Source organism: Meriones unguiculatus, chromosome 18 (genome assembly GCF_030254825.1).
Source record: "Meriones unguiculatus strain TT.TT164.6M chromosome 18, Bangor_MerUng_6.1, whole genome shotgun sequence".
NCBI lineage: Eukaryota > Metazoa > Chordata > Mammalia > Rodentia > Muridae > Meriones > Meriones unguiculatus.
This window is the reverse complement of record NC_083365.1, coordinates 24,602,732-24,674,820: the sequence shown is the minus strand read 5'-3', so window position 1 is coordinate 24,674,820 and position 72,089 is coordinate 24,602,732. Positions and strand designations below refer to the sequence as shown.

The following is a 72,089-nucleotide window of genomic DNA, read 5'->3' as shown; positions in this document are numbered from 1 at the left end:
TTTTATTTATCTTTAACTTTATATCTCTTACGTATTTTAACGTAATGGTACAATGGTACTTAGATGACTGAAGATCATGCAGAAAGCTCCTTTAGCATACTGTCTGAGTTTGACTCTGTCTCAGCAGATCTGGAATGGAATCAACAAATCTTTATCATGAGTAAGTACTCTTGGTCCCATGAGTAAGCATTCTTGGTCACAAAAGTAAGCACTTTTGGTACAATGAGTAAGCATTCTTGGCCTCATGAGTAAGCATTCTTGGTACCATGAATAAACAATCTTGGCCCCATGAGTAAGCATTATTGGTTCCATATTGACACGGGGGTTTCACTGACAGTCTCAGAAATACTTTCCCAGTGGCTTCTTCCATTTAGAAACAGCCCCAGACACCATTTGAAAAACATCCTTCTTAAATGTTTCTGTGTTCTTGAATACATACATGTCACATGAATGATAGCGCAGGAGAGGAATACAGAGGACACAGAATTCATCTTATTACATATCACATATTTTGCCTTGTGGGTGTTAATTTGAATGAAATGGCAGCTGTGCTCTTGCTGCTGGATAAGTGTGGACACAATAAGCAGGGCTCTGAGAAAGAAAGGTGACAGAAGAGTAGGCAAAGAAGAAGAGTCAATCTTTTGTGTGTTAGTATTTTAAGAAAATCAATCGATGCACTGAAGAAATGCTTCTTTACTATTCCAAATTTGAGAAAATAAATAATATTTGTGTCAATGAAAGACTATTAGAGTCAGTGAGGCCTGGTTGTACAGTAAGGACCATTTTCCTTTTACTTTGCAAAAGAAATTTCAGAGTATAGACAGAGTGAGAAGTTTGTGTGTGTGTGTATGTGTGTGTGTGTATCTTCCTATACCAATATTCAGTTTTCTAACCTGACTTTCTATTTGCCTTTGGCCTTGGAGTCTTTTTATAAATCTTCAAACCAAATCTCTTATGCAAATCATTGAGGTATGATGGGATAAGGATCCACCATGACCTTCAAGGGAGTAGGCCTGGCAGCCTACTCCCGAGCATCTGGGAGAAGAACTTGACAGGGCCACTTTAGCTATCTTTGTGTCCTAATTTCACCAGTGTGTACATGAGCAACTATTGGCTTTGTTTAAAAGAAAAGCAATGCACACAAGTGTCAACTAAAACTGGCTACCAGAGCCTAGAACATCATGAAAAGGCTGTGTGTTCAGGCAAAGGGTGTGTTCATGCGTACTCTCAGTTGATGGTCAAGGTTCTTGAGGTTACTCCTCTCTTAGAGATTTTCTCTGGTTGGAGAAAAGCAGAAAGATTTCTGTTTCTGTCTATACTTGAGCATCTAACACCTGACTTCCCCCAAGATTCTAATCTGTAATTAAAATAGGGAATGCATGGGTGCACAAAGAAGCAGGCACGGAGACAAAAAGTATGAGTCAAAAGGTAGAGATATATTTGAGTCTAGGAATTTAACTAAATATGGCTCAGTACATCCAGGAGAAAATGTAACTCAAGAGTCAGAGTTAGCAGAGAGACAGGGGTTAACCAAGAAGGGAGAAATTTGCTCATGTAACTTTGTCAGAAAACACAAGGCAGGTCTAAAGTGGAAGTTTCTGGTTTCTTTTTAGACTCAGTTTTTTCATGTGATGTTTTGCTGTAAGCTAGGTTGTGAGAGAGTATGTGATGTTTAGCTGGAGGCTGGCTTGTGAGAAGGCACAGAATGTGTTGCTGTGAGCTCTCTAATGCAAGAGGCGTGACTTTGGTTAGCTGAGACCATCCATGGGTGGACTTTGAGAAGAGAAGACATATAGAAGCCCATGGACAGTGAGACATCTCTTTTTGGATAGACATCACTGCACTGATCTTCCTGCTTTGACACTTGACTTCGCAGACAGAAACGTTACAGAGAACTTCATGGGGCAATCCAACTGAGTCTTGCAGCTTTCACTGACTTGTCCCTGTCTTCTGAATTATGCTGATTCATGTTGCTGCTTGGTTTTGGACTAGACTGCTGGTATCCTGACTGAGTTTGGTAATCCCTTTAAGGACCCGTTGACACTAATCAGCAGGAAGTAGATAAAAGAGGTCTAAAGCCCTTTTCCCTACTAATCTTCTACCTAAAGTTGGGGTGTTGGTGGAAGGGAGGTAAAGGTGTTTAAGAACCCTAAATAGAGTAGGTTTGGTAAAAAATCTAAGCCTACACAGGTCAAGGCAAAATCAGAAGAAAACTCGGCCCTTGAAGACAACTCAGGCATATGGGAAGTAACTAGATCTGCCTACCCAAAAAACCCATGTTGGATCAGTGTCTAAGCAAAAGAGGAGCTTCTTATAAAATAATAAGTGTTGGGCTTGAGATGTAGCTCAGTTGGTAGTTTGCTTGCCTAGCATACATTAAGTCCTGGGCTTGATCCCCAGTATCCCATAAAACCAGTGTGGTACATGCCATCAATCCCAGAACCCAGGAGCTGGAGGCAGGAGGACCAGAACTTCAAAAGTCATCCCCAGGTACATAGCAACCTTGAGGCTATTCCAAGACAGTGTCTCAAGCCACAGAAACAAACAAACAAAAAGGAATCAGTTCAGAGGCAACCAATGTCTTTGTCCAAAGCTTCCTTCAGCTATATGCTGCTAAGATTGACCCCCCTTTCCTTTGAACTGTGAAGCAAAGGAAAAGGAGAGATATGGGTGGCCAGTAAGAGGAGAGCGGATTGTTCAAGCTAGTGATTATAAATTCCAATATGGAAGAGGAAATGAGAAAATAAAAGCATTATGAAGGATGGCACTTAGCCATGCTGTCTTAGAATCGTCTGTCTGGGTTTAGAGCTCTTCTTCATATGCTTAGAGCCTCCTTTCCTTCATCTGCCACAGCTTCTGCTGCGCTGGTGCCTCGCTAATTCTTCATCCAGGTCGCAGCCACCTTAAAAACAATCATGACAGCTTCATCATGTTTTTTTCTTCTAAGAATTTCATACCTGAGCACTGCATTCACTGTGTGTTTACATCCTTTTCTCCTAATCCCTTTCCCCATGCCCCTCTCTCAAATTCATGACTGCTTCTTTGATTATTATTGTTACATATATACATACATACATTGTGTGTGTGTGTGTGTGTATGTATGTATATATACTCACACACAAAACCATAGAGATATCTACTGAGTCCAGTTAGTGTTGTTCATATATAGTTAGGGCTGACCACTTGAGACTTAATACCCTATCAGGGGCCTCATCACTGGAGAATACTGGTTCTCTCTCTGAGCAGCCACTGTGCACCTGTAGCTCTTCAGCTAAGAGTAGGACCTTGTAATAGTTCCTCCTTCCACTTGCTGAGTCTTGTCATTGTACAGGTCTTTTTTAGATAGCCATATTGTTAATATTTTTATGGGTGTATAATTCCCTGATACACACAGACGATATCTCATTGAAGACATACTGATCTGCTGGCCCTTAAAAATCTTTCTGTCCCCTCTCCTATGGTGTTTCCTAAACCTTCTGTGTGGGTGTTGTGCAGCTGGGGGATGAACACCCCACACTCAGCTCTTCTCTGCATTTTGACCAGTTCTAGATTTCTGTAATGGGTTCTGTCCGATGCAAAAAGCAGCTTCTTTGATGAGGAGCGGGAGCTATTCTGACCTGTGAGTATAAGGGTAGGTGTTTAGAATGCAGTTGGTAATTACAGTTGTTCAGAACAGCGGGAGTAGTCAGTTCTCCAGGGTCCATGAACTCACCAGCCCACTGCATTTTGGCTGAGTCTACAGTACCAGCCGTGAATCCCTGCCTCCTGAGTAGGCCTTAAGTCCAAATAAGTGGTTGTTGATTGCCCCCAAGACATAAGAGCCAGGGAAGAGAACTTGTGCTCCTGGTTATTGCCATGGTTCTTAGGCTTTAGGTTGGGTAGGACTTTGAATGGCTTTTCTCCCTTGGCAGCGTGTATCATGTGTGAATGCTGGTCTTCACGTCATTTCCCCTCAGTTTTCCCAAGTTCTACATCTGGAGTGTGTGGTAACTTCAGCCACTTGCTTTCAAGTTCCAGGAGGCAACCAAATGCAAAAGCAGTAGCTGATATCATTTAGGGAGTTTCTTCCACTACCCTGACAAACACCTAGACAGGGGGTTTTCCGTGCATGCCGCTGGGCTTTTTGTCTAACAGAAAGTCTTTGGCTGTCAGGGGATCATTATCGCTGCAAATGTTACACACACACACTCACCCACACACACATTTATTACATACTATTAAAAAATAATCCTAAAAGAATGCTTCCCTCTAGATTGCTTTAGTTCTTCTTAGAATTCTTTATCCCTCCTGCCCCGCCATCCTTCAGGATAGCCCTCCTTTCTACGAACATGCCTTCCAAGCATGTAGATTATAGTGCACACTCCCATGTCCAGTCTTTGGTCAGTAATTGTCAAACAATATGTTTGGGGTCCTTCCTTAAAAGATTAATACTTGCTTTATTCCGCCTTGGTCTTCTTTCTTTTTCTTTTTTTCCTTCCTTCCTTCCTTTCTTTCTTTTGCTTTCTTTCTTTTGTTTTCTTTCTTTCTTTCTTTCTTTCTTTCTTTCTTTCTTTTTTCTTCCTTTCTTTCTTTCATGTGTGCCCAAGTGTGTGTGTGTGTGTGTGTGTGTGTGTGTGTGTGTATGTGTGTGGTTCACATGTATTTAGGCACATTTTCATACACATGCATGTAGAGGCCCAAAGTTGGTATAATGTGTCTTTCTTTATCACTCTAAACTTTTCTCACTGACGGAGAGTCTCTTCAATTGAACCCAGAGCCCATGATCAGACGGCTTCCCTGGCAGACCCCTTGTTTGGCCTTCTGAGTGCTGGGACTCCAGGCTAACCACCACAGCTGCCCACTTCCTGTGAGGGCTCTGGGGATCTGAACTCCAGAGCCCATGCTCATGCAGCAAACACTTTATCCATCTAACCACCCTTCCACTCCTGAGTCCTCACTTTTAGTAAATGACATTTTATTATAAAAATAAGTGTATAAGCTTAAGATGGAACATAAAGTTACATGTCAACATCACTTTATTTATCCTGAAAATAAACTTTCTGAACTTGTACAACAGAAGAAGGATGTATCTGAAGAAATGAAGTCTGAGGAAGGTACTGATCTTTTGCTTTAATCATTTCCTAAGCTATTACTAAACTTGAGGTCATTCTTATTTACACAGCAAGATAATCTCTTATTCTTCTGGAAATTTTCAAAACATGGCCAGCATGTTTTTTGATTAGCTCTCCACTTCCTGTGGTGGGGTTTAAAGGCTACGCCAACTTTCATTAACTGCTGAGATTTCCAGAGCTCGGGAATCACTTGATAATCTTATAAAAATGGATAACCAGCATTTCTTTGCAAAATGCCACATATGCTGATTTTTACAGAGAATTAAAAAGAAAAAACAACCAATCTCAAGTGGCTCTAAGTCACAGCATGAACTATTATCAGCTCCATCCCCAGGGAAGCCTGGGAAATCCCTCTTCCCTCATGATGGCTCTAGCTATTCCAATGTTTCACACTGAGCAAAGAATGTTCCCTCCATGCTCCCAGGTTCTGACTGCACTTCCGGTGTCAAAGTGATGAAATGTGGGAAAGAACGGATTGAAAATAAACTTTTCATGTATCTTAGTTGATGATGAACTGGGGTAGAATTAAAAGTTTATCGCTGGTAACTGCTGCAGAATTAGCAATCTTCCATCATTTTCAATTACAACACAGCCTACCAACACCACACTTGACCACAGTGTGGAGTTTTCACAACTGCGTGCAGTGTTTCAGAAGCTTCTGCAAGAAGAGCAGCAACACTGACCAGCACTACAGGGGTGGACCACACAGCCATCCCCAATAGCTCACAGCACCCTTTCCCAAAAATGCTTTTAAACTAAATTCTTGATGTTTCATTTTGTTCTTTTAGCTGGCCATTTGACTCCACTTGAGAGAAAACCAAATTCAACGTTTTCAGACTTTTTTTTTTTTCGTGTTCTTCACCTTGGACTTAAAAACAACAACAAAAAAAACTATCTTTTAGTTATATGGCGCTGATTTTAACCCTTTATATGATGTGCCTAGCCCAAGTTTACAAATATGTTAATAGGCACAGATAAGCCAAGATGGTATTTCCTCTGTAAAATGGCACTCACTTAAAAAAAAAAAAAACAAGTCCAACTGGCTCCCACTCTTCAACACACTCTTCTGAGTCAGCTCCTCTTCCTCAGAAGCCTCGTGTTAACAGTTTCCATGGGAAAACTGCAAAAATGCTCCAATGTGGGATTGTTATAATTAGAACCAAACGTGGGCTTTATGGAACCTGTCAGGATGTTTCTAGGAAGCCTGCTCAGTGTCGGCTTCCTGAGACATCCTTTTCCTACGACCATGACTCATTCCTGCTTCTCCTAACTCACCCCCACTTGTTCTGGGATGGAAGGAGTCCCACAGGCTCCAAAGACAGATGCGGATGCGGGTGTCCGGTTGGTGAACAAGAGTACCCGTCTAGGTCTGTTGGGCAAAATATTTCGCTGGGCACATCTGAGGCCAACAATATGGCGGGTGTATATTTATCACCCAAGGAGGAACTCATTTCTTTGGCAACCAAGCCTAGCCCACTCGCTAATCCTTTCAAGCCCTTCCATTCCAACTCCTTTCTTCCTTTCAGGAAAACACAGTACAAATTCTCTGCAAAACAATGAATCTGCTCCTCGGGGGGAATGTACAAGTCAGAAAAGCTTTTAAGAAGAAAAGAGGAGCCAAGGCTTTTGCATAAGCAGGCCAGCTGCAGAGCCTCCAGAGAGGAGGGTGGGGAGACCGCTCCCGCTCCCGCTCCCCGCAGCCCTGGCCCCAAACCTCCCAGCTACCGCCTGTCTCTGCTGTCTTCCCACAACCCCAAACAAGCCAGCCCACACCTCCGGGACTACACCCCTGTCATTTTCAGGAAACGAGATGTTCAGAGTCCATCCTGGCATTTCTGTGAACTCACAGAAATAATTCATTGACTCACAGAACCGAAAGAGATGATCTAGTCACTTTTATTTTTAAAATGATAAAAATGCAGCCGGAACAGTTTTTCTGACCTACCCAGGCTCACTCAGCTCTGGAGGCAGAGGCAGACCGGAATCTCCTTTAACCCGTTTGATTGCCTTTTCCACCTGAGCTTGTACAAGGCAACCCCAGGGCTGATTTATTGCTTTCTGCTCAAGCCGTCTTCCTATTGTTTCCGGCAACATTCTTGCAGCGTGGGTGATATATCACGACCATAGAACTGAGCCAAAACTGACCCTAAAGATGCTTGCCTAATACTTGTGAAAACTAGAGCAATCTAGGCCTTTCCTTGGAAGATTCTTGAATGGGTTTTGTTGTTGTTTGTTTTGTTTTGTTTTTAAGTTAATAAGTTTCTCAAATGAGTTTTCTGATGAGGGCAGTTCGGGGATTAACATCATAAACAACAAAAGGGAGAACAAAAGGGATCTTTGATGGCAGAGTAACCCAACAAGAAAAGAAGGGACAAGCTGGGGACCAGGAATTTTGCCTCCTAGCTGCTTTTTTTTAGTGGGTTAACCACCAGACCACACTTCCTCTCTCCGAGAGGCAAGGAATTAAAATCAAAGGTTTACTACTGATTCATGCTGCCTGCTAACACCGCTTATTGCGACATGCTGTGACCCTGTGCTCCATGGCTTGGAAACAGATGTGGGGAGTGAGCAGCCTGAAGGTCTGAGGGGTGGGGGAGGCAAGCAGGCAGCTGGCCAGGGGAAGAACTTCCTCGGCTGCTCAGTTTTCAGCAGGAGTGGAAGTTAGTCTAAATTGTTACCATGCAGATCTGGAATCATTTTTGCAATTGCTTGGCTCGGATTCCAGGTTTGCTCATTCTGCAGAAAAAAGAAAAAGAAAAAATTGGTAATAAATGCTCCTGGCCTGACTTGTGCCTCTGCCCCTTTCGAATGCATATTATGAAGCTACAGGTTCAGCCCCCCTTTCTCCCCCCCCACGCGCCCCCTCATGCGCATGCTAAAGGAAATACAGAGAAGTTAAGCAACCTGACCAAAGTTTCACTGATTTCAGCACTGCAGTTGTTTGACTAACAGTGTAACTAGGCCATTCTCAACCACACTTTTCAGGCTTCTTTTAATATATGCTCATCATTAGGTAACTGAAAAAAAAGGGGGGGGGATTCATTTTTCCCATGTAATGAGTGTTTGATGTGCCCTCAGACATATGGCACACTGTGATGCTTTTGAATGTTAAATATTGATTCTAGAAATAATCTTTGTGACTGTTTCTCCTTCTCCAGAAGCTCCTTGAGGCTGGAACTGAAATTGCAGCCTTGGTTTTCAGTGGACATTGCAAATGTGGCTGTGCTTAACTGCCATGTGATGAGATCCTGTATTCTTGGTCCTCGGTGGCATAGGATTGTCAGCTCAGCAAACTAACCTTAACCCTGCAATAAATGTTTTCACAGAAGGGACAAAGATGTGTAGGATCTGGAGGCAGAGGGAAAACAAACAAGGCCACCATGACCAGGAAGGGTTCATAATGTCATTCAAATTTGAGTTTTGCTTTAAGGACAGGATGTTCATTACACAGAGAGCAGAGGCCTAAAAGACTGTGGTCAGTTCAGCATGGCTGGAGTATCCAACTAGGAGACAAGATTGGAGGACATGAAGGGGTAAGGCTTAACGGGGTAGCTAGTGAGAGCAGCATTTGTGCTGTACATATCTTGGTAGATAAAAGTGCCAGCAAGGGTTTCGCAGCTGAGTGGCATGACCATGTCTGGTTTTGAAAAAGAATTCAGTTGGCAGATTGGAGTGGGCTGGATATGTAAAGAAGGAGACCAATTAAGAGGTTTTCAAAATAGCCCAGACAAAAAAAAGATGAACTTATTTCTCCTAGGGCAGTGCTGGTAGAGACACTGAAGGCAGCAAGAAGATGAGGCTGGGAGGACTCATTAAGATCATTTCTATGGAGGTGTTCAACAACTATGAAGAACTATCAAAACAAACTATTAAATGTCTATGTATCTATCTAGACTAAACTGCTAAACTCTTGCAGGATAGGGGTTACATTTTATTCATCTTGCCTATTCCCAGTACCAAACATACTTCCTGCAATAACTAGATAACCAGCACATTTGGAGCATTGAATCAAATTTGGAATTCTGGCCATGCCAGAATAATAAAGACTTTTTCTTCTCCTTTCAGGGGAGTGGTTGGCTACATAATAGAAATGGATTGATGAAAACACCAGCAAATCAAAACCATAAATTCCAGAAGAAATGAAAGGAATGGCTGGAGATTTTATTGTCAAGGAAAGAATATATATATTATATATGTTATATATTATATATATGTAGTAGGAGAACACAGGTGTGGAAACTAGAGTTATAGTAAAAAGAAAAAAGGGGGGAGGGAGTTCTAGAGGACATTTGGAGATCATAGCAAAAATCCTGGAGAAAATAAATAAAACATGAATATCTAACTAAAATGATGAAGATGAAAAGAATGAGAACAAATAATATTAAGATTGAGAGCTGTAGCATCACTATACATCCTATAGTTATTTAAAGGGGAAATTGTTAAATATTAGAATATCTTTATGTCAATAAACATGACCACAGATGAACTAGACATGCACAACTAAATCTTATTGAAGAAAGTAGGCAAAATGAATGGTCCCATATGTACCAAAGAACTAAAATTTATAGGTGAAGCATTTTCACAAACAAAACCCTGAGCCAAAATAATCTCACTGGGGAATTCTACTACATACTAAGAAAAAAAAATACTGATTCTGAACAAAAACTTCCAGAAAACTGAAGATAAAACACTTTCTAATTTATTCTGTGATCCCAAATTGCCTGATGGCTGACATGAGAAGAGGGACACAGGCAAAAAGCAAAGGCTGTTCCTCCTACGTCTCCTGAAGATTGTTTCAGAATTCTCAGGGACTTAAGTCATCTTTCTAAATGTAATCGAGGCTGTGTAATATTGAGGTAGCAATGAATAAAATCAACACAGGTATGAACATGTGCTTTTGGCAAAACATAAAGGCAGCTCGGCGAAGAGGATGTTTTCTGAAAACAGCTGGAGGTCCTGGGTCTTAGCACAGAAAAATGAAATCATGGCAGGTGGTAATCCAACTATATAAAGAAAATATAGAAATATTAGAAATAGAAATATAACATGATAATATTACAAATAGAAAATATAACATGGTAAAACTTATTATTTGGGGTTTGTTTTGTTTTGTTTTGTTTTTGTTTTCTGAAATAAGATCGCATGTGCCCCAGGCTTCCTCAAAGTCGTTATATAGCTGAAGCTTGCCTTGAACTCCTGATCGTCCTGCCTTGCCCTCCCAAGTGCTAGGAATGTAGGAGTATGCTACCTGGTTGTGGAACATTTTCTAAAAGAAAAAGTAGAAAAATGTCTTTTGACTTTGAGCTGGGCTAAGATTCCTTAGGCAAACATTGAAAGAACAATGCATAAGAAGAAGAAAAAAAATGGCCTAATAAAAACAAAGAACTCTGCTCTTTGGGCAACATTGTTGAGAGGGTAGAAAGAAGAATCACCAATTGGAATAAAATATGTGCAGTCACATACCTGTGAAAAAAGTTCCCACGTCCAGACTTTGCAAAGAACCCTCAAAACTTACGATGACAATGAACAGCCCAATTTCATAACTTGGCAAACGATTCTATTAGACTTCACCCAAGAAGACACAGACGGCTGATAAGCATGGAAAAAGATCATTACTCATCAACATATGGAAACACCAAAACATCATCCACCAGGAAATTCAACTGAATCACAACAGAATGAGATGCCAGTTTGAATGGCTAAGATTGAAAGAGTGGCCACCACAACTATAGATAAGGATATAACACAATAGCAACTCAAATTTTCAAGTGGGGACAGAAAGTGAACTAGATACTTGGCTGTATAAGGAGGGATAAGGGGGACACATGTAAAGACCCAAGTTCAATCACAAATGCCAAGAAAAGTGGCAACTATATATCTACTATATACCCAACCATTCCAACTGAAGGTATCTAACCAAGCAAGATGCCTCTATGAAAGCTTACACATCAGTTTTCAGAACAACTCTACTGCAATAGCCAAAAGATGAAATAATTCAATGCCCAGTGTCAGATGAATGAAGAAATACACTTCTTTTTAATGTCTAATAAACAGGACTTCTTGCCTCCAAGTGCTGTTCCAACAGCATCTACAGCCACATTGGAATTGGTCACTCTCAATTTTTACAGTAGTTCTCAAGGGCCTGGAAATGCTCATTATTGAAGCTGAGTAACTCGGCAAACAGGCCCAAGACAGTCATGCACCCGAAGCTGCTGATTTGTGTGGGAGTCATGTTTTCCAGAAGACCCCATCTGCCTTGCAGCCTTCACAGCTTCCTACTGGTTTCTCTTCCCTCCAACATATTTGTACATTATGCCTGTGCTCCTTTTAATTCCCCTAATGGCAGTGACTCAGTTTGTTTTTCTGATGCCCACATCCTTTCCCCACAAATACAGCCAACTGAAAACGTGGTGGAGTGGGAAGAAAACCCAGACTTTCGTTCTTAATTTTGATCGTGGCTTCCTATTAGACTCTGGGAGGCTCAGTAGTTCTGATTTCCTAGTGTTCAAGAGGCTGAGGCAGGAGAATAGCAAGCTGAGGTTAACCTAGGCTACATACAAAGATTTCTTCAAAAACAAGAGCATTAAAGAAAAGAAATAATATATATGACTTACCATTGGTAAGGTGACATGGTGTACATAAAACATTTTAGTAAGTATGTATATACAAGGCGTATTAGAAAAATGTAGGAGAAGATTTAATTTTTTTTTTCATTTATTTATTTGTGTGCGTGCTCGTGTGCATGTGTGTATTCTGGTGTTTCATGTATTCAGATGATAAATTCTGGTCCCCAAGAACTGGTTGCAGTCCAGGTGTGTGCACTCTCACATATACCAGTCTTTCTTAGCTGTCTCTGATTGGTTAATGAAAAAGGCCGGAAAGCCTGTAACTGGGCAGAAGAGAAATAGGTGGGGCTTCAGTTCCTGGGCTTGGGATCTCAAGTAGGAACCATGAGGCAGGAGAGGAAGAGGAGAAAGGAAGAAGATAGAGAAAACATGGTCTGATGGAGCAGATCCAGTGTAGACAAAATGAATATTGGCAAGTAATTTGGGATTGCAGTTGGGAGGTAGTCAGACTAGCTTAGAAAATTAGTTTAAATCATACCAGCCCAGTTATGTGCTTCAGGTTTGTTAAGTAAATCAATAGGTCTCTGTCTCAATTATGTAATAGCTAGCCAGATGAGTAGAGCCTTCTAGAATTAATAAATATTCTATAACACAGGTGCCATGGCATATGAAGGTCAGAAAACAACTCAAGGGTCCTCTCCTTCTACCATAAGAATTCCAAGGAGCAAGCTCAGGTCATCAGGCTTGGCCACAAGCACCTTTACCCGCTGATCCATCTTGTTGGCACAGACGTTTTTGTTCACTTAATTTAAAGTAAAAACTAAGCAGACTTAGGTATGGCAATATCATAAAACTGGGACAATGCTTTATTATCGGGTATCATTATGTGCTAATCCATTTCTACCCTATAATTTAGCACCAATACATGCTTATCTCTTAGTCACACATGACCAGTTTGGGATAATGGACATGTTCACCCATCTAAAGATTCATGCTTCCAAACTCTCTGAATGAGACTTAGAGAATAGAGATACACAGCAGGGGGCTGCTTTGCCAGGACGCAACCTCACCTGTGTGACCATCTTATTTGTCAGAATCAGGCACAAGACTAACTCAACACTGAGAAGGCTAGAAAATGGAGTCCCCTTGTAAAACATTGAAACAAAGTATAGAAATGGACCGACACACAATATCCAATAATAAAGTAAAGTAGTAATAATAATAATAATAAAATATCTTTCCAGATTTATGATTAACTTAGTTACTGTTGGTAAATACCACAACCAAAAGCAAAAGGAGGAGTTTATTTGGACTTATGGTTTAAGAGGAGACGTCCATAATCACAGGGAAAACATGGCAGCGGGTGGCTGGGGCAGGAAGCTGCTGATCATATTTTAACTGCACATAGGAAGCAGAAAGAATAAGCAGAAAGTAGAACATGGCTATAAGCCCTCAAAGCTTGCTCCTAGTGATTTAATTCCTCTTAAAGGTTCCATAACTTCCTCAAATTGGGGACTAAGTGTTTAAGCACATGAGGGTGTGGAAAACATTCTTAATTTGAACTCTTATAATTCTCCTTGCTCAGGATGGTGTTCTTAAAACACTATCATAAGAACACCCTTCTTAGGGCTAAAGAGAAACGCATGGCTGTTAGCAGTCCAGGCCCACTGCTTCTGAACTCCCCTGACTCTATTAACTCATAGACTTGGCCATTTGGAACACTATATGTTCTTTGTGGCTGCTTATTTTCACTCCATAGACATCTTTGAGATTCAACCAGGCTGTAGCATGTCATCAACACTCAGGACTTTTCAATTGCTAGTTATGGACCTATTGTATGACATGTCTCTTATTTATCCATTCATTTACTGATGGACCTTTAGGCTATTTCTATCTTATGGTGATTATTGACAATGCTGCTGTATTTATGTGCAAGCCCATGTTATTATTCTTGGGCATATAAGTATTAGAATTACTGGATCGTGCGATTACTTTATTATCCTGAGAGAAGGTACCAATTGATTTTTGAAGGCAACACCACTTTACCAGCAATGCAAGAAGTTTTTAATTTCTCCATGCATTCGCCAATATTTGTCATCATTATCTCTGGAGACATCCTAGGGAGTATGAAGAAGTACCTCATGATTGCTCTATTTGCATTTCTCTGATGTACATACTGGCCATTTGTATCTCTTCCTTGGACAAATGGCTATTCATATCCTTTGACCATAGTAGTCTGTTTTTCTTTTTTATTACTGAGCTGTAAGAGCACTTTACATATTTTAGATAATAGCCTTTTATTAGAGTGATTTCCAGAGTTTCTCCCATGCCATAGATAAGCAGTTCAATCCCCTAGTGGTATTTTTTTTTTTTAAGCACAGAACAACTAGTTTTGCTGAAAACAAAAACAAAAACAACTAGCTTTTGTCTATTCTTTTTCTTTTGTGTTTGTGCTCTTGGTTTCAAATCTAAGGAACAGCAGCCTGTTCCAAGGTCATGTAGATTTGTGTCTATGTTACCTTTTAAGCATTTTATATTTTCATGTTTTACATTTAGTCTCTAGACTGGGAAGGAGATGGTAGAAATATCTCTACACAATTTTACACATGGAAAATTCTATAGATTTAATATATTTATTATATTTTCTATCATTGAGAAGGTAGAACAGAATTCCCTGGTCCTCACACGTGGGCTCAGTAAAGTAACTTCCTTACCAGGGATACATCATGATGGGATTGGGGAAGAGATACTTTACAATGAAAATCTGACAGCTGCTTCTTTATCCGTATGGTCAAAGTAAATACTAGCAATGAAATGTCAAGAGATGAATATTCTTGCTAAGAACAATGAAAGCAATGCTTTACCACTTTCACCTACCTCATGGAAACCTAAAATCCCTGTCTAATCCTGAGATTCACAGGACAAATCTCTGTAGAGGAATACTTCAGAGAACATATGTATAGTTACCCTCAAAACTACCATTTCATCATGAACAAGGAAAGTCCGAGGATTTGCCACAACACTAACAGCCAAAGAAGACACAGCAACCGAGAGTCACGTGGAATCCCAGGCTCGGGGTACCAAGGATCCTTTGCAACCTTGATTTTTTTTTTCTGTAAATCTGGAACTTTTCTAAAATGTTTATTATATATTTTAGGCAGCCTCACCACAAGAACTAGGCAGGGATTCGAGCATAGTCAAAGAGAGTGCTACTTATCAGGAGAGGACATGCTCAGAATTCAGCTCAAAGTAATCAAATATGGCTCAGAGGCACTGAAGAAGGAAGATACTTCAACCCATTTATAACTAAAGCTACAAAAGAAAAGTAAAGTTCCTTAGGAATTTAACACACACATACACATATATATATATCAGGTAGAACACAGACACACAAACATACACACACACACACACCGAGGCACTGTGCTTACAAGGAAGAACTCTTGAAAGCAAAATAATTAGACTGAAGACCTATTTCTCTGTCATGAGGGTCTCTGAAGAGCATGATGTCCTTCAAGAGCACATGTCAGAGAATATCAGTGTGACATGTGACCCTCATGTTCCTTCATAGCCACACCAGTTTCTTTCACCATCTCTCTCTATGTATAAAAAGGAGAGAGGAGCCTGTATGTTGGTGAGATAAGCCCCCCATTCTAGCTTGCCATGAAGATGAACTTTAGGCAAACGCGCTGTGTGATTTAAATAAAATGAACTGCTATTCCAAGTAAGGTCCAACAGAAGTTCCTTTTCCTTTCAAATGATCAGGGATAGCGTTCCAGGAGTGCGGGTCATTCTCCTCCCTGGGTCGATGCGATGCATCTTACCCAGCAGGGCCTGGCATCCTGACCCTCATTGTCAACTGCAGCCATCTAAGAAAAGGGCGCAGGGCAGGGGAGGCAGCGCATCTTCTCAGAAGCCTCAGAGTGACACTTACCAAATGTCTAACAAGAACTAAGCACAGAATCTCAGTCATTCATAAAGAAGATTGGAATATAGAGGCTAGCAGTGTGTTCAGAAAGGAAGAGAGAGAGAGAGTTGTTCGGCAGCTTGCACACACTCACACACAAAGCTCCTTCTCAGTGTGCCTTCAGATTTTGAGGGGAGAATGTTCTGTTGTTGCTAACATGTACCAAGTTACTTCACAAATTATTTTACACCGGAGCCTGAAGCAAGAACACTGAAATTACCTCACTACACACAGAGGCCTCTGAGCGGCAGGTGGACAAATGCAAGCCACAAGCCAAGTCAGCCCAAGTCAAAGAGAAATGCCTACTCGCAAAGCTAATTCCTGCCTCTTGTCCTATGAAGCAATACGGAACTGAACTGCAAAATAACATTCTACTTTCAGCATTCCTGTCTCAACTACCATTGACTCCTGTTACAATTGAGACTGCTAAGTGTTTAGGGACTCATTTTCCCCCACAAGAGGACTTAAGGCATTAGACAAACCAGGCTGTCAGTAAACATTTGCAAAACTGAATGGCCTTAGTTCCAAGGACATGATTAGTGGATTGTATTTTGGATAGGAGATTGTGTTTGCTTTCTGTTTGCTGGGTGGAGAAAGAGACCTCAGATGAAGAGTGACAATGGTCTTAATCCCTGTGTCCTCTCTAAATGAAAGAGAGAGAACACGCGTGGAAAGGCTGGTGGTTTAGCCCACAGTCTGGTGCAGGGACATGAACACCGAGGGAGTTGTTCAAACAGTGACCACAACAGGTTTTGGATTAAACAAGCTAGATAAGTCAAGCTATTTCCACCAGTCTTTGACAGCCTGTCTCCTTAATGTATTTATTAAGTAGCTGCCTTCTTGAAATTAATGTGCAGTAATTTCTTTCCCTTGACTCACAGTCTATATGTTGCACCAGATATCTGCTTCACAATGACATTATATTTGTGTCTTCAAAACTCCTGACGCCAACTCTTTTTTTAATTAAGTTTTTATTTTTTATATTAATTACAGTTTATTCACCTTGTATCCCAGCTGTAGCCCCCTCCCTCCCTCATCTCTTCCCATGCCCCTCTCCAAGTCCACTGATAGGGGAGGTCCTCCTCCCCTTTCATCTCACTCTAGCTTATCAAGTCTCATCAGAACTGGCTGCATTGTCTTCCTCTGTGGCATGGCAAGGGTGCTCCCCCATCGGAGGAGGCAGTCAAAAAGCTAGCCACTGAGTTCATGTCAGAGACAGTCCCTGTTCCCCTTACTAGAGCACCCACTTGGAGACTGAGCTGCCATGGCCTACATCTGAGCAGGGGTCAGATTATATATATAGGTTTTATCCATGAATGGTCCTTGGTTAGATTATCAGTCTCAGAAAAGACCCCTGTGCCCAGATGTTTTGGTTCTGTTGGTCTCCTTGTGGAGCTCCTCTCCCCTCCAGGTATTTCTATCTCTCCCTTCTTTCATAAGATTTCCTTGCACTCTGTCCAAAGTTTAGTTATGAGTATCAGCATCTGCTTTGATGCAATGCTGGGTAGAGTCTTTCAGAGGCCCTCTGTGATAGGCTCTTGTCCTGTTCCCTGTTTTCTCCCTCTTTTGATGTCCATCCCATTTGCCTTTCTCAGTGTGGATTGATCATCTTACCCAGGGTCCCCCTTCTAGCTTGCCTTCTTTAGGTGATCAGATTTCTGTGGGTTTATCCTATATTATATGTCTAGTATCCACTTAAAGGGAGTATATACCATGTGTGTCTTTCTGCTTCAGGGATACCTCACTCAGGATAATCTTTTCTAGGTCCCACCATTCGCCTGCAAATTTCATGATTTCCTTGTTTTTAATTGCTGAGTAGTATTCCATTGTGTAAATGTACCACAATTTCTGTATCCATTCTTCAGTTGAGGGACATCTGGGTTGTTTCCAAGTTTTGGCAATTACGAATAAACCTGCTACAAACATGGTTGAATGAATGTCCTTGTTGTGTACTTAAGCCTAGGAGTGGTATAGCTGGATCTTGAGGAAGCACTATTCCTAATTGTCAGAGAAAGTGCCAGATTGATTTCCAAAGTGCTTGTACAAGTTTACATTCCCACCAGCAATGGAGGAAAAAAAATATGGAACGCTTCACAAATTTGGGTGTCATCCTTGCGCAGGGGCCATGCTAATCTTCTCTGTATAGTTCCAATTTTAGTATATGTGCTGCTGAAGCAAGCACCTGACCCCAAATCTTACTTGCACCAGCCCAGCAGAGCTCTACATACATACATACATACATACATATATACATACATAATGATATATGTATATATACTTTTGAGCAATTAGTTTCTTGTGTGAATCACACCTTTTTTTTTTCCTTCTGATTTTCAACTATAAGTCAGTAAGAATGTTCTTAGACTGTAAATATTCTCATACATATTAATTAGGTTAAAAAAAAAAGAAAGAAAGCATTGCTGAGCTAAGATGTAGCCAGCAGTGGAGTGGTTGCCTAGCGTGTGTGAGAGCCTGGCTTCAATCCTCAGTACCGAAACAAAATTAAATAAAAATAAAATAAGTAAATAGTGAAGATACTTCATTAGGCCTTCAAATAAGTCTACTGCAGAAAGTTTTTTACTTAAAACCAACTGGGAATAGGATGGAATTTTTTTGGAACTGACAGCCATTTATTTAAAAGACTTCAAAGCTGATGCTCAGTGGCAACACAATACAGGTAAATGTGACTTCCTCCCAATGACAGACTTCTGCCGTTTGGGGCTTTATTCAATATTTTACTGGGTTACATTATCGTAAAATAAAATCAGGAGGTCAGATGGAACTGCAAGAACAGGAAAGGCGCAAAAACACTGGAATTAATAGAAGTAGGGCTCTAAATAGAGATTTTGTGATGTAAAATATGTAAAGCCTAACAATAATCAATCATAACCAATTATGTATTTATCTAAAGGTCATTTTCACTGTAGGGCCACAGTTCCTACCTATTCATCTAGCCAAATATGTTCAAGATTTGTACATAAACTATTTAATAACATGTAGGACATAAGGGGATCATTGTTTTAACTCTATAAAAATATTTGAGAGCAAAGTAAAGACTTTTGTAAATAAGATAAAAAAAAAAACAAAACAGAAAGCCTTTAAGAGAAAACCCTGATACATTTGTTTTCTCTTAAAGGCTTAAATTCCTACTTTTTAAAGACAATCATATAAAAGGGAAATCATACCCTGCAAAAACTTAATTATAACATATGTGATATATCTAGAATAAATATAAAACACTGACAAATCAATCAATAACACTTTAAAGCTCCATAGACTCTAAGAAAATGACAAAGACTGTCAGGAAGCACCTGAAACATCTGTAACATATATGACATATATGTCACTCATACACAACACTGCCGAAGACCAAGGACACACATTTCATGTCAAGGCAGTGACCAAGCACATCAGTGACACAAATTACAAAATGAAGTCTGTCAAAAGATAAAGGGAAATCCAGCCACTCCATCATGAAGGAACCTCCAAAAGTGAAGCTTGCTTAAAAAACAAACAAACAAACAAAACACTCAAAACTCAATAGAAAACTAAGCAAGACTATAATGAGAAAATTTACAAAAGAAGATGAAATCCAGTGAAACATAAAAGAAGCATCTACAACAGTGAAGAAAGAAATAGAAATGAAATTAGAAGATGCAAGTTAATGATCCTAAGAATAATTCACAATCAATGCTTGCTAATCTGAAGGCTGAAGGCAGTCATGGAAAGCAGGAATTTGTGTGCTGATGGCAAAGAAAGTGGGAATCATGGGAAACACGGTCAGAGCACACCATATACATACAGAAAAATGTCCCCAGGAAACTTTTTACTATATGCATAGTGAATACATAGCCATAAAAATGATGGGAGAGCCTGAGCGGGGAGCAGCCTTATCAGGCCACAGAAGAGGACAATGCAGCCACTTTTGATGAGAACTGATAGACTAAGATCAGAAAGGAGAGGAGAACCTCCCCTATCAGTGGACTTGGGGAGGGGTATGCATTCAGAAAGGGGAGGGAGGGTGGGATCGGGAGGGGAGGAGGGAGGGGCTTATGGGAGGATACAAAATGAATAAAGTGTAATTAATAAAAAATAAAAAAAAGTTAAAAAAAATGATGAAAGAGGAAAACACTGATGTGAAAGACAGCACCTAATAATACTGAAATCATTAACATGGATAAAACTAAAATACACGTGTCTGAGTGAAACATTCCTAAATGAGGTGATAGATACGTAGAAATCTCCTAGATCTTTATCGTGTTTTTCAGTGTATGAAATATTCTGTAAACAAAAAAAATTACTATTTTATGCAACACTGACCAGAGAAGCCTGAATCTGAGAATTTCCCAGATGAACTATGAATCAGCCATTATGCACAGGAGTCACAGCATCTAACAACAGAACCATTGGTAAATCCCTTCCCTGAGTTCCTAATGACAATATTTTTGTTGCTAGTGCTCAATATTAGGATGCAACAGATTAAAATGAACTTGCTACATGCAAGTGAGGAGATAACTCCCTTGCCGAAGTGTGAAATGGTCACACACTTTGGGCATGTTACAAAGAGGTCTAAAGGAAGGCAGCCAGGCTTGCAGCCAAAGCTCTCTGCCTCTAGTGTGTCCTAAGACACTTGGAAAGCTGTGCTTCCTCTGCGACACTCAGCATCGTCTTATGCATAACAAAGGTTTGGACCAGGGAAGTTTAGAATACTAATTCCAGTAACTCAGTGACCTACAATTTAATGTGAGAGGGGAAAAAAAAAGGTAAACCCAAAGTCAAGGACCTGAAGCTCAAAAATTAAGGAAAGGGACAAAAGGGAAGAGAAGAAGAGAAAGCGGTTTTTTTGTTTGTTTGTTTGTTTTGTTGTGTTATGTTCTTAAAGAAAAAAAATACTAATTAAATGAATAAAGCAAATAATTAAACTGTGCCTTTAAACTTGTCATAAACAGTGCAATCTATTGATTCCCTAAGTTTGGAAAGATAGGAGCTTGAGCAACGAAATTTAAAATACTTACAAATACCCAGCTTTCAAAAGCCCAGGCTATTTTTGAAGTCAAACTTTGCTGCACGGAAATTAAAAACAGCTTCAACTTAACTTCAGTGTATATCCGTAACAGTGATTGCCCCAAATATTTCTATTTTTCTCCCCCAATGGCAAAATGCAAAACCTTAAATACGTCTATAATCACAGCAAACACAGACAACAATCTCTACAGCTGCTGTGTGCTGCTTGGTGTTCTGCCTATGGAGGGAGGTTCTTTGTAGCCTATCTACAAAGAACCACATTAAAGCCTTCTGAGGAGCAGAATCAAATGGACTCCAGGTGGTCAAGAGGGAGAAAAAGGTTTTGTTTTCATTTCCGCTTTTTCTCCTTCTGCTCCTCCTTCTTTTTAGAGTTAAATGGAAATTGTTTTCACATGAGACACTTCCTAGTTTGTATCTGGAAAACTTGAAAATCTGTCCGAGACCATGCTGTAAATAATACTAAAGAAAGGACGTTTTCAACTTTGACCTAACAGCCGAGTATGAGAATAAAGCAGAGTAAACCAGTTCTCAAAACCCTGGTGTCCGTGGATAAGCTGATTCAAAGGTTTGTAATACAGGATAAAAATGGTATGTTCAGCGCTGGCAGGGTATCTCAGTGTGTGTAGGTGCTTGTGGACAAGAATGACCACCCTAATATGATCCCCCAGAATCCTCACGTGGTGGAAGAAGAAAACCCACTCCCGACAGATTGTCCAATGAGCACCATGGCGCACAGGCATATCCTCCCTTCAGTAAAACAAACAAATAACTATGATATAAATTCATATAAAAATGTATATACATATGTCGTTTCATTAATCGTTATTCTTTCTACATGTGGACCTACTTCCTGTGCCTTTTATGGTTGCTATTTGGTGATTCGCCCCTTTTCCTATTCTGGTTAGAGAATAAGGTGTTTTGTTTTGTTTTGTTTTGTCTTCTCTCCTGTGAATGAATGCATGCATGTTTACAGGTGCACATATGGCACACATGTACATATGTAAGCCTGGGGTTGATGTCATAAGACAGGCATTTCCTCCTTCTTTAACACAAGATCCTAACGCAGCTTTAAATAGCCTGTGCATTCTGCTATAATTAACAGGACCCTTTAACTCTGTGCTCACTGTCCCTACGCTTGTCCTGTCCCCTCCAAGACGCTCGTCTTTATTAGACAGTTGTCCTTTTCGGAAGGGCTTGTGGGCAGAGCATGGGCCTGACTACATGTTTGATCCACTGTGCCCGCCTTGAATAACCACCTACCTAGGAATACGGTTCCAGGGTGTCCGCTATTTCTCCCTCAGGGTTTCATCGATGTTTGTTTTGTTGCCTTCTGAAATCCATGATTACAGAAGGGAAGTCTACTGGCAATTTCATCGTCTTGGTAGTAATTTTCCTCAGAGGTTAAGTAGCCTTTGAGATTTTTCTCTTTATCCTTAACATTCCAAAGTTCCTTCTGGGGTGAATTTATTTTATTTAAGCCACCTGAAATTTGAAATGTATTTTTATACCTAAGAATTCATATTTCTCTTCAACTCAGGAAAATTCTCAGCCAATTTTCCTTCAAATACTGCCTTTAACCTCATCATCTATATAAACTGGGTTCCCCAAATCTAACAACCTCCATTTATTTTCAAGGTGCTACTTTGGACAAGTTCTGCTGAAAACCTGGGGCCCAGATAATAGGAGATTTGATTTCTAAGAAATGTGTCTCCAAACATACAAGGCCTGTTGACTACCTAAAAAAAAAAAAAAAAATGACTTCATCATGATCCACAACAGAGTTTTTCACTGTGAAATTACAGGGCTAAAGAGATGTTCCTAAAATATGCTTTTTGCGGTAAGACTTGCAAACGTGGAAACCACAAAATGTTTGATGGGGGAAAAAAAGTCTTTGTTTTTGAAAAGATAAGCTTGCTGAACGCTTCAGAAAATCACACTGCAGAGAGCAGGTGACTGTCTGGTGCCCAGCCTCAACTGACACAGTAAGGCTAGGCTCAGACCATAACAAAAGATGGGGCAGAAAGACTGTAAGAGACAGAGGAAAAGGAAGTTTACTTGTGAAATTTTGCTTCCTATAAAAGTGAGAGAAACTAGACTCTTCAAGCCTCACCAATATAACTGCCTAAACAAAACCTAAACAAGAATGACACCGGTAAGCGAGTTAACCCGGAAGGGAAAAACTCCCAGGGCCTCAAGAGACATAGGAAAGTAAGGAATATTAAGAGAATAATAGCAGAAAAGAATCCTTAAATTGATTATCCAGTACCAAGTGGTTAGTCTTAAAGTCTCACACAGACACACGCACACAGACATACACACACATTATAAGCAGGTTGAATTTATATATTTAGGAATATATATATGTGAAAACAGTTAAAGAAAAAGAGGCCATGAATTTGAGATGGAACAAGAGGGGTAAATGGGAAGGGTTGCAGAGTGGAAAGGAAAGGGGGAAAGTGATGTAATTATATTTTAATTTAAAAATACTTACAAAAATATAAACTTGCATCCCCAAAGGAACGAAAATTATTTTATTTCAAGCTAGTGTCAGATTCAGGACTAAACCCAAATTTTCCTTTATTTCAACCCAGTATTCTCACATTCCACAATGTCTTCCAGAAACATTAGAAATATTCTGGCCAGTTCACCAGCGTCCACCCTCAGACAGTTTTCAGATCCGACAACGGGGAGCAGAGATTATTAAGGGCTTGTGGAGGCCTTTTGAACACAGCTGGAAGAATGGGGGTTAACTGACGTGTCAGGCCATAAGGCACACTGGCCCTCCACCTCTGAGTCACGAAGAAGCCTGAGAAGAATTCAATTAAGGAAAAACTACTGTGAACTAAAAGGCCAGTTCAGCTGAGGAGATGAGCACTTGCTCACAGCGTACTCAAACCCACGCAGGTTATCTGTGGGTGGTTACAAAAAAAAAGTCTTTTTGTTTTGTTTTAACAAATTTCTTAAGAGCTGTGTCTAAGAGCTATTGGTGGAAACGGCTTTCACTGGAAGAGCTCTTTCTGAGCATTTAGAAGCCTTAAGAGTTTCTAATCCTACAAGCCACGGGAGCCTGGCTGGTGGGGCGTGCCATTAATCCCAGCACTTAGGAAGCAGAGGCAGGTGGAATTCTATGATTTCCAGGCCAGACTGGGCTACGTAAGTGAGATTCTGTCTCAAAAGGGAAGGAAAGATAGAAGGAAGGAAGGGAGGGAAGGAGAGAGGGAGGGAGGGAGGTGGATGACTAGAGTAAGGAAAAAAAGATGATAAAGTGCATAGGAAGGTAATTAACAAGAGTAGACGAACATGCCAAGAATGTGGTTGGAGCCAAATAAGAGTCATAATGTTACCTTAATCTCTCAAGTAGAGGGCATTCTGGTTTGTGTTATATGTCCATCATTTAGTAGAGACGTCACGGGAAGAGAGGGATTAGCAGCCAAGTCGATATATACTGTATACTGTATTTTCTTTCTCCCTTCACACTGTGGAAAGAACTTGTATAAAGGAAAAATACCCCTATGCTGCACAGTTTTATATCAACTTGACACGAGCTAAAGTCATCTAAGAGGAGGGCACTGCGATTAAGAAAATGCCTTTATAAGATCAGGCAAGCCTTTAGGGCATTTTCTTAATTAGTGATTGATGGAGGAGGGACCATCCCTTCACTGTGGCCCATTGTGGGTGGGGCTGTCCCTGAGCTGGTGGTCCTGGGGTTTACAAAAAGGCAGGCTGAGCAAAACCATGACGAGCAAGCCAGTAAGCAGCCTCCCTCCATGGCCTCTGCATCAGCTTCTGCCTCCATGTTTCAGCCTTGTCTGAGTTCCTGTCCTGGTTTCCTTCAGTGACAGACTGCTATGTGGACGTGTAAGCTGAATAAACCCTTTCCTCCCCAATCGTAACCCTAACTAAGACAACACCGTCTTAGTGCTAGATAGGAGAAAGAAGCGTATAAGTTGACTCTGTTCACATGTATGCAGAAGCAAACAAGCACAACTCCTCAGCCTAGTTACAGGGCCCTCAAAAGAACAAGTCAGAAGAAAGGGGAGGGGAGAAAGGGCAGTTCTCAGCTGAGGCTGGGAAGAGGCATCAAACATAGGAGCCACATGGAAAGTGGAAACAGAGCTTTTATCCTGCTAAGAAAAAAAGAAAAGAAAAAAGTGAGATTGTCGGTATTTTGGCAGTGTGAAAGAAAGGTTGGGGGCTTGCTGAGAAAGGCGTGTACTTGAATGAGCATTAGGGAATGGAATTAGGCAGGTAATAGAGGAAGAACAAATAGCAGAATTGATATGCAATGACCATGGAGGAAATAGAAGGTTTGTGGGCCATTTGGGTTTAATTACAAGCCTCTCTTTAGCTGCTCTCTGTGGTTAGGAGAAGCAGACAAAAGAGTTGCCTCTGAAGGCGAGAGCGGACGATGAACAGAGACAAGAACACTAAGTAAGCTGGAAAAACAGCTGAACGAGGTGAGCAAGTCTGATGTGTGTGGCCACAGAAAATCTGTCAAGGCCTGTAACTTCCAGAACTGACAGGAACAGGCTAAAAGAGCAGAACTCATGGTCCCAGTGGGTAGAGAAACCAAAGGAAAAAGGCCTCCTCTAAGGGAGGAGTTACACCATCCAAAGAAATCTAGAAACCCCCAAGTCACACCCCAGGCATGGACCACATTCCCAAATCTGTGTAAAGGTGGGAAATCTCAACTAGAATCATCAGGCAGCAGGAACACACTCTCCAACCACTCTCAAGCCAGAAACCCAAGGACTATAGGCTAAAATAGCAATTCAGCAAAGCTCAGGGAAGTAAAGAAAAGAAAATGGACTCTTCTGTCAGGGATCGGGGCCTCAATATGTCGTTTCAATGTCAGTAGCTCTGTGGTTCCCAAAGAGGAGAGATGTTTGTCTCCCTTGTGACATGTGGCAATGTCTGGAGACAGGATTGTCAAGATTTGTTTGGGAGAAATTATTGATAATTGGTGAGTAAAGGCTAGAGAGGCAAAGGCCAGTCCCCCAACAAGGCATGATCCTCCCCAAAGGTGAATTTTCTGGGTCCGAGGGATCTCTGAGTAGGAAGGTGCCTGGCAAAGCCATGCACCAACAGTCAAGAAAGAGAACTGCCGGCATTTTAAGCATTTACTCCTGCAGTCAACATTCCAGCAACCCTTTAGAACTTACTGTGTGTCAAACGCAGCACGCAATCTAAGAGCTTAAAAACCTCAGCCTCACAGTTTATCAGAAACTCAAGAAGTCAGCTGTTCATGATGCCACATCCCTATAATTCCAGCACTTGAGAGGCAGAGGCAGGAGGACCACTGCAAGTTTAAGGCCTGGCTAAGATAATCTAGTTATTAAAGAAAAATTTTTTTTTCAAAAAGTGTTAGTGTTAACTATGACTGTTTACTTCTTAGTTTTTTAAGGATTGTTTTTCAGTGTTTGCAGAGGTACCGAGAGAATATGTCCAGCATTTGCAGAAGTGCTTATTTCCGTGTGGCCTGGAAGGAAAGGGCCAAGAATAACAGTGTGGGTGAGAGGTGGGAGATGCAGCCAGCTTCAGGAATGAGCCTTCCGAATAGCCTCCACGCCAGCCAGGCACCAACCAGAAGAGTCCCAGAAGGAGTGCACAGGGCTCTGCAGTACAACATGCACCCGTGTGGGATACCCAGAGTCTCAGTCCTCACCCCACCCCACTCCCCAAAAAAAGGCCTGTTCCTGCTGCTCTATTGTGAGTGCTAGGAATAGAACAACGATTATGATACATAAGATGCATCCTTATGGATATTACAGCACAGGAGAATCCTACACAGGAAAACAAAATATCTAGGAACCATGTTCAGTGCAGAGAAAAGAAACAAGAAAGATATCAAGAAAGGGGTCAGAAGCTCTGAAGGGACTCAGTAAATACTTAGAAAAAATCTCTTGGTGTGGCTTCAAGGGAACAAAAGTGGGATAATATTGCTAAGAGTAGACGCAGCAGGGAACCGTGTACAGAATAGCCCCCAGGGTAGAGGAGCTGGGTGCTAGAGCAGATGGCAGGCTTTAACACTTCTGGAGGGCTCTCAGAGGGCTCTCAGTCTGTAACATGAAGGTTCTACACATAGAACCTCAGAAATACTGTATAATCCTTAGTGTCTTTGATTGTCTTTGCCTGCTTTTTTGTTTGTTTGTTTGTTTGTTTGTTTGTTTGTTTTTGGTTTGGTTTTAAGTGGATGTGTATTTACGCTTATTCATTTTTAAAGTTAGCAATGGGCCTCACAGCAATCTCTTTCGTTGTATTGGTATAATACTTTGTTGTTGTTGTATCTTCTCTACCTCTTCCTCCCAGCCTCCTATGTCACTCTTGCTGGCTCCACCCCTCAACAGCCAGCACTCTAGGCTTAATTTAGAACTATATGTTTAACAACGCAAAATACATGACTGTGTTTTCTACATAGTATTAAAATGACTTCATGTTCGGTAGCTCGGATCAGCATCTGAGTTAGCTCATCGTTCTGGCATTTTCTTGCTTCCTCGTTGCTCATCTTAGAAAAATAAGTAAAAAAACAATCACTAAATATCAACTAATGTCTAATGCTCCAGGGAGTTCTTATACTAGGCCCATCATAGTCTCCTCATTTTTCATTTATTGCTTGATAGGAATCCCATATACTAAGGATATCAACCAGGGGCTGGAAAAATGGCTCCCTGGGTAAAGTGCTGTGACACAGGACTTGAGTTCAGATACTTGGCACCCGAACATAAGCTGGGTCCAGCAGTTGGCATTTATAACCCCAGCCATGGGTGGACTGGGGGTGGATGGAGACAAGTAGATCCCAGAGCATTGCTAATCAGCCAGTCTAGCAAAGAGTAAGCTACAGGGTTGGCGACAGACCATGTCTCAAGAAAATAAAATGGAGAACAATAGAGGAAGACATTTGCTTCTAGCCTCTGTGGGTACACACAGGTACATGAATGCCCATATGCACACAGTACCAGCTAAGATCCTGACAGCTGAGTCTTGGGATACTGTTTTGGTGTTTAGTTAATGGGCTAAAAGCACATCTAAATCCAGCTTCATGGGACATGGCTAGAAACTCTTGAAGTTCCAACAGCAGCATCAAACAATGGCAAAATGGAAAACATGTTACACATCTCTGTGGCAAAATCCTGTCCAGTAGCAATGGCCTGGGTCTCAAATCCACAAAGATCCTTACTTTACCCTTAGTCAGACCACAATGCAGACCCTGGAAGCATCAAACAGCTGAGAAGATGATAATGGAATACTGCCAGCCTCCTCTCCAACCATTTTGATCCAGGGACATTTAAATGAATTTAGTTCCTCACATACACATTCTCTTATGTAATCCTTAGACACGTCATACTGTTTCCTTTGCCTATGATACTCTCTCACCCACAACTCTCTTCCTCTGGATAAATTTTACTCATCTTTTAGGTCTTTCCCTCCCATACCACCTTGGATTTCTACAAACCCTGTTTAGCACAGTGCTGAAACAATTTGTTACTTATTTGCATCCCAACTGGCTATTAAGAAACGTGATAGCTAGAACCTGGAGTGTTCTAGCTATGGAACCCAGATGTCTCTCAACTAAGGAATGGATACAGAGTTGTGGTACATTTACACAATGGAATACTACTTAGCAATTAAAAACAAGGAAATCATGACATTTGCAGGCAAATGGTGGGATCTAGAAAAGATCGTCCTGAGGGAGGTATCCCAGAAACAGAAAGACACACACGGTATATACCCACTTATAAGTGGATATTAGACATATAATATAGGAGGACTCCGGGTAAGATGATCCATCCTTACTGAGAAAGGCACAAATGGGATGGACATCAGAAGAGGGAGAAAACAGGGAACAGGACAAGAGCTTACCACAGAGGTCCTCTGAAAGACTCTACCCAACAGTGCATCAAAGCAGATGCTGAGACTCATAACCAAACTTTGGGCAGAGTGCAGGGAATCTTATGAAAGAAGGGAGAGATAGAAATACCTGGAGGGGAGAGGAGCTCCACAAGGAGACCAACAGAACCAAAACATCTGGGCACAGGGGTCTTTTCTGAGACTGATACTCCATCCAAGGACTGTGCATGGAAATAACCTAGAACCCCTGCTCAGATGTAGCCCATGGCAGCTCAGTGTCCAAGTGGGTGTCCTAGTAAGGGGAATAGGGACTGTCTCTGACATGAACTGATTGGACAGCTCTTTGATCACCTCCCCCCAACGGGGGAGCAGCCTTACCAGGCCACAGAGGAAGACAATGCAGCCAGTTCTGATGAGACATGATAGGCTCGGGTCAGATGGAAAGGGAGGAGGACCTCCCCTATCAGTGGACTGGGGGAAGGGCATGGAAGGAGACGAGGGAGGGAGGGTGGGATTGGGACAGGGATGAGGAAGGGGCTACAATTAATAAACTGTAATTAATATAAAAATTAAAATTAAATAAAGAAATGTGAAGTAACTGATGCATCCCTGTGAACTCCCTTAACTCAGAATTACATCTATATTTTCTGCTACAAAATACTTGCTCATGTCTGCAGTGAATGAGTAAAGCTTCCATCTGTCCTTTTATTAGCTCATTAAACTCTGCTCACCATCTTTAGGTCCACATAATAGTTTAACTTTTTGAACAAAAAGCCACTTTGGAATTAAGGACTGTTGTCAGGCATAGTAACACTATAATGTCAGCATCAGGAGGTTGAGACAGGGTGATCATGAGTTCAGGGCTAGCCTGGGTCACATAGAAGGACTCTGACTACAAAAGTGATGAAATCCATGACAAAAATTAAAACAAAAGCCCCCAGAATTTTTTCAGGACTCCCTAGCCCAAAAACTATAGAATTTTCAAAAAAAAAAAAAGCAATATTTTTTAATCCAGAAGTTCATGACTCCTGTGACAGCTGAAATAAATATATTGCCTTAGTCATCACTGTTCTCCTAAACTGGGTTTGAAGGAACATGTTTTGCTTTTCTTGTTTTAAATAAGAACAGATTGCTCAGGGCTGGGGAGGGCACGCAAATCAGAAGTTTTCCTCCTGCACTTCACAGTCTCCCTCTCTTCTCGGCCTAGGCCTTTGGGCTAACCTCCAAACTATAATCACCTTCTTTCTCCTTATCTTGCAAGAAATCATGAGCGCTTCTGGGTCAGCCAGGCTGGGGAAGTCAACATGGAGGGAGGGGAATGGCCAGTTCTGTTTACAGTCAGGACAGGAAAGCTGGAGCCAGGCTGTGAGCTTTGAAAGGAGAAGAGGGAAGTGGGGTTGCCAATCAGCTCTTCCACTGCAGTGATGAACCCTGAAGATGTTGGGACATTACTCCACCCACACAAAAAAATAAAAATAAATAACTAAATAAAACAGCTACAGTCGGCACCAAAGTTCCTTCATTTTCTGACCCAGAGAGAATCTGGTTTTACTGTTTTGTTTGTTTGTTTGCTGGGGTCTTTGTAACTGGTAAGCTCTATACAAACAGCTTTACATGTACTGTTAATGAGCCACCACCTTACATAATAATCATTTGTAGAACCAGGTGAGCACAAAGAAGCAAGGGTCTTAACCACAGAACTCATAAGTAACAACACCTAAATCCAAATCCAAGTCTCTCTGAACCTGGAATTTATACCTTGGAGTAACCTCAGGAGCACGTCTAGCCTTTGGGGGGTTAGCCCAAAGCGTGACAGCATTCTAAACAGCTCACAACATCACAACAAATGGCCATTCTACAGGAGACCAATTCCTAGACAAGACTTCCATCTCCAACTACAGGGACATACTGGGATTTTTCTGACACTATTTTAGTGAAGGTTAGCTGTTGCTCTACACTTATGTGGTTCTAGCATCCGAGAAGGTCTGTACACACTGCTCCCTAGGCTCTAATTCACCTCTAGTGACTCTACACCTAGTGAAATTTAAATTCCTCTCGTGTTTTAAGTTCCAGCTCTGTACGCGCTGCTGCAATAGCCCAGGCACCTAGAACATCTCTTATCATTGCAAGCCTGTATTTACTGCCGTTTATCCAGAGTCACCGATAACCATCTAACTTCCTACCTTGGTGTGAGCTCTTGGAGGACAAAGAGGGCAGAACGGTCAATTCACTTTCACCTCCCTTGTCCAGAATCCCTGCACACAACTGGCCACTCATGAAGCACTTGTTGATTTGATCTAGCAAAGACAGAGACAACAACTGTGAAAACAACTAACTCTAAGGCAACTAACTGGATAAGAGTCCAGTTAAAAGGTTCAAGATGGTGTGTAAGCAATCTATGACCCCTGTTTAGTAAAAAGCCATCTGGGAAACTTGTACGGTGAAATGATAGGTGTGAGAAATTTAAGGATGAGCAGAGCTTTGTCAGGGGGAGAGAGGATAAGGGAAAAGGCATGTGAAAGACAGAAACAGTCACACAAAAGCAAGGAAGTAGGAAAGTACAGGAAATGCCAAAGACAGTGGAGGGGAATCCACAGATTTATTTTCTTGATGGTTTTTTTTTTGGGGGGGTGGAGAGGCAAAAGAGTCAAAAAGTGTGCATGCACACGCACACACAGGATCAAAGGAACATGAAGCAAAGGGCGGAGACTGTATTTGCTAGCAATGTGAATGTAGAATATATTGACTTAAGTGCTTAGTGTATACTTTAAGGCAAGGCTATTGTCCAGAGGCCCTGAAGCCTAGAGCATGGTTTGAATAGGCTGTTATCATGAACATTTACATCCAGTGTCACTTAGAGGATTTTAGGAAGAGTTGAGATTGAGTGGTCCAAGGGGGCAAAATCCTTCCAGACTGGGGCGGGGGAGGAACTTTTAGATGAGTCTCTTCCTGCTAAAGATAAGAAGGGAAGTACTTCTAAAAGTATTTGCACACTAAAATATCCCTGAGCCAATGCTTTTAAGTTATCTCACAGTTCAAATGGGGGAAATTGACATTATTGAGTAATTGGTCTCTCCTCATTCAGCCTAAAGGGTTGGAGCTCAACCTTGAGATGTCCTGGGATCAACTCAGGGAAAAGCACTGATGCCCAGGGCATATCATCAACTAGCGGATGAGATCCTTGGAAAAGGACCTGACTGACTGGGATATCATCATGCCTCCAGAGATTCCAACATCAAGCTCAGAAATGGCTGCTCCAGCAAAGAGAAGCTGAAGGGGATCACAGTGACAGTGAACCTGGATTCAGAAGATCCTAACTAGATCTGCACACCTGCTTCTTATAAAGGGCTCTGAATTATCCTCAAGCAGACTGGCCATGGATCGCCCTAGCGAAAATCCTGGGGTGAGACTGGCCTCAGCCAGCTCACACAGCGAATGCCAGAGAGTCCGTTCACGTGTGAGAGCCACTATTCTGCAAAGGACTGTGGTTACGTAACTGCAGATTCCAATCTATTCTTATTCCCAAGGACAGTAACAAAAATATCTTTCTGAGAAGAGCCATGCACTGGGTAAGTGCAGTATGAAATGTGTTATAAGACCACAGTGTCACAGTTTGCTTCCCCACTAAATTGTACCATTCCTCAGGCATCGCCTACCGACACCCTTACAAACGCACACCTTGGTCAAAATACTGACAGATGTGAAGGGAACCTTATCAGTGTGAAAAGAAAAGTCATCTTTAAGAGAAAAGATACATACTTTGGTTTGGTTTGGTTTGTTTGAAACAGGGTTTCACTGTGTAGCCAGCCCTGTCTTTCCTGGAACTCTGTCCACCAGGCTAGCTAGCCTCAAACTCACAGATCTGCCTCTGCCTCTGCCTCCCAACCACTGCCCAGCTGATAAATTATTTTAAATGAGCAAGTGTGTGCAAATATGCTCCCTCATAATGACCCGCTTGATTCTCAAAATCAGAAGAGGAGAACGTCTTTCCAAAGTTGATTTAAAAAAAAAAAAGTTTCTTTAGCAATGCTTATGTAATTAACAATGATGCCGAATATTCACAGCATTTTCTAAATCTATAAATTACAAAATCAGCATAAGCCTCTAATTAAGTGGAACGCACATACATCTGCAATACTCCAAATAAATACATTGTTTTGTTCTGTATTTATCTTCTCAAAGGATTGTGATACTCCACAACATAGTCACGGGCTGGTAAATATTTGGTACTTGATCAGTAGAGCTTTGTGATGGATAATTACCTCAGAAACTCTGGTCAGAGTTCAAATCCTCTTAGGAATGGCATGCCAACCCTTTGAGGGTCTTTTCTGTGACTAGGGAAAAGAAGAGTCTGACAAAACAAAACAACGAAAATACTCTCCTTCTTTAAACGGAACAGAGGAAAGGGAGTCAGTGTCATGATGGTGGAAGTGCAGGAAGTCTAAACCAGTTGTGGCTGGTTTTGAAGAGGAAACGAGGCTAGGTGGTTCCAGGCCTTCTTTCTAAAATCTACAAAAGGCAAGAAGATAGATTCCTAGGAGAGCCTCCAGGAGGAAGGGCATTCTTAAATTTATGGCAGTGAGGCCAATTTGGGGTTGTGTTGTTGTAAGCCTTTCGTAGTGGTCAACTTGACACCAACGAAGACTGGTGTGTGGCTGTACCTATAAGGCATGTTCTTAATTGCTAATTGATATTGCAAAGTACAACCCACCGTGGGGGGTGCCATCCCTATGCGGGTGAGCCAGGACTGTATAAGAAAGCTAGCCGGAGAGATGGCTCAGTGGTTAAGAGCGCCAACTACCCTTCCAAAGGACCCAGGTTCAATTCCCAGCACCCACATGGCAGCTCACAACTGTTTGTAACAGATCTGAGTCCTTTACCCTAATGCACATAAAATTAAAATTAAATAGAAAGAAAGCTAGCTAGGTGAAGCAGTCCAGGCAGGAAGCAGCCTTTGTTGCTCTGAGGTCCTAACCTGGCTTTTCAGAGTGCTAATACCATGCCCCTTACTTGCCTGAATACCATTGTGAAGTATACCCTTCTGTGAGGTAAAGAGAAAGGTGCTTTGTACATTTTGTTTGTTTTGTTTCAGATTAAACCCCTCACAAGAGAAAAAGCGGGAGACATCAGCGCAGTGTCAGGAATGGTTGAAAGCAGTGCCACGAGTTCAGAAAGCTTAATATCTAAATGGGAAACCCTCTGAGGAGACAGGGAGGATAAAAGGCTTCCTCTAGCAATTTAGGCATCTCTTCTTCATTCCATCATCCATTTTCTTTCACAAATGCTTCTGTCTTTGGTCTTCTAGACAATAGCTCAGGTGTTCACCTCACACAAGCATTGCTAGAAGTATTTTCAGTTAGAGGCTTGGCCAGGGACTTCCCATCCCTAAATTGCTGATGAGGCCATCCATGAGATGGTTCCCTGTCAGTTTTTCACACTCTCTTCTAACTTTCTAGCTTTTCCATGAGGCAAATGGAGAGTTTCTCAATCAGTCTTTTTTCCTATGTGTTCTTTGTCACTGTAAAAGAGCTTCTTAGCAATTTACAGCCTCCCTCATCTCCCTTCAGTTTCCAGGTAACCAATTCAACGCTTATGTTGAAGAAGGTGATGAAAAAATGATGGAAAGAAAAAAAACTTTCATTAATGTGACACCCTTAAAGACAGCTTTTATAAGTAGAGCTAAAACGTTAAGAATACTTAGGCAGAACAGGTTTTCCTGGACTTGTCAGAAAAAGGAATGGGCTCTTAGGGAATGGTGGAAGACATTCTCCCAGAATGGGCACTATCTATCTATCTATCTATCTATCTATCTATCTATCTATCTGGTTATGTATTTATTTACTATAGTTAGTCTTATCTGGTTGTGGGTTGAGGGTGACTTAGTCCATTCAGAAGAAAGATGTTGAAAGTTTTCAAAACACTGCCTGATAAAGGCACTTCAATCATGAAGTATTTAATGGATATTGAGTGCCCAGTAGATTTTGGGGAACTTTTGAAGTATGCTGCCCTGTTTAAACTCCCACCAAAATGTGTGAAAGAAAAGAGCATATACATTATCTGTCACATTTTACAGATTGTGAAACCAGGCTTTGTAGGAGTTAGGCATGTTCTAAAAAGCCATCCAGCTAGGATGTGACAGAAATTTTTTTATGTTACAATTAAGTTGTCTTTGTCTTTTCTGCCCGGAGCTGCACCAGCTAACCCTATGGGAATGAGGAAATGTAGCCAGCACATAAACAAACATAACAGATGGGGTATGAGCCCCAAACCACCATTCAAACTGCCCAAATACTCAAATTCAAAATTAAGATGACCCAATTATATGCACAAATTAAAACTTTAGGCATAATTTAAAATTAAGCCAGCTCCTTCCCCTTCCAAGATTGGAGACAGGTAATGGTAAGGACAGTTACAACATGTGGCTTTTATTCAGCATGTTCAAATCAGGCCATCTCTATGACCCAGAACCGGCTCGAAGAACTCTGGTTTGTCACAGTCAGACAGCATCCATGGAAAGAAAATGGAGATGAGTACAGAATACAGAAATGACGTGCAGTGACAGCTTGAGTGGTTCCAGGTCATGGCTCACCTCATTGGAACACAGTCTGATCAGTTGGTTGTCTGTGAGTGACTGGAGCCCAGCTGCTACAGTCGGCTGACAGTCACTTCTTACATAGCATGCCCCTAGATTAGGCTTCCAGTTAGTTTAGGTGCTGAGTTAGGCGGCAGTTCACTGTCCATGGAAGCATGTTCAGATTCAGCACCCTCAGGCCACACTGAGTTTCACCAAACAGGAGGAAGAGACAGGAGAGTAGCAAAGAGGGGAATGAGTCCTCATTCCTTGTACTTTCCTTTCTCCCTCTTGCTAAACCCATCCCGGTCCTTTCTCCAAGGTCAAGGGGTGTTCAAAGGACAGAAGAGAGCTGTGAAGAGGCTACAGTAAATTCTCACATAACTAGTCTTGTCATAAAATGGCCCAACACTCTCTTACCACCCCTGACTCTGAGGAGCTCCTCTGTAAATTCTTAGAAAGAGCTACTTTGCCCAGGATTCCTCTGCTGAGATTCCCCTGAGGTGAGTCATGCATACTCCTCCAGTTCAGCCTCCTTGAGCATACCAGTTGTCTCTGGCCTGCCGGATTTCTCTCACAGGAGCCAACTGGGGACTGTGCCGTCTCCTGACTCCATAACAAATGGAGGAGTGTTCCATGTGAGCGCCTTCTTTTTACAAACCTTCCGTGTAACCGCTGTGTAAGAGTTACCTGTAATTTGTTTCTGAGACAGTCAACCTTTGAAACTTTACGTTTTGATCCGCAGACTTCGGGAAATGTATCACAAACTCTGCGGACCTCAGAAAATGCTGCACGAAGAAGACAGGAAACAGAAGCCCTGCCGTGTAAGTTGTCTTCCTAACTGAACACACCGACTATAAGAAACTAAATGAGGACAGAAGCAATGCTGCCCATAAGTGCTGCAGCTCCTAGTATGTGAAGAATCGCGCTGACTAGAATAATACACCCTATAAGCCTTGCCTTAAAAAAAAAAAAAAAAAAAAAAAGATCCAGAAGAAGGAGATGGTCCAGAGAGAAGAATCACCATGAAAAAGGAACATTATGTCTTAAAAGTGAGTGTGATTCTCCCCCTCCCCCAGAATGACTTCTGCATGTCCACCACTGTTCTCTTAGTTCAAACACTAACAACACTTAGCTCAATTAATGCAATGAGCTCTTAGCAAATGTATCTATAAGTCTATTATTCTTCCCCCATGATTCCCTCCCCAGTGCATACTCATCATCTCCATGTACTTCCCTCTTGGTTCAAAACCTGTTGCTTCCCGGCTCCAGCCATCCTAGAAACTGCTCTCAAATCCCTATGTGCTTTTGTCTCTCTTCCGTCAAATATCCCCTTCCTCGGACTCCCATTCTCCCATCTCATCTTCTCTAGGTATGCCTGGAGCTTTATGTACACCCAGCATCCACTACCATGCTCTCCATGTGTACTCTTGTTGTTTACAGGAAAAACCCACAAAACTAAAAAAATCACATGTCCCAGACCCTGACAGCTATGTTTTGGGTGTGAAATCGGCTCCATCAGTCAGGTGTCATAACTCAAAGAGCAGAAAGTGGGAGGGCGGAAGGCATTATCTCCCAACAACTTTCTTCCCGCAAGCAGAGAATCTTGCACAGACGCGGATATTTCTGCATTCTGGCTCACAGTTGCCAACTTGGTGGGTGTTGAGTGACACCATTCCAGGAATAGCAGAAACTTTATGATACCAGCTCCCTGACCCCTGCTCCCCAATCATCAAACTGTGTTCTTTTTAAATTAATTGGTCTAGTGAACCCTTGATACATATACCTCCTGCAATGACAAGAGGGTAGCTCCCGTAATAGGTGGCATTTGATGACTCATTCCAGAGACTTATGCTCCAGCCTTGCTAAGAACTGCTTAGGAATGGAACTCCTGACATCTAATTCTTTCCTGTTTGGAATGTTTAGAAATACCTCTTTTCGCTACTTAAAAAGCTTCTCTGGCACACCTACCTCATGCCAAATCACTTTAAAGGCCTCAACTCAAATGCCCATTCATCTAGGAAGTTTTAGTCATCTGAAGATGAGCCTCAAAGGAGAAGACGTCGCAGAAGGACATTTTTCTCCTTTCAGAGTAGCTGGCATGTGCTGCTGTCACTTGTCACTGCAGAGATCAGAGTAGAAGCTTTTCCTCATGTTTCTCTTTCTTCCTTTCAAGACTTCCTACTTTTGTTCCAGGAGACAATTCATCATAGGCATTTTTGTGCCTTCAGGTCTACTACATAATAAACCTTCACAACATGTTAAGTTAATAAACGACTGGATAGATAGATGGATGAAAATAGTACGAACAGACTTTAAAACTGAAGTAAGAATGTCTTCAGGGAGCCACTTCTGTTTAGACACAGCTTGTCATTGGCTTGAAGGGACATGGTTCAGATTTTGTTTCTTCTTTGTTTTTATATATTCCCACTGAGAGAAATTTTAGACTATCACCTGTAACTGACAAGAGACACATAATTAGAATTTTCTTAAACATTCCTTTCTGAGACAGCATAGAAAATATATGATTGCAGGGATGTTTTTCCCCAGATTTAGTCTTATGACCAAAAACTGAAACAAAAGTAGAGAAATGCACTTCTCTGATGAGTACATAAAATGATGCTACTCTATAATAGGAACAATGCTACGATGGTATTTAATTTGTATACATAAGAGAAAGCTAAAATTAGATTTCAAAACATACGATGTACATTGGTTACATAGACATGCTTAATGGCAACATTTAAAGTAACATACACAAAATTACCCATATCTAATGTGTTGCACAAATAGTAAAATAATTTACGTTTTTACCTGGTTAATATATATATATATAGTATTATCTCCAACAGTTTAGGCGCACACACTTTTTTATAGTGCACAAGGAGCATCTGTAAAGCCAGTCATATATTGGTCAAGGTATAAACAAATTTCAAATGTTAAAATCGTACTGAATAAAGTCTTCCTTTTAACTACATAGATATTAACCAAATCAATGACGGAAAAGTAACTAGATTACCTCCAAGTAGTTGTAAAATAGGAGGACCTGAAAGATGAAGATCTATGTGACACAAGACTCACAAAGGCTCTGCAAACCCTCCTCGGAAGTCACAGAGTGTTAACAGACTCCTCAGAGCCAGGCCGGGATGACCCCTACGAGAAGGGCAATTGTCACTATTCCTCATACTCATCAAGCCTCCCTACTGCAATGACCCGTCAGGAGGAAGGGCAACCCCTAAAAAGCATCTAAATTGGTTGTTTCTGACCTCACGGGCTGATTGGGTCTTGGAGTCAGAAGTCTCACCATCACAAAGGAAAGCAGCTGTCTTTGGCTGAGTCTGTGGTCTGACATCTACTGAAGTAGACATGCAAGCGAGAAGAGAGAGCCATGCACTCTGCCCATCTATCATGTGGAACCTTAACCCTAAAGATGTCCAGTGCTTCTGCGTGACAGAGAGGAGAAGGCAAGGTGGAAGGGTTAAAAGTGAAGGAAAATATCCTTAGATTACTCCTGTTCTAAGAGAAATTTAGGGACAAGCTACTGAAAGAAAGAACGGAGAAGCCTAGACAGCAACGCTGGACGTTGTTTACAAAGATAAGTCAACAGGTACACAGGTGATCAGCTAAGAGCAGCCATTTCCAAGAGCATGAAGTCTGTAGGGGTTTATGTATCTTTACACCAAGTTACATACAAACTTGTGTTCTGCCTGTGTGGGGCTGCAGTACCATGAAACCAGGAAAAGCTGGTCTGGAGTAGGGGCAGGGTCAAGTAGGGTCCAACCCTGGAAATCTGTGAAAGTACCTTATCTTCTCTTTCAATTATTATCTAGGTGATTGTCTCCGAGGCTTATCGCCCGACTTCTTCTGCTAACCTAGGCCTAGTCCTGGAAGCTTCCAGCGTCCTTACAATCTAACTTACACCTAGAATGTTTTTCAGTTTCTGAGCTTAATAAGCTCACTCTTTGTTATTCTTTCTGAGCTCTGGGCTGGCTGGTTCAGCTCAGCTGTCCTGACTCAGTCTCCTCTCCCAGCTGACTTATTCAATCTGGCTTCTCTCTCAGCCCCTGAATTGCTCTGCTTGGCCTTCAACTAACTCCAGCAATTTGTTCTAATCTCGCGGTTCCTTCTTATTCTCTGGTTTGTTCCATCATCACTTTTGTTATTTGCAACCTGTCTCTCTGTTACTGTCCCTGTAAAACTGCCTCCTCTCTCTCTCTGCATTGCTCACTATATAATTTATCTTTTCTTTCTCTTCTCGTGAGAGTTGGGCATATCATGTTCTGTCAAATCTTTCTCTGATCTGTCAGGTTTTTCGGCCACTCACCTCCAAACATGGGTGCCTCCTTTTACAGACTGACTTCACCTTCATTGTTTGGGATTAAATGTGTACCAAGATTCCTGAAACTTGCTCCATGCCGGGCGGCCTTGAATTCAGATCTGCTTGCCTCTGTCTCTTGGATGAAAGGCGTGTTTGTACTCCAGCTGGATCACACAGACCTAGAAGATCTTTGGATGTGATCTCTTGCTGGAGCAGCCACATTCTGAATTAAAATTCCTCTTACAGCCCCAGACCTGCATGTCCTGGTGCATGCAGCCCTGCACCCCCCACCTTTGCCCACACAAGAGGAGGTTAAATAGTCTCAGCCAAGATAAACTTCCTTTCTCCTTAAAAGGTCACGGCCAGCAAGCACCTGGAATTCCTCTTCATGCAAATAAGCCACTCTCAGCTCCTTAGCCCCAGCCAATGATGTACACTCACCCCCCCCAAAGCCTCTACCCGCTCCCCAAAGGTTTAATTGCCTTTGTCCCCCCCCCCCATTAAACAAACTGCTCAGTGAGGCCTACCTCCTGAAAGCCTGTTCTCATTGCACTCACGGCCGCCTGAGGCCTCTCATCCCTCAGCTGTTCCCACCTTGCTTTCCCTCCCAGTCTGAAGGGAGGGGGAGTGGATTGAGAACAACATGCCAGGTTCAACAAGGGAAAGCGGCTGCTTGCCGGGCATACCGAAGAACAGCAAAACAGAAAATCAAATCAAAAGCGGGGGGCGGGGGGAATATATATATATATAGAGAGAGAGATAGAGAGAGAGAGAGAGAGAGAGAGAGGGAGAGGGAGAGAGAGAGACTTCACACTCAAAACAAGGCCGACAACACTACAATGTGTGCTCTTGCAGCCAGTTCACAGTCACCTGTACGAAGGGTCGGGAAAGGCTGAGAGCTGGAGCTGTCCATGGGAAGAGTCAGAAAACAAAGGGGGAAGGATGGAGGTGAAGCTGCTCACGGCTGAGCTTTGTCAGAGGCGTTCAGGTCACAGTGAGGTGGTGCAGAAATTGAAGGGTACAGGGAGCCACAGACCAGACTAACTTAAAAACTCTCTTTTACTCTGTGATTCCATCCCTAGGAAGGTAGCTTAAGAAAGCGAACACTACCACAAAAAGAGAGACTTTTGTTAGAGGAATCTCCGAGTTGTGGTCTCAACATCTTAGATGTCCAGTAACGAGGAATTTTCAAATAGACCATAACGTTCATATGACAAGTTACTTTATGTTGTGTTTTGTGTTTATGTTGTGTTTTGTCTCTGTGATGAGAGAATCTAACAATAAAATACTCAGCTGAAAGGGGTGTAAATAATTTACCATTTGACAAAAACTTTCTAAAGCTAAGACAGAATTAAAATATTAGACTGAAGTTCGTAAAAAACATTAACTGTGTTTATCTCTGAGTAGTGAAATAATAACTTGAATTTTTGTTATGCTCTTTCATGTTTTCCAAATTACAGTCAATGAAGATATGTTGCTTCTATAATAACGCAGGGAAGATTCACAAGCATTAGAAGAATTTGAACTAGGAGAAAACACAAGTGGCCAGGAGACGAATGTTGGACTTGAGCCATTACAGGGCTGGTGCTCATGGTCTTGGTGACACTGCGCTGGCAAAAGCGACATCGAGACTCAGAAGTGCATTCTCACTGTTTATGGTCTCACTGTGCCAGATAAAGGCAACTGAAAGTAACTAAATAGCAGATAGACTTACTGAAATAATGTGTCACTCTAATGCTACCACGGACACAACTAAGACATGATGGATGGATTTCACTGAAGATATTATTACCAATAGTGACTCCCTTTGTCACTTTCATATCCTTTGAAAAACGCGTTGGGGGAGGTGTGCATGTGTGTGTTTGTGTGTGCACTGGTGCCTATGTATCCTTATCTGTGGTGTGCAAAAGTCAACCTTGTGGTTTAGGGGAGGAGTTCTGTTGTTCTCCTCTCCCTAGAACCAGAAGTTCATCAGTTAGTCCAGGATGGCCAGTGAGCTCCAGGGAATCTGCCTGTTTCTGCCTCTCCAGCACTGAGACATTGAAATTATGAACAGACTTGACTAGTGGTTCTTTTTTTTTTTTTAAACCTGAGTACTAAATGTCAAACTCAGTTCCTTGAATTTACACAGCAAGCACTTTACAGACTGAGCTGTGACCCCAGCCCCTCTTGAAAATTAGATCCTAAGCCACCACAAAGTCAAATAACTAGCTTTCCCCATGATGTACCATGATCATTATTTTTCATACTAATGCAGAACATTGAACATTTGGACACTATTAACCAAGTGTTTTCATGTGTTACTCAGGATTGTTTGTTTAGCTTTTTTTTTTTAACAGCAAAAAAAAAAAAATCTTCTATTCTTAAAGTAGTTAGCAATATAAAAGCGTAAGTCATCTAAATTATTCAGTTAACCAGACTCCTTCGCTCTCCAGCCATGCTAAATGAAGAAGACTTTACATCATTTCTTAATTAATTTAGCAGCTGGTTGTTACAGGTGAGCATACAATTAATTGTACTATCCTTATTTGCAAAAATGTTGCTCGTGGGCTGGATGCATACATCTGAATGGAGAAAGAAAATACTTATCTATGCTAACTAGTCTCCTTCAAATTCATGAAATGGAGATGGCTAACTTGGAGCATGCTCTTCGTGCTGCCCAACAGTCCAGGTGTATTTCCCTAGGCCACACACTCTTCTATCCTCCTGGACAACAATTCTAACTGTGCTGCTTTCTCATAAATCTTCCCACACTTCCTCCCCATCTTCAGTCTCAGCAGTTGACCCTGATTACTGTTTCCCTGAGAAAAAAATCTGAAGAGAACTGCCACAAGTTCCCACTTCCACCTCTCCTTCCACCTCCACCCACCCACCAGCATCTGGGCTCATGGAGGATGCCTTCTATCCTGTTGCCAGAAATGAACTTTCTGTGTTCCTTCCACATCTAAATTCTATGCGTGTTCACTAACTCCCAGGTTCTTTCAAACATTCAAAAACATTGCTCCTTTCCCTCTCTTGTCATTTTCCCCCTTTGATCATTTTATCAGCACACAAACAGAAACATATTTCACAATTTTTGTCCTCCAGCTACAAGTTCTATTTATTTATTTATTTACTTACTAACGTACTTCCTTTTGTTATTATCTTGAGCCCAGGTGTTATTTTGTAGCCTAGACTGGCCTGAAATTCTCTGTGTAGCCCAGGATGGCTTAGAAATCTGATCTTCCTACCTTTAGTCTCGTTAGTACAGGGCTTACAGGTTTGATCTGCCTTACCTGGCTACCTTTTTCCTTACAGCACTTCTGTTTTGGAGACCCATGTCTCCAAAATCTGTTTTCTCATTCTCTCTGATTCCTCCTGTATCAAGGTTTGCCTCTCTTTGTGTCAAAACTGTTCTCCACCAATGGTGTCCACATCACTAAAGCCAGTGGTCAACCCCTCAAGCGATGTTCAACATCACTTTTTCTTCTTTTTAGAAACCCACCCAGTCTGCTGCCATCTATTCTTGGAATGATGGCTATCCACCAGAGCATGAGCAGTCTACAAAGAGCCACACCCTTAAAGAAAACTAACTCTTCTCTCTCCAGTGCAATCAGGGATGGAATTTAATGCCCATGTTCCTTACACAGGTCTTGTGTATGATGTCACAAACATTGTGGGTTAGTATGTGGAACTTTGTTGTGGTGTACAAACACCATTGTTTTGTTGTAGTCATAAACTGCCTCTGGCTCTTATAATCTCTCTGCCCCCTCATCTGCAATGGTCCCCAAGCCCTGGGAGAAGGGGGTGTGTATAGAGGAATTTTAATCCAGCAACATGGCTGCTCTAATCACATCCAAAGACCTTCTAGCTCCGTGTGATCTGACTGGGCTGCAGGCACACCCTTAGTACACACATTTAATCCCAAACAATGATACTTAATTGAGGGACAGAGTGAGAATCAGAGAAAGAACTGAAAGACTAGGATATGCCCAACTTTTTCAAGAACAGCATAGGAAAGAGAGTCTACTTGAGAGTAGTGCAGAGGGAAAGAGAGGGGAGGCAGTTTTACCAGGAAAGTTTTACAGAGACAGGTTGGAGAGAGGACAAGCAAGAGAGATGAAGAAAGAAAGAACCAGAGAATGAGAAGGAGCCAAAAGATTAGAACAGATTGCTAGAGTTAGTTTGAGGCCAAGAGCAATTCAGTCAAAAGCTAGCAGAAGCCAGTTTCAACCAGTCAGCTTGGAGAAGAGTTTGGGCCAGAACAGATGAGTTGCACCAGCCAGCCAGAGCACAGAAAGAACTAGAAAGGGTGAGCTTATTCAGCAGTAAGTCTCAGAGGCTGAAAACATTTTAGGCCTAGATTAGATTGTACAAAGGCTAGGAGCTTCCAGGACTAGCTGTAAATTAGCAGACAGAGGCAGTAAGCTGTGGTAGGGTTTGTAGTTTTCCTCTAGCCCCAAGCTTCAGGAATAATGACTCATGAGACTCAAAATATATTTACAAATATATAGGCCATATAGCTAGACCCTTTTCTGACTAGCTCATAATTTAAAATAACTCTTTTATACTAATGTATATTTGGCCATATGACTGGTTACCTCTGCTCAGGTACCATGTGTCTGTCCACCTCACATCTTCCTGGACTAATCTCTCATGCCTGGCTTTATCTCAGAACACTTTCTGTCTGCCAGATGTCCCACCTTCTATTTTACCCTTTTCTATTGGCCATAGCATTTTCTTAATTGACAGGTGTTACATCATACAATACACAGGTTAGTCTCTCTACAATAATCTTATAAGACTACAATTATGGAGGCAAATAAAAGTTACATTTACAGGGGTATGATAGAGACATCCCATTTTGGGCCGTACACTCTACAGTATCTTATTCCCTGAATCTTGAATGTACAGGGACCCTGTTTATCATCATTTTTTGTAAAAAAGAATCTTCTCTGATTGAGAGATGTACTAATAATCTATGGGCATAATGATAAGTCACTGGAACTTGGTTTAATACTAGGTTCATTTAGCAGAATAACAATAGTAGAGTCTCTAACTACAGGGTTGTGGTTGTTGTTGTTTGTTTTAGTTTAGTTTGGTTTTTGGTTTTTGTTTTCAGCACAGAAACAGGAAGGCATGGGTTCTATTTTGTGGAGTGGGCTTTAAACCAAATCAGCAGGTAAGTGATTACCTTTATGACACTTGTGCCAGTATTGCAACAGTGGGCATATCTTGCAAGGATGGTCATTATTGTAGCTAACAGAGTTTACATCATAAGCCCCATTAACTAAAAGGGTAGCTAGTACTGGAGAGCCTTAATTTGTAGAGGTGTTGTTTAAAATAACCTACCTCTTCTCCAGAGATAACGTTTAACTTCTCTGTTGTAATTTTAGCACAGAGCACAAAGGCTCTTTGCTCCAGATGGGACAGGGCTTCTGAAAGTAATGTCAAAGGTTATTTAAAGAAATAGTTTGTAAGCACATGACATTGCTGAGGGCATCAGAGTCAACTGGCTAAGTCACTCCTGTTTCTGTCATCATAATATGAATGCTGAGTATTCTGGACTTAAGCCATGCACATTTGTCCCTCCAATAAAACATCTAAGTGGTTCTTATGAATGTACCATATATGAGCATGACTGCCTACATTTAATGGCTTGTAGAATCCCTTCACTCAATGTCATGGTTCACAGAATGTTCCTCAGGGAGTCATGGGATTCTGCAACTCCCCAACTCCCATAAATACTCACCAGGAACCAGTACTGTGATTTCCACTCTTTCACCAAGAATTTACTAAGTCCCTAAGACACCCTTTGTGATGGGTGTCCACTTTACAGCAAGTAAAGCAGAGGCTGTATAGTCTGTTCCATCACTGAACTCAAAATCTAAAGATATGAGGAGAAAAAGGAAGCATATTTAGCAAATAAACACTCAAAATTCTGTGTATTGTGGGGCCTGTGAAAACATAACAGAGCATTTAAGAAAGCATAACTAATGTTGGAGTACTAAAGTTGCAGAGAAGTGACATTCCATTCAGGACTTAAATAATAGACACCATTTGGGAGTATGGGTAATCAAGAGCAACAATGACTACGCATAACTTGCTGCAACAAGGAGGCTCATTTCTCTTACATCATTGTTCTTAAGCTCCAGCTTCCAGTCCACGGTAGAGGAAGCCTTCAGTAGCTAGGAAAGAAGTGATCAGAATCAGAAGGGAGGTTGGTACAGACTGTTAAAAAACTCCAGACCTGGATATTTATTTATTAGCTGTTTTAAACCTCGGGTTCTTTCTTTGTGTGTGTGTGTGTGTGTGTGTGTGTATGTATGTGTGTTTACATGTGGTGTGTGTGTGTGTGTGCATACACATTCTTGTCTGCATATTTGTGTCTCTCTGTGTGTATCGTGCATAGTGTATGTATGTGGTGTATTCATGTCTATGTATGTGCATGAAGAGGACAGAGGAGGAGACTTTATAATTTGCCAACTTCCTTGAAAATAAGGTCTTTCACTGAATCTGAACCTCGTAATAATAATTATTATCATTACTATTGTTAATTGTTATTATTTTACTAGAGTCACTTGTCAGTAAGATCCTAGAGCCAGCTGTCTCCCACCCACTGTGTTGGCATTAAAAGCACTTGGGGCCCTGCTAATCTTTTATGTAGGTACTGGGGATTTTGACATGTGCCTGACATCTACAAGGGTACTAGGGACTTGTACTCAGATCTTCATGCTTAAGGAGTAAGTGCTCTTACTCTCTGAGCCATCTCCCCAGCCCTTAATCTGGGAGCTTTCTTTATCATACTTTACATGATTGATATCCAATAATGGTCTTAATCTTAGCTGTACACTAAAATCTACAAAAGAACTTTTAAAATATATATTGCTATCCTCACTCTACTTGTTGAAAAGCTTTAAGCAACTATTTAAGAAGAAGAAGAAGAAAAAAAATAAGAAACATAAATGGATCAACAAAGATAGTTCATAAAAGGTTGAAATAATCTGTGTGTTTTGTATGCCTCTGTTGGAGAGCACATGGTAAAACTGAACTTAAGTTGATAGCATTCTAGCCACTAAAGATGCTTCCCTGCCTACCTCTTTCACATGTAGATGATGCTTCCTGGCACTCAGTTGGCCTTTATGAGGCCACCCTTTACACCTGGGTCTTTGGGATCTGAGGGAAAAGATGCAAATGCAGATTAAGAAAAATGTCTTTTGCCTCTGAAAATTTGAAAATAATTTGGTTCAGAAAGACAAATGCGATAGACATTGGAAGCAGGAGAAGACGGGGAACAGGACAGGAGCCTACCATAGAGGACATCTGAAAGACTCTGTTCAGCAGGGTATCAAAGCAGATGCTGAGACTCATAGCCAAACTTTGGGCAGAGTGCAGGGAATCCTATGAAAGAAAGGGGAGATGAAAGACCTGGAGGGGACAGGAGCTCCACAAGGAGAGCAACAGAACCAAAACATCTGGGCCCAGGGGTCCTTTCTGAGACTGATACTCCATCCAAGGACCATGCATAGAGATAACCTAGAACCCCTGCTCAGATGTAGCCCATGGCAGCTCAGTGTCCAAGTGGGTTTCCTAGTAAGGGGAACAGGGGCTGTCTCTGACATGAACTCAGTGGCTGGCTCTTTGATCATCTCACCCTGAGGGTGCAGCCTTATCAGTCCACAGAGGAAGACAATATAAACATTCCTGATGAGACCTGATAGGCTAGGGTCAGATGGAAGGGGAGGAGGACTTCCCCTATCAGTGAACTAGGAAAGGGGCATAGGGGAAGGAAAGGGAGGGAGGGTGGGATTGGGAGGAGATGAGTGAGGAGTCCACAGCCACAGCCGGGATACACATTGAATAAATTGTAATAAATGATAATAATAATAATAAAAGAAAATAATTTGGGAAGGAAGCACTAACATTCACAAAATAATATAATACATTTTAATTATTAAATATGAGAATCTAAGCTTAAGAGATGGGGAGAAATCACCACTGAACCTGGGTTAGTAGACAAAAACAAGAGGGAAGTGGACAGGATACAGGAACAGGAGTCCAGGCAAGAAACAGGTATGGGGGTTAGAGAGACGCACTAGTACTGGCTGCTCTTCCAAAGACCATGGTTGTATTCCCAGACTTCTATTATGCTGTGCCACTATAATGTCCCTCATTGCAGACCCAAAGGCAATGGAGGCCCTTGATCATGGACTAAACCCTTAAAACTCTGAGCCTGAGAAAATTTTACATCTTCCTTAGCATATCCATAAGGCATCTGTTACAGTAACAGAAACCTGACTAACCAAGAAAACCCAGTTATCACCAGGGTGAAAGCTGAGAGCAACAGCAATCTTTCTTCCAGAAGCTGGTCATTAGTTAGTATTCATGATTGCATCTTTCTTTCTGAAAAACACTCTTCTCAGACACCTCTCTTCATACTGAAGAAGACTCATTCTGTTTTTCTATGTCCTTCAGTCCTCAAAGTAGCTAATCATTGGTTTCCAGAAGCTTTTGTGGCAATAACCAGGTTTTGTAATTTTGGGGTCCTCCTGGCTTAGATAGGTAGGCTCTTATATTACTCTCTCAGGCACAAGTTATCACAACTACTCTATATTATGTGTTTACTAAGTAAGGTGCCATGGGGAACATGGATTATCTGATGTCATAGTCACACCATTCAGTTAGGAAACTATGACCCTCAAAGTTTATTGAAAATCTAAGGCTCATTGAAAGTAAGAAATTTTTCTCAAGTTTCAACTGCGAGTTCCGAAATTTACACTTTTACCCAAGTCTATCTTGTTCCAAAGTCCAATATAAGTCTTGCCTTTTACAAATGACTTCTCAAAGAAGGAATGAAAACTTTAAATTTTACTCAATTATACCTAAGACTTCAGGACCTTTTTCTTTAAAGATTGGCACTATAGAAATATATGCACTAATGCATTCTCTCTCTATATATATATAATATTATATAAATACCATTATATATGGATATATATAACACTGGATGAGAAACTCAAGAAAAGGGCCTAGATTTCTACAGCAATTTTTAAAATCTGTAGGTAGCTACAATGTGATGCTTGGATGGAAAACAATGGTTCTATTCAGTAACCAGAGCTGGAAGCGCTTGGCTTAAATGCTGCTTCCTGTACTTACATATTAGCCGGCACAAGGTTCCTAACTTTGGATCGTATGAACATTTTCCTACTTGAATGCCTAGAAGCAACCATAATAAATAAAGTGGTGATGATGATAATGAGTTGAAGGACATTTGGAGAGACACTGTACCTTGGAGGAATTCTGGAAGTCCTAAGCCCAGGCAACTTATACAAATGTCACCACTTCTATACAGTAACTACCTAAGAACTGTTACAGTTTCCAATGCATATTGGTATCTTACACTAACCTTGTCATCTGTAGTTGGCAAATCTTTTGGTTTTTTTTGGTTGGTTGGTTGGTTGGTTTTGGTTTTTCCAGACACGGTCTCTTTGTGCAGCCTTGGCTGTCCTGGACTTGCTGTGTAGACCACGCTGCCCTCAAACTCTCCATCTGCCTCTGCTTCCCTGAGTGCTGGGATTACAGGCATGCACCACCGTACCCAGCTCTGTTTTTGTTGTTGTTGTGTGTTTGGTTGATTGGTTTCTGTTTGTCTGTTTGTTTTAACTAAGGACCGTTAAGATTATCTGGGGTCTAGTTTAAGGCTTTTTCCTACTTAGGTTCTAAATTCTTAAAAACTACTTTTTTTAAAAAAAAAAGTATTACTAGAGGACTTATATGATCTTGGCAGAAAATGAGATTATAGACAGATTTGGGTAATATCAAATAGTAAAAATCTTGTTAATCACAGTTTGAACAGTTTCAAACACTTTCTTGGCTAACTTTTTGTTATCATAAAGGTTCAAAATAACCACGGTGGTCACTGAGAACCAGAAACATGCTTGTTGGATATTTGGAAATGGGATGGGATAGACAAATCTGGGTTTGCTAGGAAATAATTAGTATCCATGTTATTCAGAGGTTTGCTCTAAATTATTATTGCAGCTGACTTTCTTCTCATTTGGTGTTTGTTATTCAAAAGCTGTGCTTGAAGCAGGATCTTAAAGGAAACTCAGCATTCTTTCTTCTTCCTAAGGGAGTGAGCTATGTATGAGTTTTGGGAAGCTCTTATCCAGTTTGTAGCTTATTTGAAGCTCTGTGTTAACACAGGGTTTCGAGTTGCTTGATATTTCCCCAAATACAAAAATGCAAGCATATATGGAAAAGATAAAATGGAAAGCCAGCCTCTTCTTCAGATAAGAGTTTATCTGTCAGTAGATCTTATATAACAATTCATAAATTTGCAGGCTTTCACCAGTATGCAAGGTCATAGCAATTAAGAAACAGTTTGGAACACATGCACTCAGTCCAAGCAACAAAATTAAGGCCATAAATTTATTTGCTTGCCAGGTCCTCATAGTCACTTGTTACAAACAGTTTAATATAGATAGGGAGGACAATCTACCTAACATTCCCAAGATTCCCTAGGAAGTGGCAATTACCCATAACTATTAAAGCTGAAAATGGAAGAGAGCAATTAACATCACAATTTCTGTTGCTCTTTGCAAGTGTAGGTCACAACAAATTTGGTTTTGCTTGTGTGCTGGTAACGGCCTTCCATGTGCCGCACGGAGAGGGGCATGGTCTAGGACTCTAAAAATGAGACTGAGAAAGCAACTGGGTTGCAATCTGTGTCGCGTTCGGTGTTGGCGTGTGACGTGCAGCACTTTGGAGAGACCAGTGGAGGAGACTGCTAGCTGCATCTGCTGTTGACAGAGATTGGTACAGAGCCCTAAAAGAACACCTTGACCCTAAGTAGCCAGGGAGAAGTAAAAGGGTTTGGGCCCCCTCTCCCCACTAAACTTTCCTCTCCCTTACTTAAGGTTGGGGTGCTGGTGGAAGGGAGGTACAGGCCTAAACACCCAAATAAAGGAGAGTTTTTAAAAAGACCCCTGCGGGTGGCTTTCCGCTATAGAACTGGTGTTCGGAGTGTGTCCTGTGATTGTTAGATAGCTACCGTTATTAACATCCTTCCAGGATTACACAGACAACATTTTGTTGTATAATTTTCTTGTACTCATCACTCCTTTCCGAGATCTGCTACCCATTTTTTTTTTCAATCTTCAAATTGTATATACTTCCAGTAGTAGGAAAAGTTTCCAGTCTTTGCTGTGAGTTCGGTGCCTTGCTGCTCTTGACCAGGAGGGTCTCTTCCCAGATCCGTCTTCCTGGCAGTACTTGCTCACCACCATCTTTTTCACCACATATTCCCAGCTATTTTTTTATAACTTGTATATTCAGTTTCCTATGTTGGAATATGGACTTTTCATGAGCAAAGAGTCTTTTTTTTTTCCTACTCCTTTTGTGATACTCATTCTAAGCATCCTGTCTCAACTCTTATGTAAACAGGCCAAAATAAAGCAACTAGACACAATGTTGAGCTGGGAGGAGCCAGAGGACAGGAAAGAGGGGAGGAGCTCTTTTTTACTCTACCGGTCTAGCAGGGTATCTTGATCACATTGAATTACTGGGTAGAGCATGAGATTCGTCCAACATCGTTGAAAAATTACCCAGCTTACAACCAAAATGACCGGAAGTGTGAGACACTGTGTGTTATACCCATGGTTCTTGGGATCAAGAACTTGAACAGGGCGCAAGGAAGTGTATCTGCTCCAAGAAGTCTTATGCTGACAGAATGGAAGGACGGAGACTCATCCACTCACAGCTGAAGTTAGTGGTCCCTGTGGTCTCTCCACTGGGGTCCAACACAGTGTTACGGCTGCATTCCAAACAGAGGCAGGCAGAAGTTGCACCCTCTCTGTGGTCCATCCAGGGTCGTACCTTCGTTATGCTTTAATGTACAGAGGCGTCAGAGACCTGCCAGGAGAAGTAAAGCAACCGCTTTGTATGAAGCAGCCCGTTTCTGAGGTACTCCAGAGTGGCCATGCTGCTGTGGGTGTTTTGGAAACAACCTGTCACAGTTCTGAAGCAGGGACATCAAGCTCTTTTGGATGTTTAGATGTGAAGGTCTATTTTGCTCTACAGTCTCTAATAGAGGACCAGAAACGTTAAGGCCGTTTGTCTCAAACCTGAGAGGTACAGACATGAGCACAACAAACCTGAGTGATCCCAGTACCTTCTTCAGTGCACCTGAGTCTAAGCACCACCCTCCCCCCACTGACCTGCAGTGGGCCTCTGTTCAAGCATTCTTTTCAGTGAGCCTGAGTCCAACAGACCCTCCATTAGGGAGTCAGGGCTGTAGAGAGAGCTGCGCTTTTGTAACACAAGTCATCTGCTGACACTGTAACATTTTAACTGTAAGTTTAGGATCTGGTAGAAACATCCTTGGATGCTCTTTAGAATGTTATCTCATTAGCATCACAAAGCTGGATTCCTGCTTGATGCCCCTGCCTTAGCTCAAATGACAATCCATTTAGGATGTTCTGTGTGGCTGAAGGAGGTTATGAGTGTGAGTTCTCCGCAGAAACAAAACCAGTGAATATATGTCTATACCGAGGGGGTCTGAGATCTGCCACCAGCAGTCTGAAACCCCCAAGTAAAAGGGATAGCTACAGTCCTCCAATTCTAAAACTATGAAAAGCAAGAGAGCCAGTCATTCAAGTCTGAGTCTAAAGGCAGGAGAAAGCCAGTGTCTCGGGTTACAAAGGGCCAAGAGAAAAACTTCTCTTTTCCTTAGCCTTTTGTCTAATTCAGGTCTCTAAAAGATTGGAAGAGTTCCATTCACACTGAGAAGAACAACCTATTTTACCCATCCAGTCTACTGATCCAAATACTAACATCACCGGAAGTAAAACTTAACCAAGTAATCTCTTCTGCCAGTAACATCTATTTGCTTATAGTTTCCAAACAGCTGATGCATTCTGAAAACATAAAAGGCAGAAGGACACCAGTAGATAATGATCAATATTACAAGCCATTCAGATTGCTATAAGGTAGTAGGGTGTTTTTCCTCCCAGAATAATGACTCGTGAGACTCAAAAATATATCTGCAAATACCTACACCTTACAGCTAGGCTCTTCTCTGGCTGGCTCATAACTTAAAAGAACCCATTTATACTACATTAATCTACATTCTGCCATGTGACTGGTTACCTCTGCTCAGGTACCATGCATCTGTCCTCCTCACATTTCCCAGGTGATTTTATCATGCCAGACTCTATCCTGATGGATGTCCCACCTTCTAGTCTATCCTTTCCTATGGTCCATAGGTTTTATTTAATTGACGGGTATTGCATCCATACAATGCACAAGATATTCTCTCTACACTATAACAAAAAAAAAAAAATCTCTTAGGCTGTGTAATTTACAGGCAACACAAATTTATTTCCAATAGTTCTGAGGGTGAGGGAGTCCAAGATCAAAACATAGCCATGTATTGAGTGTCTGGTGAAGGCCTGTTCCTCACAGATGCAGCTTCTGTGTCTTCACACAGCAGAAGGGGTGCAAGGGCAGGACAACCTTCCCCTTCCTCCTTTACAAGGACTCTGAGCCCATTGATGGGGGTAGAGCCCTCATAGCCTAATCACTTTAAGAAAGGCCACACCCGTATCTTCCTGTTATTCTGTGGAACAGTAGGTCCACCATTTGAATTTTGAGGGAACCTCAATATTCAGAAGATAGCAGTAACATTGTTTCATAAGACAGGATTAACTTGAAATACTTTTTTACATGGGTAGTCATAAGTCCTCATGATATATAAAATTAATGACAAGGTAATTTCTTATTGGTAATTTTTTGCTTTCATCTTACCCAGAAAAGGAACAGAATGGGTAATGGTAGGAATACATATGATGCCCACCTATTCTCCTCATCATATGTTTTTCACTTCATTGTTGAAGTGAAACAGCATTTGATGAGATGCTCAGTATGTGTGGGAAATACTTTCCACACTTCCCTAGAAATGGTAAAAACATCAGTACCAATAAACTATGGTAAATTACCTATGTCTAGCACAGTACTAAGTTTAAATATATATATATATATAATAGTATAAATAAATCAAATCATATTCCTTAACTAAAATTGAGACACAAATATTCATAAATGCAAAAAGCTCTGAATAGCTCAAATATCCTTTAGCTACCTTATGGTACAGCTGTAACCATAGAAGATTCTCCAGAAGGGGTGTGGGGGTGTGGGGATGTACCTAGACAGATTACTCAGTGATTAAGAACAGTCAGAGCTCTTGCAGGGGACCCAGTTTTTGTTCCCAGCACCCACAATGCAGCTCAGGGCCTTCTGTAAGTCCAGTTCCAGGGAATCCAATGGCCTCTTCTGGACCCCAAGGGTGCCTGGCCCACACATTGTACACACACCTGTGCATACAGGCAAAATATTCTTATACATAAAATAGCAATAAGTAAATATCTTTTTAAACATTGTTTCAAATAATATTTTAAAAGAAACAAACTGTTGGTACACAAATTTGTAAAGCATTATGTTAGGTGACAAAAACAAAACTGGTTTCATGTTCTAGATTCCATAAGTATAATGTTGCTAAACTTTCATTCAAATTAATTTTTTTATTTAATTATTTTTATAGAATATGTTTAGATCATATTTTTCACCTTCCCTAAGTCATCCTCACTGTCCTACTCACCCAACTTTCTGTTCTCTTTGCCTCTCTCAAAAAAATAAGAACAAAAGATGAAAATAAAAACAAGCAAAAAAGAAAAAAAAAATCTCAGACAAACAAAACACACACACACACACACACACACACACACACACACACGAAAACTATGCAGGCTGCCTTGTGTTGACCAACTACTCCTGGACATGGAGCCTGCCCTGGTGTGTGACTGATATACCCACTAAGATGTCATTAGAGAGAATGGATTTTCCCTTCCCTGGCACTTACCAATTGCAAACAGCTTCTTAGTTAGGGGTGACTTTGTGTCTACACCCCCTTCTCGGTGCTGGGAATTTGTCTGGTTTGAACCTCTGCAGGTCTTACATGTGCTGTCACAGCCTCCAAGAGTTGATGTGAAAATCAACTCTGCTGTGTCCGGAAGACACAGTTTTCTCGGATTCATCCACCACTTCTGGCCTTCAAGATCTTTCACTTCCTCTTTAAAATACAGCCCTGGGCCTTGAGGGGAAGTGTTTGATGAAGACATCCCTTTTAGGGCTGAGTGCTCCAATGTTTTTGATCCTCTGAACATTTCTAGTTGTGGATCTCTGTGTCAATTACCTTCTACTTCGAGAAGATGCTGAAGGTTGAGTGATGCTCTGGTCTTTGGGTACAGCAATATGTCTTTAGCAGTCATTTCAGTGTTCTGGTGTTCCTTTAGCAGAATAAGGATAGCAGGATTCCCCCTGGGGCCCCTGTCCTGTCTAGTCTCAGGTTCTTGGCCACTTTAGCAGGGTCAGGTACGGATTCCATCTCCTAGAGTGGGCTTCAAATCTGGTCAAAAAGTGATTGATTGCTTCCATAACATTTGTTCTGCTGTTGTGCCCGTATACCTTACAGGTGAGTTACTGTTGTAGATTGAAGGGTTTACAGCTGGGTGATACTGACTATTACTCTTCGTCTCTGGTAGTATGCAAAACATCTTCCAGCACCATGACCATTAGTCAACAAGGGTGAAGCTTCTGGTTGTTCAACACCAGCTCGATTTCTCCATGTTCAGTGAAATGATTGGTTGGCACTGGACAGCATGGTAGACAGGGGTGGAGTGGGGGGCACATAGCTGGGGATTTGAATTTTGTATCTATATATCCTGACTATGATGGTGGTCATATGTATTTATACCTCATAAAATCGCATGCACTTAAATATATGTGTGTTTACACATATACACGTCTCCATATACGCAAAGAGTACACGTGAAATGGGAAATCAGAATAAAGACTACAAATGGAATCAATGTTCGCTTCCTTGTCAGGAAGCTGTACTGCAGAGAAACCGAATGGAAGGTGTGAGGACTCTGCACCACTCGCTCCAACTGTGTGGAGCGGCAGTTATCTCAAAATTTTTAACTTTCTTAAAATTAAAAGTTCATGCATTCACAGTTCAAGTATTCCCTAAGGTGTTGGCGCTGGCTCTTCTCACACGGTGGATGTTTATTATTCTAACGACACCTGTAGAGACAAAGTCTTTATCTTGGCTACCAGTGGCTGCCTGCCTTTCAGTGTTTGCGACAAAGCCATGGGAAAGATATTTGGGGGCAGGCAAGTGCCTTGATAATGTTCACATCTTGCCTGTCGATAGTTATCCCCTCCACCTACTCTACCTTTCCTCAGTAGGTTGAAAATGAAAGTCAATTCTTACTCAAGTTGGCCTTGTCCAACTTTTTACCTTTAGTGCCTTTACTTGCACTATTGGCATTGAATAAGGTTCATGGAAAACTGTTGTATTCTAGTTTTCTCATTTTTGTAAGATGCAAAAAAGTTCTATTCTTAAAAGTTGTGTGTGTGTGTGTGTGCGTGTGTGTCATGTGTGGTGCATGGTGTGTGTGTGTGTGTGTGTGTGTGGTGTGGTGTGTGTGGTATGTGGTGTAGTGTGTGTGTGATGTATGTGGTATGGTGTGTATGTGTGTGTGGTATGTTGTATGGGCTGTTTGACTGTGTGTAGTATGGTGTGTGTGGTATGTTGTGTGGTGTGGGGTATGTGGGGGGGGTTGCAGTGTGATGTGTGTGTGTGTGTGTGTGTGTGTAGCCCAAATATTAGAAATAAGATAGCTGGATTGAAAAGGTAAATCTTCCTTCTTAACACTTCCTCCTAGCCACTATGAAGGAGCCAAAGCCCTTTTCCCTAGTAGCAATAAATCACCAAATGTTTACAGCCTTTTCACCGGCTTTCAGCCATTACTAGATCCTTAATGTGAACCTCAAACTCTCCAGCCCTTTAAGGGCATGAGGGATTGAGCTGAGGAAACTAAAGATGAAAGCATACAGTAATGGAGTCCCACTCTGCTTCCAGACTGCAACGGTGGGAGCTTTTCAAAATCAATTTGTGGTTCTGGGCAAATGGTCTAGACTAGGATGAGGACACAGAACAGAGGTTTTGGAAGGAGACCAGCAATTAGAACATCCTAGTTACGGTTAGAATGCTATTTGGCTATATTAGATCTCTTGTAAAGGAAAAAAAGGAAAAAAAAAAGTATATTGAACTGTGAAATAAACATTCACCATCCCTAATGATTCTCATTTGAATGACTGGAAGGTTTCTGCAATTAGCACATTTAATGAATTTGCCAGGTGGCACATGATCTGTTCAGGATGCTGAAGTTATGAATTGGCTTGCATGCCTCTTAGTAACCCAACAAGTTAGAAATGTATTCACAAGGCTGCATCTATTTACCCCACAGCCCTTGACTTCCCCAACCAAGCACTGAGCACTTTATCTATATAAAGGAGGACAGGGGTATACAAGAGCTCTCGATATTGTCTATTTAATGCTATGTAAGTGTAACTTTTTTATATAATGGTCTATTAATTGCAAAACATAACAAAGCCCAAATAATTTTAAAAGTCTTGCCTGTAATTAAAAGGGTTGAGCGGGAAGACCCTAAGTTCAAGGCTTAACAAGCTCACATATTAAGACTCTGTCTCAAAAAGGTAATGTAATGCATGAAAATATAAACACATAATAAACTGCTTCATGAAAATCGAAGTCAAGGCTGTATTCAGAAATTAGTCATTTCATTGGTATAATTTCATTCTACCCCTCAAGACAACTGCAATGAAATCTGTTCCTTCAATCTTGGCATAAATGTCTGATAGAAATAGGAAGCAATAACTAGAGGAAGAGGTCTTGAGGCTGTCAGAAAGGGAAAAAGGAGACAAACCAAGATGATTTTCCCTTCAAAGGAAAATAAGATGGGGTGGGCTGGCTGACATGGCTCATTGCAGAAGAGAGGAACCCCGATAGTGATCCCTAGGTGTAATGCCTTCGCTTCTTGTAGTCAAGAAATGGCCGTGTCCACTGGAATAAAGAAGGAAGAGAAAGCATCCTGTCCTGCTGTGTGGAACATTTTGTATCAGAAAGAGGGCAGAGGAGACTGGCAGATGGTTCTGTGGCCCGAGGCCAGGTCAGGAAACGCTGCTGCTGCCAGACAGAGATGAACGTGGGGGAACGACTGCAGTTCCTATGCCCCCATCCCCGAAGGATCTCCTCCATCTGAGCAGAGGAACGGATTGGATGAGATAGATGTTCCCACAGGTCACGGGCAAGGGTGGGGGGGCGGAACAATCAATTCGATACAGTAGGACATCCCGGCTCTATCTCATGACTGGGATGGCCTGAGGGAAATGCCTGTTATGGAAGGAATCACTGACATGATTCACCAAATCACCCAGGGTTATTAGAATGCTGCCGCCTTTGTCATAAGGATCATGACTTTTTCTTTCTTTCTTTCTTTCTTTCTTTCTTTCTTTCTTTCTTTCTTTCTTTCTCTTTCTTTCTTTCTTTTTTTTAAGTAAATATACTTTCAGCAAGTCAGATGATTCAAGTCACTTCAGAGAGTGTCAAAGCTGTAAGAAGGCCATGTTCTAGCTGCCTTCTTTACAGTGCTGGAAAGGCTTTTCAGAAGAGGAAACTATTTGGAAATCAAATCCTGAGGGTCCTGCCTCACCTGTACACCCGTCTTGTGGCATCCAGCAAGGAGGGGCCTCAAAGGACTGGTCACCGTGAAGTGGAGATAATACCATTGCAGAAAGAGCCCCTACATCTCTGTTCCACAGCTGGCACTCTCTGAGCTGTGTAAGTATAAAAAGAGAGAGAGCTCCAAACTCCACAGCATGCAGCTGAGAAGACAAGATGCCAATATACAATAATAACAATAATAATAAATTTATAGTGATTCACATGGGACTTCACAGAGATGTCAGTTGATTGTATTTCCCAAATCCAAAAAAAGTCTAGAAGGGTAATTTCCTTTCACAGGTCTGGGTAGAGGAAGCCCTGTCTGGGGGTTTCCACAGTTCCTTCACAGTTCAAGGGTGTGGTGACAATACTGGGATTCCTAGCAGCCCATTCGGTAGCTGACTTTCCCTATCCTCTAGGGTAGATTGTGTAGGAGTGCTAATAGCCCTTCCAAGTGAGGAAGCAATGTCAAGACCCAGTTGCTTGTCTCCATGCTATTTCTCTGGGTAGACTTTAACAGCTCATACCAAAGTCTTAGCACAACACAGACCTCTCTCTTTGAGGCTTCCGGTGGTGCCCAAAGATGGCTTCCAGTCATTCTCGTCCTGTTGCCTCTAAATGAACCCAGCTCACCTACGCAAGTGCTGGGAGCAACAGGAAATGCCCTCGGGCCATGGGCACCCGCCTCTGGAATTCGTCTAGACGATTTCCCTTAGTAAGATTAAGAAATCTGCCTAAGGTCAATGCCAGAAACTGCAAAACTGGGATTCACCTCTGGGCGTGCCAACTGCACAGCCTACATGTACATGGCTGACGGACTCACCGCCAGGTTCCCAAAGTCCACAGTCAGGGAAAAACAATTCCGTCATTTTGATTTGAGAGGTCGCCTGGTCCAATCCAAGAAGAGGCCAAGCATAGAATGTACAAAGACGGTCCAGCACCCGGAGGTTGCGCTGTAAGAATTGCAAGGCGATTCTCCAGAAGACATCTTCCGAGTGGCACAGGCCTCCAGACTGAAGCTCAGCATCAAAACTAGTCAGCTTGTTCGCTGCGATTGCCTTGAGATTGAAGAGCAATAAAACGGATTTCCTGTCTTCTAGCGATTCAAGCTCAAGGGGCTGGAGGTGGAAGTTCAGATGTGGAAAATAAAGCTAAAATGCAAGTGCATGTTCTTCTAGCCAGAATAAGGTAGACATCATGAGAGAGAATCATGGACCGGCAGAAGGACAGACAGGTGCTGCTAAAATGATATTTTCTAAAGTCCCTAAAGCTTTGTGCCCTCAGTTAAGAGAAGATCATGCCATAGTAACTCCAATAACATTTATTTTACCTCAGTATGACTTGCCTGGAAAAAGAAATGACTTGCTGCTCCCATAAGCCCCTCTTCTTTCTAATTTTGAAAAATCCCCACCATTGGTTTTGTTGGATTTTTTTTTCCTTCCTCAGAACATTCTTGACATGTTAAGACTTAGCTCAGATCTTTTTTGAGAACAGCATAATTGGCAGGAATGTGATCAAGGGCTCTATTCACTCAGAATGTACACATGATCCACATGGCCAAGCTGTGTTGATTTCAGAGTCACATAGATGAAGCTTAAAGACACACACACACACACACACACACACACACACACACACACACCACATACAGATCCAGATTGTTACAATAGCAGAGTAAGACTGTTCTGAGTGTGTGTCAGTACACCTGATCTGCTTTGTTTTGTTATCTCTTTCAGAGCTAGCTTTGGGGCTGGAGAGATGGCCCAGAGGTTAAGAACACTGGCTGTTCTTCCAAAGGTCCTGAGTTCAATTCCCAGCAACCACATGGTGGTTTACAACCATCATGTAATGAGATATGGTGTCCTCTTCTGGGGTGCAGGCACACATGCAGGCAGAACACTCTATAAATAAATCTTAAAAAATAAATAAAACTCCTCTACAGAGCTGGCTTTGAAACAACCTATGACTCTGGTACTTAAGAAAACAGAACTGTGAGGCTGTTTTGATTCGAGTTTTTCAGTCTTCACAGTCTGTGTGCTATCTGTTCCTGATAACCATGGAAGGTCATACAATCTTTTAGTTGTGTTTGTGAGACAAAATACAACTATCCCCCTGTCAAACACAGGAGAACTCTATATTGCTAGCCAAGGATCATTTAAAAATAACTTAGTTTGATCCTTTGTGTCTGAAAATCGCTGAAGTCACATACAAAGAGAAAGTATGAGATTTTAATGTTCATTTTCATGAAATGTGAAGATACCATACAGACCGCATGAAGCTCTCTTTCATGTGGTCAAATGTCAAAGTACTCCCTAAAATCTCAGACTGAAGAAAACCCTGCCCCCACACAGTTCCACCTTCAAGCTCATCCAGGAACTCTCTGACTCAGGAATATAGGTCACCACTTCCAAACCATAAGATTGGTTCCAGAGTAAGCCACGTGGTGGTGGCACACACCTTTAATTGCAGCACTCCGGAGGCAGAGGCAGGCGGATCTCTGAGTTCCCGCCAGCCTGGTCTACAGAGTGAGTTCCAGGACAGTCAGGTGTACACAGAGAAACTGTCTCGAAAAACTAACCAACTGATCACCACCACCACCACCACTAAAACTGGTTTCAGTCTAAAGTGCCGACGATTTCTTAGTAATTTTAAGACTAGTTATATTTGTGGATTTCTACTCTCCAAGAACCGCACATTGAAAGGTGACAACCAACTCCTTCGAGTTGTGCTCTGGCATCTACCTGCATGCTGGGGCATATGCCTCACTTACGTGCACATGTACACACATACATACAAATGAACTAATGAATGTAAAATAAATGTTTAAATTAAATTTTAAAATGCATGTGTAGAAATTTAAAGAAAATACAAGTAGTTTGGACCACTACCAGTGTATTGGATCTTCTTTGTAGTATTTGTACTCTTAAAGCAAACAGAGACTGTGCTAACATACAATCAAACACACACACAATCAAACACACACACACACACACACTCATTCTAAATAATGTTCTCTTAATTAAAAAATAAAAATGTGTAAAAATAGCTGGCTGTGATGGCATGTGCCTTTAATCCCAGAATTTAGGAGGCAGAGGCAGGTGGATCTCTTTGAATTAAGCCCAGCCTGGCCTACATAGTAAGTAGAACAGCCAGAGCTACACAATGAGACCTTGTCTCAAAACAAACAAACAAACCTAAAATGTGTGAAAAGACTCCAAATGTCCCTTTCCACACAGAATGGTGAGAGATTTGGTCCCTCTACTATATCATCCATATGCCTAAATACTGAGATGCTCAGATGTCAGATGATTCTTCGTTCTCAAGCATCAGCGTTTCTGTAAGAACTGGCTAACTCCAGCACCACTCCACTGCCGGTGGGAGTCTATCTCTTCCAGAGGTAAGACTGAGAAGAAACAAATAGACCAGAAGCCTTAAGGGGATGGGAAGTAGAAGAGGTTAAGAAAAGAGATAGGTACTATTTATACGTCACCATTTTTTTTCATGATACAATTTATCAGTGAAAAGTTTGTCAAAGAACAAGACATTTATTCCACTCCTCTCTTTTTACTATCACTACTTTCTAGCTTTCCTCAAAGCTTTATTTAATTGTTGCGAGTGTTTTGCTTGCATGTTCCCCTGGAACTGAAGTTATAGATGGTTGTGAGCCACCATGTGGGTGCTGGGAACAGAAGCCAAGTCCTCTGCAAGAGCAGTAGGCGCTTATAACTGCCAAACCATCGATCTAATCCCTTGTTCTCTCTTGGTTAAGCACCTCTAATTGTTTTTAAAACAATCACTGGACTGGTAGTTCTCTTCTACATACCCATCTCTTCCCTATATTCGAATTACTTCAGAATCTACATGTAAATTCAATCCAAAACAGAATATTAAATATGACGCAGGCTCAGTGTTTGCCTAGTATGCATGAGGTTTTGGAATCAACTACCAAGAACTGAGAGACATGAGACAGAGAGAAAGAGAGAGAGGCATGGTCATGTACACCTATAATCCAAGTACTCAGGAGCATGGCACTACAAAATCAGGCATTTGAGGATAGCCTAGACTACATGGGATGACTCTATCTCATAAATAAATGAGTAGGGGGCTGAAGAGATGACTCCGAGGTTTAGAGAACTTAATGCTCTTCCAGAGGACCGGGGTTCAAGTCCAGGCATCCACATGGCAGCTCACTACTGTCTATAACTCCACGATCTGACACCCTCACACAGACATCTGACACCTCATAGAGACATATAAAGTTAAAACACCAATGCACATAAAATAAAAATAAATTAAAAAAAAAAGAGGTTCGTAGAGAACTTTAAAGAAATAAGTAAGTAAGCACTTCTTAGGAGTATAATTTATTATTTCTCAGCCTGAAATTAGGGCAGGATGCTTTAAATATGAAAACTCTGTCAAGGTCCTTCCTGGATAGTTTAAATTCAATTGAAGAGGGGTCTTCAAATCTTGTCATTCTGGCTAAAACTTAATTCTAAGTACTTGGGAAGATTTTATTTGTTATGTTTGTGCTTGTGTATGTATGTTGTGGTACATGTACACATGAGTGAGTATGTACCATGTATACACAGAGAGACAAGAGGGTGAAATCAGGTCGCTTGCTGCCTCAGTCAGTGTTCTGTTGCTGTGAAAAGACACCATGACTACAGAAACTCTTATGAAGAAAAACATTTAACTCAGACGTTAGTTTCAGAGGTTTAGTCCATCGTCATCATGGCGGGGAGCATGGCAGCGTGAAGGCAGACATGTGCTGGAGAAGGAGCTGAGAGTTCTACATCCAGATGCATAGGCAGCAGGAAAGAATCCCTGGGCTTAGGATGAGTTTTTGTTTTGTTTTTGTTTGTTTGTTTGTTTACCTCAAAGCCACCCCCCATGACACACTTCCACCAAGAAGGCCACACCTCCTAATCCCTTTCAAGTAGTGCCACTCTCTGGTGACCAAACATTCACAGGGGTCTTTGGGGGCCATGTTTATTCAACCACCATTCTTGCTCCATCACTCTCCACCTGATTTCTTTTAGATAGGGTTGTCACTGAAGCTAGGCTGGCAGCCAGCAAGGGCCCCATTCTCCTGCCTCTGTTTCTCCATTGTGCTTGGGTTACAGGCACACATAGTCACATCATCTTTACATGAATTCTGGGGATATGAACTGAGGTTTTCATGCTTTCACAGCAAGCTCTCTTATCTACTGAGTCATCTCCCAGCTAGAGAATATCTATCTCCTTGTAAATGTGAGGAAGAGAAAAATTTTCCCCTAACATAAACGATCTGATTTCTATCCTTGTTTTCTATCACAGTGGATCAGGAACCAATGCTTAATCCAGTTCCGAAAAGAAAGATATCGTGGCAGACCAAGTTGTGTTCCCATAATCTTCATATGTTGAAACCTTACTCCCATGTGACTATTTACAAACAGAACCTATCAGGAGGTGATGAGGCTAAGTGGCATTATAAGGGCAGGGTCATAAGTTATTAGAGTTGGCGTTGTAAAATCAGGGGCTGAGAGTACTTTACCTAGCATGTGCAAAATCCTGCATTAATCCCCAGAGTAAAAAGAAAATGAAAGACAGGGGAAATAGGAACACAAAAATATAGAAACTAAACCTATAAGAGGAGAGGCCTCAAAGTGATTTTGGACACCTTGAATGTTGGACTTCTGGACCCCAGAACAATGGGAAACAAATTTTATTCTTTATGACAGATCTTGCCGACTAAGTCAGATACCAAACTCCAGATGGGGAGGACCGTTAGATGGGTGGGGACCACAAGTCCTGTGAGGTCAGACGAATAGCTAAGCTTTGAAGAGCTGGGATGCTCTAGGCACCAGCGTACACAGAAAAACGGTGTGTAAGTTATTGGAAACTCTGAGCTCTAAGCTAGGGGATGAAGTAGGACACAGTGCATAGAACAGGATTTAAATCTCTGCTTTTTCCCAAATGTGTAACCTTTGGTAACTTTTCTTGTTCGTAAAATGTGGATATTTATTCTGGAGATGTACTAAGATATACAGAAAGTTCATCATAGTAAATGACAGGTAGAAAACACTCACTTAAATGATCCAAAGCAAGAAAAGGTTGGAGCAGCAAAGCCGAGCCCGTCACTAGCAGCTCACATGGCAGAACATGGAGCTAGAACACAGTATGAGTTGCAAGCCTACTGCTGGTGGCTCAGGAGTGCCTCACTACCAGAAACCCGTAACATTCTAACATGGTTGGATCCAAATCAAGAACTGACTGCTTTCTGCCCTAAGAAGCCTCGCTGCTACGGATATATGAAGAAGTCATCGTCACGGCAGAAAGCAGATGGCTCACTCAGAGTGTGTGAAAGACAGAGGAACGAGGGCTGAGGAGAGCCAACCAAAGATGGAATATATCCCTAGACTCACACTGAAAGGAGCTACCAGCAAGAACAGTCTGAAATCTGAAGCACAAGAGAAGCGAGTAAGGCTGGGTCCCAGCACAACCTGTACAATGAGAAGGACCCCCAACGGGAGCCACTAACAAGCTAAGGCCTGGAGGGAAGGGCAGTGAGAATACTTTATCCATCTCTTGTTTTTCTACTTCCCTCTGTCTTCTTGCCAGTCCTGCCCATTAGCCAGACCAAAGCAAAGGCCAGAGGCGAGGAACTCGGCTGATCAAATCCAGAGCAGTCATCTTCATAGAGTCCAGAGTGGAAAAGGGTGGTATATAAGTCTTCAGGGACACACAGAGCACACAATGAAGCTGACAGAGAATAAAAGGCATGTTAACGTGGATTCTTAGGGGATCTGGCTTTAGAACTGAGCTTGAGTCTTGGGGTGGGGGAGCATTCCTTTCAATCCAACTATAGACTCATTAAGGAAATAAAAATCAAGCTAAGAATTCTTTTGTGTTTTTAGGGTCTTGAAGGCACCTCCCTAGCTCTGTTATCCAACACGCATCTTGTCTTCTGATTATACTCCTCATGCGTGTGCCTGCCTGGGTGGCTGTTATTTCCTCCTTCATCTGTGTGGGTTTAAATTATTTTCTAGAAGTCTTTTTTTCCGTGTGAGCTTTAATGAACGTACTCAACCATACCTAGGGACAAGTTTGGTTAAAATGTTTTAAGATCTATTGCATACATAAATATAGAGAGAAGGAAGCACAACCCTGAAATATTTTGCTTCATCTGTAACCTGGGTATTGAATGATCCAGCTCGTTTTCTGCTGGATTGAAGGGTAACGAGACTTTTGTCGTTTTCATCTGGGAATGCATTGCAAAGATGTTGACTTTGGGATCTAGTCCTCTTGCCTCCGCCCCACCGGATATGGTGTCACAAGTTTTGTTGACATTAATGAGTAGTTTTGTGTGCACAGCACAAGGCTAAGAGAGACAACCGAGGGGTCAGCATGGCTATTTCTTCTCTAGAAGCATGAGTAATAAACTTCGTCCAACAAAGCAATCAGCGTTGTAACAATGTGTGCTCTTACCTTTTCTTCTTTCTGCAGGGAGACGCTGGGAGCTCGCTTAATTAATAGTCTTTTGTGTATCACGTTCAGAAGAGCCTTCCCCTTTCAAAAAGGAATCTAACAGCACAGCAAACATATGCGTTTCTGGCGGCATTTCAAGCCGTATTTATTAACTAAGTGCTAGGGTGGAGGAGGGTTTTCTTGCCAACAGGATTCATAGGACACAGCACTTGAAAGCACATCAGGGGATGAAGCATTTCTGCGACAAGCACAATCATTGCCTGTAACTCCGATGGAGTCAGTGCTGTCTGCGCTGACCACATAAACCACAGGCTAACTGAAGAACTCGAGGCACCTGAGATTAAACATAGCCTCCCAGACTATGAGGTGCTGGGACCAATCCCCAAAACCACTTGAGTTTAGAGAAAATAGCAGCTGGTCAGATGGAGGCCATTTCCGACTTCCCCCGACCATTTCGGGTACAGGGACCTTCCTGGAGACGAATACTTTCATATCCTGTTGTTGGCAAGGAACAGCCTATTCGCCAACGGGCCTACTTGACTCCACACAACCTTTGCAAAACAACATTTTTGGAAGCAATCCAATGACCTATGAAACCATCACAGAGAATTTGCCAGGTAATTAAGACGCAGGCAGGTTTTCTTTGGTGCCTCCCTGCCCCCGCCCACACTCCCTCCCACCTTTCCCTGCTTCCAAAGTCAAAAATCCACCCCCTCTCTCTGGCAGCAGTCCCCCTCCCCCTCTGCTCCTTACTGCGTGAGTGTGAAGACTGGAGATTGAAATAAAAGGGTTCATGTCAGGTGACAAAGCTGGCACACTTAGCACCCCTTCAGAGGGCTCCGAATCCATCAGTCAGCATGGAAAAACGAGAAGCTTTACTGGGCTCCTGCCTCTCCAAACAGATCTCCTCAGCTCCTTAAAGCACTCCGTAATTCAGCATTTGCGAACAGAGCCTCAGACCAACAAGACTGTCTCTGTAAAGCACTGTCAGGCAGCTCGGAAGACAGGGAGGAACAAGTCAAAACAATCAGCAATTTCATTAAGGGGATAAGATTAATCTTGAATGATGCCCAAGTCTGACTCACATTGTCAATTATATATGATCTCTGTGAGCAGGCCGTTTTCCCAATTCACTGAAACATCTGCACATTTCAATGGGTTGAGCTTTACCTTATCCACAGCCCTCTGGCTGTTTTTGTTGTGGATTATGTAATTCATTGAATGATGCAATAAGGAGAAGAATGCTTTTTACCTGAGCTTTGTACATGATGATGTCCAACGATTAGGGCAACAGGCTAAATGACCCAGAACCTAGGATTTCAACACCCTCATTTGCTCTGTGACCTTAGGCCTATTACTTCCCCTCTCTGGCATTCACTATAAAATTGATGTGGAGCAACTACTCTTGCTTCTGGCATCACTGGATCTGAAATGAGCTCTAACTGCCATTCAAACAAGTGCTGGTCCTTGAAACAAACACCCAACAGATTTGGGCTGAGATTCCTGGAAAGTCCACAATGGACGTTATCTCAAGCAACAAAACATTGCCTTGATGATTTATCTTTGCATTTAGCTGTAAGAAGTTTTGTTTAAAAGGGGGCTCGTAGGTAGCAATACATCTCTTATCAATACACTTGGAGATATAGGAGGAATTGTTCAAGGCCCACCTCAGCTGAACAGCCAGCTTGAGATCAGCCTGGGCTCCATGATTCTGTCTCAAAACAAAAACAAAAACTTTAAAAAAAAGTTGTAAAATAAGAGGAAACTTGTGTTTTTATCTAACAGTAGAGCAAAAGGAATTAAAGAGATCTTGGGTCTTGGGTCTGTTAGATGCAAATAAAAAGCCACATTCTTTTTTTTTCTTCCCATGATGTATTCTGCAAGATCAATTAAAAATTATGTCATAAAGACACTAGTAGGAAATGGGTTAATATTTTTTTATAACCTTAGAGCTTTCCTACAGATGCCATAAAATCCAGATGTCCCAGAAGGAAACCTGATAAATTCACTACAGAAAACTGAAAAACTTCCTTGAGAAACCAGATACACGTAAAGCCAACATATCAAAGAACTGGAGGTAACGTTTGTATTTGACGTGCCAGAAAAGACAAATGTCTCTAAAATATGACATGCTTTTCTAAAAATTAATAAAAAAAATTAAGGCTACAAAACTGAGCAAAAGATATAAACAGACAAAAAGAACAAATATATATATATATAGAGAGAGAGAGATATGAAAGATTGACCAACCTGTGGGAAGAGCTCCAGTCTTGTTCACGGTGTATACAGAAGGAAGGTAAGATCAATGTAACATCTCTTTGCTTGTCAGACAGACTAACATGTCAATGCTTCTGTGGCCCTTGATGGGTATAGAGTCAACAATGGACTTTCTACATCCTAATGGCTTACATGGATGCTCGAAAGAAAAGGAGCAGAGAGGCTAGAGAGATGTTGTTGTAATTGTGTTAGTGCTCCATGAGATCCTCACATCCAGAGAGAGAGGCTGAAGAGAGAGGAAAAAAAGGCACACTTGAGAGAGGATGGAGGCTCACCAGAGGGAGACAAGACAAACTCCCCTGCCTCTGAGTCCATGTCAGTCTGTGAACACTTAGAGCTTGCCTCCTGCTACTCCCTCAACAGCATGGTGAAAAAAAAAAACACGAGTGGAAGTTGACCAGTTGTTCCCTAGAACTTGAATCACCCATAGGTGCACGCACTGCCTAGAAGGAGAAGCTAAAAGCCAAACAGAACGCATTTTAGTTACTTGTCTTGTTGCTGGGACAAAAATAGCTGACAAAAGAAACTTAAGAAAGAAAAGATTTCTTTTGACTTATAGTTCAAGGGTATGGTGGAGCCTGGCAGAGAAGGCACAGCAGCAGGGGCTTAAACTGTTCACTTTGTATCCACACCCAGGAAGCAGAGAGCAATGAAGTTAGTGTCCATTTCCTTTCTTCCTCTATGTCCAGCCTAGGAGCCAAGCCCATTGAGTCGCGCCGCCCACTTTCAGTCTTTCCACCTCAGTTAGCAAATCTACAAACGCTCTCACAGCCATGTCTAGAGATTTGTTTCCATTTCTAAATCTCATCAAGTTGACAATCGTGAGTAACATCCCAACTCTACTCCTTGTCAATTCGACACCCAAACATTTCTCTTTTGAGCCACCACCTTGCACCCTTTGTCAATATTAACAATCACTGCGGGGGAGGGGGGAGGAGAATGTCAGTAATGACCCACTGTGATAGAACAGAGAAAAGTGGCTCTGGTGGGAACAAGATGTTCTTCATGGAGTCTGGCAGAAAGCCTTCAAGCTTTTCCAGGGAGCCAAATGATCATTCCAGAAAGCAATCACATTTATGCTAGTTACATTCATGCTGTAGAAAAGTCCTTGCTTTGGAATGTGGCTTGTGTTAGCAGGACTATCTCAGAAGAAATATCTGTGAGAGCTGCGAAAGTGTGAAAGTCTATTTGGGAGAGTCCTTAGAGGCTTAGGAGAGCGCCTAAAACAAATAGTTGAAGAGAATAGAAAGCCTGGACTCCGGGAGTCCTTAAGAAACCCACAGAACCACCCTATGCAGGGAAAATCCAGAACCTGGTGTTTTTCTTGTAAAAGAAATAGGTTTCCAATTACTTGGCCCCTTTTAGTAAAGGTGAGGCCTTATCCTTTTCTTTATGCTTTATTTGTTTGTTTGTTTTATTTTGTTTGAGACAATAGTTTACTCCAGCACAAACAGGCCTGGAATTTGCAACTATCCTCCTGCCTCATCCTCCTAAAGCTCAGATAATGGGATAGAGGTTTCTCTAAGACCTTTTCACTTTCACTTTACCTCCGGGGCCCTCCCTCTGTCCTAAAGGATCTTGCTATCAGTGTGTTGGGCCTAGGGGTGTGGAAGAGCAAGGTTAAGAAGAGGAAAGCCGGAAGCTGTAGTCCCTTTCTCCCTGAAGGCTTCTGAACCAAAACAGGCCTAACCTCTGGCTATACTAAGAGGTAAGATCTCTAGATTTTTTTTTTTTTTTAAATCAAGGGAAGTGTGAGTGTTTTAACATTCAAACAGGTTTGGAAAAATCTTTAGGATCTGCCTGGGGTACTAACCAGAGGCCAAGAAGAATGCAGAGTGAGTCTGAAGGGTTAGATTAGAGAAGGAAAAGGGCTACCTTCCTCAATCTCTCTCAGTTTCATTTACTTAGCGTACAATTTAGCCACGTGTTAAACAATTCTAAAAGGATCAATGAGAAGCTGGTAGCTACGCTTCAAAGTAGCTAGGATATCACGTAGGAAGCCTTTTTTTAAAACCCATATTTTAAGCACCTTTTAAAAAATTGCTCAGTATTTAAGATGGTTTTCATACGGAGCTAATACATATCACCAAATGAATTTTCCTGGGGCATTTTATAACATCTTTCCCAGAATCCTCTCCTTCAACTTTTACACAGTCAACTACCACCTACTTGGCCTAACTGGCTGGTCCTAAGTAGATTTCTCTGGCTGTCTAGTTGCCCTTACAAGGCACTAGAACCTTTGGCATCTATCCCTGCAGTGTGCTAAAAAATAAAACAACCCTCAGGAGGGAGGTCCCAGACAGCCTGTGCTATAGCTGGCCAGTCTTACCTAACCAGGGGCATTTGTAGCACACGCTTCACAAGTGTGGCCAGGGCTCCTGACATATTTATCAAGTATATGTGCCCTAGCATATTTCTTAAGCCTTGAGTGACAGTTGCTGTCAGGGGCTCCTAACACATATGTCACACCGCAGAAGGAGGTCCTCGTATGAACAAGCCTAGGTCTAGAGAGTTCAATGGCTGTCACCAGGATGCTCATTCATTGACTTATCACTGTCAGTCAAGAGACAGTGTTTTGACTGATTGCTAGCACCATGCCATGAGGCAGCAAATGAAAAATTGACAAGGCTGAGGAAAGAAAAATGTCCTTGGGTAGTCCTTTTGACTATGAACTATTTGGTTGCTAGGCTGTAGCATCTCCATGTCAAGACAGCTGTGAGGATGGTCTGTGTCGTCATAAAGGCTGGTGGCTGTGGGATTGCCTTCTAGAATGAGCTGCTTGTCTCAGGGCTCTGTCAAAGAGAAAGAAGTGATTAAAAAAAAAAAAAAAAGAAGAAGAAGCCAAGCCTTTGCGTAATAGCAACCATACAAATAGACCCTCCAGGGGAGGACATTTTTTTACCCCCACTTTCCAATGAGAAAAATGTTGTTGTGCTCATTGCCTTAACTTCTTCAAAAGCTCTGGGTAGAGAGAAAGAGTTACATCCTCCAGGCTGGGGAGAAACAACCAAAGAACTTTCCATTTACTCCATGAAGAAAAGCGAGTCCTCTAGGGCCGTTCTTCCAGCTATGAGGTGATATTTTGGGCCTTCACCTCAATGTTAACAGTGTTTTCTGTTTTTTGTTTTGTTTTGTTTTGTTTTTTATCCCAAATTGATCACCATTCCTCCAGAATCATCAAATAATGTCACCAAGGGTGTACTGAGTGGTGAATCCAAGAACAGAAGTCAGAGGTATATTCACAAATCACCTTTCATCCACTGGGGAGGAGGTTTAGATACAGTGTAAAAGAAATAAAGATGAGGACATGGGTATGCCGAAATATGCTAACAGTCCCGTATTCCTGGAAGTTTTAGAAACTGATGGAGATTTTTCCAGAATTCATATGCTACCTCTTTTTTTAATTTATTTTTAATTTTTATTTATTTATTTGTTTGTTTGTTTTGTGGTTCTTTTATTGCCACCTGCTATGGTGCTTGCAGGGAGGAGTTATTTGTGCATGCAGACAGATTACAATGAATTTACACATTGTCTGGCAGTCACTGTGATGGCTACCTTAGTTCTAATCATTTTTTTGCTAGTCCCTCACCCCCCCCCCAACAGAAACTTCTGGCCTTCAAGCATCCTGTCCTCAAAGTACAAGGAACCAGGACATTGCCTAGGCCTCTTCACAGACAGCCACCTCTCTCGTGCACCTACCAAGTTAACTTCTCAGCAGTTGTCACCCAGGCTTCAGTTACAGAGCAAGATGACAGTCATCAAAGCACCATCAATGAGGCAAGTCTGTCAGGACCACCTGGAGTAAGGATTACAGGTTGAAAAAAAAAAAGGAAAACGTGGGCCTTAACTTCTGGCATTCATCGAAATGACAGCCTGAATGGTCAGGAACACAGATCAGGGTCAGGCAGGAGAAAGGATAAAGATGGAGAAAAGGGCAGTTCAGTAACTTGACTGCTTAAAAGCAAGATGGGGGAGGGGAGCCAAAACAAGTAACCTCTACTTCCAGCAGAGAAGGAAAGCTGGCTTCTTTTCTGATAGAATGTCAGGGTGTGAGGGACCTTAATCAGCTGGGTCATGCGTGGGGCTCTGGAAAGTTAGAGAAATGACCCAAAGGATAATTAACCTGGATTTTGGAATGTGCGTGTGAAGATAACTCTTTCCGGCCAGTTACCACAGGACTGCCAGGAAAGGAAGTTGCACAAGACAGAAATGTAACAATTAATTAAGAATGCAAAAGAGCCCGGGTCTGAAAGGGAAGGACAGGAAGCTCTCACAAGCCTATAAATTATTCCTGCTTATTGAGTGCTAAAAGCA

At 41.7% G+C, this 72,089-nt stretch overlaps 1 long non-coding RNA gene and 1 other non-coding gene across 3 annotated transcripts; both read right to left on the bottom strand.

Moving 5' to 3' along the window:
- Window positions 1–17,719: 17,719 nt before the first annotated feature.
- Window positions 17,720–17,826, bottom strand: LOC132649108 (U6 spliceosomal RNA). The gene has a single exon (XR_009587542.1). It is a non-coding gene; the product is annotated as a U6 spliceosomal RNA (small nuclear RNA).
- Window positions 17,827–34,921: 17,095 nt separating this feature from the next.
- Window positions 34,922–71,570, bottom strand: LOC132648959 (uncharacterized). 2 transcript variants are annotated; one of them, XR_009587360.1, is made up of 4 exons: window positions 71,475–71,570; window positions 67,749–68,001; window positions 37,060–37,542; window positions 34,922–35,293 (listed from the first exon to the last, which is right to left on the bottom strand). It is a non-coding gene; the product is annotated as an uncharacterized LOC132648959 (long non-coding RNA). The 2 variants fall into 2 exon arrangements; XR_009587359.1 differs by lacking the exons at window positions 67,749–68,001; window positions 71,475–71,570 and adding an exon at window positions 39,413–39,762.
- Between the last annotated feature and the right edge of the window lie 519 nt (window positions 71,571–72,089).